Below are 72,089 nucleotides of genomic sequence, written 5' to 3' on the forward strand. Positions count from 1 at the left end.
CATCTTGTCCTTCCCGATGCAGGGCTTATCGCCAGGGTCAGGCAGGGATTAGGTATCGTGCTCGACGATCAGTGTTGAACCTAGATAGGGACAGACAGGATGAAGTTAGATCTGTCTAGGGTTCTCTACGCCCCCCTTCCCTAGTGTTTGGCTCCCTTTCCCTTATATCTTTGTGTTGCACTTAGCCTTTCCTACACGTTGTGTGACGCCAGGATAACTCAGTGGTCACATCTGGTTCTCCATAATAAATTATTGCCATGGAAAAATCCCAGTGGAAAGCCATTTGTCATCCTCTTGCTGGAGTTAAATCCCATTAATGAAAGAAGCAAATGTGGAAACACGAAGGTCAGTGGGTGCTTTCGTCCACTGGCCTGGCTGTCTTTATAAAGACCTCATGGGCCAGGGATCATCCCACTGAATACCTGTACTCCTTCCCTGTGGCCAGAACCCTACTAAGACAGCACAGGGTGAGGGTATTACAGTGTGGCAATGATTTATTGAATCAACAATAGACAATAACATATAGTACAGTCCCAGCAGGTACAAAAGATGGTGCGAATGACAGAGACCCACCCTCCCGCTGGCTCACTGGGAATTAGAACATCTGTGACTTCAGGATTTCTTGTGCCAACTACTCCAACTAGTGGCACCATGCTTTTAGTGGGTACCCACGGAGAGGAGGTAGCAGCAAGCTTAGAAACCTGACGGTCCATTGAGTTATATGGCCAGGTGACCTGATTGTCCCAACCTGGATTCTCTAAATGTCTGTGAGGGTCAATGATGATCAAAGGAGCAGATCTAATTCCTCCAACTGGGGCAGTGGTAAATTAGGCTGACACCCTCTATAGTATTTAATCTGTATTCCTCTGGTTGGAGACATGGTGCTGTGTATACTGTCATGTAGAGTTCTAGAAAACAGAGGCAGATCCTCCTTTTATACTTCATAGCTCTTATTCAAGCATTTTTGCACAGGATTGGGGAAAGGTGCAGGGAGATCATCACTTATTGTATAAGTGTTCAAATAATCTTTCAATATTTGCAGAACATCAAGCTACATGGAATGGTACAATGGGTAATCAACATATTAACCAACATTGATTGTTCAATTCTGCTGTGCTTTTGTTTCCCAAGTATAGTAGGACAATAATCTGGAAAGACTGATACAGAAGGTTAACAGCATCCATTCAACAATTCACAATCATTAATTCAATCTACAACAAGAGTCAACCTTCAGTCTCATATGAACAATAGCTCATTTGCCTGAGCCTATTAAATATACGTATTTAATTAAGATTAATTTAGAATAAATGCTGTGTCATCACAGGCTAAACTTCTACAGTTTGCTTTGTTGACTTTTGCATCTCCTGTAAGCCAGGCACCCCTTGGCACGCAAAGATGGAGCTGGCAAACCGTTGCCTCAATGGTGTTACCATGGCGTGTGTATGATGATACCAAGAACAGTGCTCCTGGTTGTCATCCTGCATAAGAAGGAGATACTACTTTGGTGCCTTGCATCTCACTTAAATGTAGTGATGCCACATTGCTGTACGTTACCCTCTGTATATAGGGCTGAGGTGTAGCCAAATAATTGTGAGGGTCCTCTAGTGAGTGATAGCACAATAAGTTCATTAGAGATAGAAAGAACAGCTGTAAAACTGAGTAGAGGTATTTTCCTAGTTAGTCACCAAGAAACACAGCATTGTGGTGGAGGAGAGGCAGAGAGGGTGACAGAGGTCAACAAAGTAACAGAGTCAATGCCGTGGACTATGGATTTAAACTGTTCTACTAGAAATCGTTTTCAAATTTATTATGCAAACATTGCTACCACGTAAAGAACAAACACACAGCCATGTGTGGTCAGGGTAATTCTGGAAAAGGAAGTAGTGATCCCTAGGTAACACTTTACAAAGAGTGAAGCAACTCCACAAAAATGCCTAGATGGGGACTGATGTGGTTCTGAAGAATCAGGCAAAAAATATCCACCATCTTGTGCATGAATAAGCCTTTGAAGGATTGGTGGTGTGGTGCAAAGTCCTACTCGACTTCCAGCCTTAAAGGGAACCTGTCACCCCGAAAATCCGGGGTGAGGTAATCCCACCGGCAACAGGGGCTTATCTACAGCATTCTGTAATGCTGTAGATAAGCCACAGATGTAACCTGAAAAGGGAGAAAAAGACGTTATATTATACTCACCCAGGGGCGGTCCCGCTGCTGGTCAGGTCGGATGGGCGTCTCCGGTCCGCTGCGGCGCCTCCTATCTTCTTTCCATGACGTCCTCTTCTGATCTTCAGCCACGGCTCCGGCGCAGGTGTACTTTGCTCTGCCCTGTTGAGGGCAGACAAAGTACTGCAGTGCGCAGGCGCCGGGCCTCTGACCTTTCCGGCGCCTACGCACTGCAGTACTATCCTCTGCCCTCAACAGGGCAGAGCAAAGTACGCCTGCGCCGGAGCCGTGGCTGAAGATCAGAAGAGGACGTCATGGAAAGAAGATAGGAGGCGCCGCAGCGGACCGGAGACGCCCATCCGACCTGACCAGCAGCGGGACCGCCCCTGGGTGAGTATAATATAACGTCTTTTTCTCCCTCTTCAGGTTACATCGGGGGCTTATCTACAGCATTACAGAATGCTGTAGATAAGCCCCTGATGCCGGTGGGATTACCTCACCCCGGATTTTCGGGGTGACAGGTTCCCTTTAACAAGAGACTGATTACACTGGTCTACAAAAAAACAAAAATTTTTCTGGCATGGACTTTAAGAACAGTTTTAGACTAATTTGAGGGTGCTGAATTCAAATCTGATCTTATAATTTGTCTATCATATCACGTTTTTGCGCTATAGGTATATAACCCATTTTCATGAATTCCATGATAAATATAAGTAGTGTATGAAAAGTGCCGGTTTATACGGTTCACTAAGGTAAATTTAGTTTTCATTTAGTCTCCCAATAAATGTGAGAATATCTTTGTTTTCTTTGAACATGCATAATTCCCATTTGTTATGATAACACCCTTGTTTTCTGTGCTACTGGGACAGTAGAGCTACAGCAGAGTTTTCGGTGAAAACTGAATGGCCTCAGCGACAGAGTTTGGCATCTGGTGATAAGAATGTCAGCCATGATCCTCTAGTGGATAGGAAGGACATTGCCATTCCTCCCTTACACATAAAACTTGGATTGATGAAGCAGTTTGTCAAAGCTCTCATTCACAGTGGAGAATGCTTTAACTATATATGTTCAACTTTTCCTGGTCTTAGTGAAGAGAAGACAAAGGCTGGAATATTTGATGGACCTCAAATAAGAACACTTATGAGAGACCCAAATTTTATCACATCAATGAATGAGACAGAAGAAAGAGCTTGGAATGCATTTTGTAATGTGGTGCAGAGTTTTCTAGGGAATAAGAAAACAGACAACTATGAAGAGATTGTGGAAGAGCTACTAATGAGTCTGCAAAATCTTGGATGTAGAACGAGTATCAAGATTCACTATTTATACAGCCATTTGGACTTTTTTCCAGAGAACCTTGGGGATGTGAGCGAGGAACAAGGGGAGCCTTTTTAACAGGAAAACAATGGAAGAACGGTATCAAGGCCGGTGGGACTCACATATGATGGCTGACTATTGCTGGAGCTTGAAGAGAGACAACCCAGAAGCTGTACATCACAGATCAGCCAAGAAAAGAAAGTTCAAATAACTGCCATTTGTCATATATCTGTGTGCCATATATACGTGTTTTTATATTTTGTAGTTTAATTCTGTAAGTATATTTGATTTGCTGTACATAGGCTTTGTAATCTTTGTTATTCCTTAATTAAAAATAGACAAAATGTAGTACCGAAAATCATGTGTTTTTATCATTAAACATTAGGAGTAATTTTCATCAAAAATTGAAAATATCTCAAAATCCTGATGTGATAGACAAAAATGGAGTTCATATTCGTAATCAGCAGCCAAAATTGACTTAAAATGTGTTTTAAAACCTTTTGCCAGAAAAATTGCGTTGACCAGTGTTATAATTCTGCATCTGTTCTACTGTTTAATGCTTAAAGAGTATTATACACCTAGGTGTAAGACAAACACTAAGCTTGTGTGCCACTTAATTAACAGTGAGTTGCAGGATAATCCGGTCACATGGGAGCGCACAGGACACAGATGAAAGGTGGTGGTGATACTGCCACCTGATGAAGACGGAGCTGTTCCGTCGAAACGCGTTGTGGATTTCAGTAAACAAAGAAACTTTTAATCCTTTCATCTGTGTCCTGTGCGCTCCCATACGACCGGAGTATCCAGCAACTCACTGTTTATTCCTTTCCTGAGGCACCGGGCAGGAGCTGCATCGAACCTTTCTCAATCAACATCTCCCCTGACCACCAGTTTGGCATTCCGTTAGCCTGTCTTCTCTGTATCTATCTGCACTTAATTAACAGTAGCTGTTCTGAATCTTGGAATAAAATCAATTATGGAATAAAATAAAGTGATCCTGCATTTAAGCAACATTTGTCTGCAATATTCGCAGGATATTCTTGTATTTGTGAGTAGTGTTGAGCCACCTCCCTAGTGTTCGGGTTTGGTTCAGTTTGACAAACAGTTACGTGTTCGACGAAATGTTCGTTGAACATTCGACGAACACCGTCGAACCCCATTGAAACCAACGGCAGGCAAACACAAACACATACAAACACAAGGAAAACACATAGAAAACACCTTAAAAGGTGTCCAAAAGCTGACAAACTGCTCAGAAGACACAACAAACACATGGAAAAGTCACAACTACTATAGTCATGCGAAAAGAAAAGAGGTGGAGGAGTAAAAAAGAGGAGACACAGATATAGGCATATCATGCCCTTCTAAAATCAAGAAAGGCTGGAGTAAAAATGTAAACTCACTCTACCAACACCCAGACGTCTTGACAAAAAAAAATCTTTAGGTAGAATGGCGGCGGGACCATTCAGAACACTTTCCTTAGAAGACGTAGTGGTACCCCCGTTGGGAGTTGTGCCAAAAAATGAACCGAATACATTCAGACTAATCCACCATTTGTCATATCCAAGGGGCAGGTCAGTAAACGACAACATCGACGCGGAACCAAGTACAGTACTATGTACTGTACCTCCTTTGACGAGGCAATCAGGCAGGTCAAGAAGTTGGTAAGGGGCACCCTAATGGCCAAAACAGACATTGAGGGGGCGTTCCGGTTACTACCTGTGCTTCCGAATAGTGTCCTCCCATTGGGCTGCTTCTGTGAAGGAGCATACTACACAGATCGCTGTTTGCCCATGGGGTGCTCCATATCCTGTTCACTATTTGAGGCATTTAGTTGCTTCCTCGAATGTGTTGTCATGGAAGCTTGTAAGGCGGCACATATTAGCCATTACCTCGACGACTTCTTATGCCTGGGCCCAAAAGATTCGCCACAGTGTGAAAACATGTGGTAGTCCACCTGTGAGAAGGAGAGAGCTGGAGGGAGAGTGGACACCCCAGAGCCGAGGGGTTAGATTGAGAAAGAAAGAAGGCGGTGTTGCTTGCTTCATAGGTGGGGTACTCTGCTGAGTAGCATAAATTGCTACTAGGCCCAAAAGGATTTCCTGGGCCAGATGCCGTTAAAAAATAGTACTTAGGTAAACAGGCGGTGTAGCTTGCTTCATGGGTGGGGTACGCTGCTGAGTATCACTAAATTCTACTAGGCCCAAAGGGATTTCCTGGGCTAGATGCCGTTACAAAATAGTAGTTAGGTAAACAGGCGGTGTAGCTTGCTTCATGGGTGAAGAACGCTGCTGAGTAGCACCAAATTCTACTAGGCCCAAAAGGATTTCCTGGGCCAGATGCTATTAAAAATAGTACTTAGGTAAACAGGCGGTGGGTGGCTGGGCTACTCTGCTGACTAGCAGACACTGAAGCTTTAGAGCAGACCTCTGAATCCCAGGCCATAGTATGAGGAAACAGCTCTGCAGATGACCCCACCCACCTGGAATTGACGATGGCAACGTCATGTAAAACTCAGCAAGGGGACTAAATAAAAGTCTCCATTTTTTCCAAAAATTCGGCCACAGACACCACTTAAGTGGCATCAATTTCGCCAGAGTCTTTTCAAACGGTTGGTGAGGTGATTTTCAAAAATCATCAAGCTTTTAGTTTCCCCAAGATGACACAGGGGTAGAAAAGTTCTTGCGGATCCAGGATTTGTTCATCTTGATGAACGTTAGTCTGTCTACATTGTCACTGGACAGCCACGTGTGCTTATCTATCAGCACACCACAAGCAGCGCTGAACACGCGTTCAGAGAGAACTCTGGCTGCGGGGCACGACAAGATCTCCAAGGCGTGAGTGGCAAGCTCAGGCCATTTTTCAAGATTGGAAGCCCAAAATGAGCAAGGGTCCAGTTCCACAGTCATGGCATCGATGTTAACTTAGAGATACTCTTGTACCATCCTCTCTAGGCGTTGGCTGTGCGTCAGACTTCTTGTCTCCTGTGGCCTTGCAAAGGATGGTCTAAAAAAATCTGGAAACGATAGGAAAAAATTGCTGTTACCACAAGATACGGTGTTACTGTTATGGTTTGAGTGATGACTCGATAGTCCCATGGTTGGCAAGTTAGAACTCAGAGATTCACTACGTGCACCACTGGTGTTTTGTGGAAAAGCAGATGTTAGCTTCTGTAACAGTCTCTGCTGATACTCCTGCATGTGTGAATCCTTTTCTATGGCAGGAATTATTTCGCCAAATTTGCTTTTGTACCGGGGATCTAAGAGTGTGGCAACCCAGTAGTTGGCATTACTTCGGATTCTGACAATCCGAGGGTCATGTTGCAGGTAGTGCAGCAAGAAGGCACTCATGTGTCTTGCGCATCCAGGAGGACCAAGTCCTTGTTGTCTTGGTGGTGGCGAGGTGAAAATCCTGCTTCCTTCATCAGCCCTCTCCCCCAACCTCGCACAAGAGAAATTTGATCAAGGTCTCCCTCATCTGATGAGTCTTCCATGGAGAGTGCCAGTTCGTCCTCCACTTCTTCCTCGCCTCCTGCACCTTCCTCAACAGTTTGGCTGCTACCATGCGCCCTCGGTAATCCCTCTCCCCCAGCCTCCAATGCCAGCCGCCCTGGTGCTGCCAACCTTCTTGACCTTGGAGATATGATTCCTTCCGCATATGACTCCTCCTGTTCCTCCTCCTCCTCCTCCTCCTCTTGTTCCACCACTTGACTCCGAACACTATGTAAGGTGTGCTCCAGCATGTAAATCACCGGAATGGTCATGCTGATAATGGCATCGTCAGCACTAAACATCTTCAGCGCTATTTCAAAACTGTGCAGAAGGGTGCATAGGTCCCTGATCTGAGACCTCTCCTGCAGCGTGATTTGCCCCACTTCTTGATCTCGTTTTCCCAGGCTATACGTCATAAAGTATTGCACCAGGGCTCGTCGGTGCTGCCACAGTCGCTGCAACATGTGCAGAGTTGAATTCCACCGTGTGGGCACATCGCATTTCAGCCAGTGAACTGGCAGGCCCAACGACTTTTGTAGAGATGCAAGTCATCGAGCTGCGGGATGAGAACGGTGGAAGTGAGCACACAGCGACCGTGCCCTCTGCAGAAACCCATCTAGTCTGGGATAGTGGGATAAAAATTGCTGGACAACCAGGTTCAAAACGTGAGCCATACAAGGCACGTGTGTGACATTTCCCCAGTGAAGGGCCACACCCAGGTTTGCAGCATTGTCGCACACAGCCTTCCCTGGCTACAGGTTGAGTGGAGACAACCATTGATGGAACTCGGTCTCGAGAGCTGACCACAACTCCTCAGCTGTGTGACTCACATTTCCCAGACATTTCAATGTAAACACTGCCTGATGCCGTTGAGCCCTGGTGACAGCATAGTGAGGAGGTGTGCAGGATTCCTTCTGCGCAGTTACAACGCGGGTGGCATTACCAGACAGGCTTTGGGTGCAGGTGGAGGACCGAGAGGAGGTTGAGGAGGCAGAAGCAGTGGAGGAACTTCTAGATACAGAGGATCGACGAGCAACTCGTGGAGACGGCAAGACTTGGACAGCAGCCCCTTCTCCTGATGTCACCGTAGTTACCCAGTGCCCAGTCCCCGACATGTAACGCCCCTGTCCATGTCTACTCGTCCAAGTGTCTGTGGTGAAATGCACCCTGTCACACACAGAGTTTCTCAAGGAAGCAGTGATGTTGTGTGTGACATGCTGGTGTAGTGCAGGCACAGCTTTCTTTGAGAAGTAGTGGCGACTGGGCATCTGGTACTGGGGCACTGCGACAGACATAAGGTCTCGGAAATCCTCTGTGTTCACCAGGCAGAAAGGCAGCATTTCTGTAGCCAACAGCTTGCAGATGGAGAAATTCAACCTCTTAGCTTTGTCATTGCTAGGAGGAAATGGTCTTTTACTTGTCCACATCTGAGGGACTGAGGGCTGGCTGCCGTGCTTAGACAGAGTTGAGTAGGGTGTCCCCGGAAAACTGCTGGTCTGTGAGGAAGGTGCAGGCGGCGATGTTATGTTGCCTTGATCAAAATGTGGTGTCGATGTCAGCAGGCGTTTGCACTTGCAAATGTCCTGACGACCTGCCAATCACACTGACTGTTGCGGGTAAAGAGGTGGAAGGTCTGCATCCAAAACCATGTGCGACTGCTGTCCCCACAGTCACAGAGGATGGAGAGGATGCGGATGCACTTGTTGGTGCAGATGGTGGTTGACCCGTCCCACTAGGCCGCATTGTAGCACAGTGAGCTTCCCACTGCAACTTATGCCTCATATCCATGTGATGGTTCATGCATGAAGTGCTCAAGCTAGTGATTTTTTGGCCTCTACTAAGATTTTGTTGACAAATCTTACAGACAACATGATTTGGGTCATACTTTGCGATGTCAAAAAATGCCCAGGCTATGCAAGGCTTAGAGCCCGTTTGACCTGAAGAGCCACCATTACTTCTGGTCTGAGGCACAGTTGGGGTTGAGGATGCAGTTGTTGACGTGCTTCCAGTACTCCATCTCTGTCCAGGAAGGCGCACCGTTACCTCGTCATCAGCATCCTCCTCCACCTCCTCTGCTGACCTCATGGACTAGCGGACTGGGGGTTGACAGTAAGTGGGGTCTACAACCTCGTCATCATCATCCTGTGTGTTCTCACACCCGTCGTCCTCAGAGCCAATCTCTTCCTGCCCCGACCGAAAAGTCAAGTTTTCGTTCCAATCAGGTATCTCAGTCTCATCATCATCTTCCTCATTGTCTCCACCAACAGGAGTTACAGTTTGGGAACGAGGGTCTACATTATGCTCAGAACCTTCTTCATCTGGGCCTGGATCTGACTCACAAAGATTCTGGGCATCAGTGCAGATCATTTCCTTGTCTGGATTCACAGAAGCTCTGGAGCAGACCTCTGATTCCCAGGCTATAGTATGCGTAAACAGCTCTACAGACTCAACCATGTGTGTTACCCCATGCTCAGATGGGCAGCTGGAGACTTGGGAGCTGTGCGGAAGCAAGTGCGATTGGGGTGACAACTCTAAGGACTGCAGTAGTTGTGATGTTGAAGTTGACATGGAGGAGAGCCCACTTGAACGAGCACTTGATATCCGTTCAAGCACCTGCTGTTTTTGTGCCTCATCTGGAATTTTTGGCAATGCTTGTAGCGATGGTCGTAAGAAAGGGATCATATCAGATTGTCCACAGAAAGAAGTAGACATCTTACTTTGGCTGGAAGATGGTCTTTCTTCTGCAGATGTTACTGTTGCTTTACCACCTACCCCACGGACACAACCTTTTTTTCCCTTTCCAACACACCTATTCCCCTTTCTACCAGCAGCAGGCCTTTTGCCACTCATTTTAGTGCTTAACTAATTGGCAACTCTGTATCTGTAGTTGTTGGCACAACAACCGATGGATGAAAACCAAGCAGAACTGAGTGACCAAACTGTAGTACTAGGCCCATAACTAATAACTGGATTAGATACAGTGAAAATTGAGATACACAGGCGGTATAGTTTGTTTCACAGGCGGGCTACTCTGCTGACGTGCAGACACTGCTCCTAGGCCCTAAACTATTAACTGGATTAGATACAGTGAAAATAGAGATACACAGGTGATGTAGTTAGTTTCACAGGCGGGCTACTCTGCTGACGTGCAGACACTGCACCTAGGCCCAAAACTAATAACTGGATTAGATGCAGTGGAAATTGAGATACACAGGTGGTGTAGTTAGTTTCACTGGCGGGGTACTCTGCTGACATGCAGACACTGCTCCTAGGCCCAAAACTAATAACTGGATTAGATGCAGTGAAAATTGAGATACACAGGCGGTGTAGTTAGTTTCACAGGCGGGCTACTCTGCTGATGTGCAGACACTGCTCCTAGGCCCTAAACTACTAACTGGATTAGATGCAGTGAAAATAGAGATACACAGGCTGTGTAGTTAGTTTCACAGGCGGGCTACTCTGCTGGCGTGCAGATGTAAGAGGGTGGTGCTGTTATGGACAATAAGAAACATGCTGTCACTTTAACAGGCTGCATCCCCTTGTCTGGTGTGATGGTATGTTTTGCTTTTCTCCCCTGCTCTTATGTTTGTTATGAACTGGTTGGTGCTGTGTGGAGGGGTGGAGCTGAAGCAGCGTGTGGAGGGAAAGTTTCAGAGAGAACTGAGAGAACTTTGTGCTGTTCTGGCTGCAAGGAAGATTACACAGCTTGAGACGAACTGCATTTGTTAAATAGACTTTCCCGGTACAGCAAAGGGTGGCTGTTCTGTGCTAGTTTGTGAAGCCATGAAGATACTGAGAAGGGGACTTACTGTTTCCAGGAGCACCCCTAGGATCCAGAAGCAAGGAGAAGACCACACTTTGCAGAACTGACAGGAATCCGTGCGCACCACCGTTTTGGACTTCGGGGGCCCCCTGGGACTGGACCTGTGTCCCCAACATCACCGTGAGTTTGTTCCTGTTTGGTGCACCTGTTAGGGCCTAGTGCAGGCTTCAGTAGTTAGAGCACGGTAGCCGTTTGGCCTGCGTAGTAAAGGCCAGGGAGGTTATATGCAGTGTAGCATCGATATATGTTTTATTGTGTAAAGTTGCTTGTGAGACAAATTCCGAGTTTGTAATTGTTGAAGCACTGTGCTATTTTACAGACAAGATAACTCATGTGCATTATCGTTTGCTATTGTAAACCCCTGTTTGCACCTTCCTTGTCCCTTCCATTCCCTGTCTCCCAATAAATCTATCCTTTGTTGTTTGCACCTCATCTTGTGTACAGTAGTCTTCCTGTACCGTGGTGGTCCCCCGGCCATCGCTTCAAGTGGCGCTGCGAGCAGGGTACTGTCACCAAGATGGAGGCAGCAGACAGCAATGGCGGGAATGCTAACATTAATGGGGATGCTGTGGGCATTGGTGGAACCCCTGCAAGGACACTCCCTATGGGCACCATATTTAGTGTGCTCCCAAAGTTTGACGGCAAGAATATACCACTGTCTGACTGGGTGTCCCGGCTGCAATGCACCCTGAAGATTTATAACATCAGCCCAGACCTTGAAGCGGACATTGCTTTAACTGCCCTAGAGGGGGAAGTTCGCAGAAATGTCTGCCTACAACCAGAACTCACCCGCAGTACCCTGAAGGAGCTAGTGAAGTTCCTGGAAGAGATCTACGGCGAGACTGCTAGTGCGGGACATCTTCGCGCCAAATTTTTCTCTAGGCTGCAGCGGGAAAAAGAAGGAATTTCTCAGTATGCAACAGCACTGCAAGAAGTGTTCGAAGAGGTGCAGAGAAAGGAGGCAGATGGATTTGGCGGCATGGGCTCTAAAGACTGGATACTCCGGGAGCAATTCATTCTGGGACTACACAGCACATCCTTGAGGCGAGCACTGTGAGAACGGGTCCGGGCAGATCCAGCCCTTAGGTTTCGTCAAGTTCTGGCGGAAACAGTGGCCCGAAGTAAAGAAGAAAGCTATGCTTCTGGAGTGATGCGTGTCCAGGGCGCCAATTCCAGAGGGGACCCAAACCATCAAGAGGTGCTGGTCCAGGTAGTGCAAGACTTGCAGCGGTCCCTTGTTAACGTGCAAGAGAAACTGACCCAGATGGAGCAAAGAGTGGGGGAACTACAAGAGACTGACCCACCATACTCATGCAACCATTCTTCAGCCCGATCGACAAGGGATCAGTGGGAACAAGCCCCCTCCCGTCAGGCATTGGTGGCACGAGGACAGACTCGAAGTACCCCTCAGCGAGGAGGAGGCATTCAATGCTGGGAATGTGGATGACGGGGGCACCTTGCCAGAGACTGTCGGAACTATACTCAAGGCCAGTGGAAGCCGCCGTTAAACTACCAACCCCCGCAGTAGTGCGGCACTCTGCGGGGGAGGCAAGAAGAGAGGCCACTCCATATCATAACGAACACTTGATCGCTGGGAGCCGCATCCTACGTGCTGAATTTGAAGGAGTTCTGGTGGATTGCCTGGTAGATACCGGGTCACAAGTGACAACGATGCCAGAAGCGTACTTCAAGCAGCATTTCCAGAACCTGGCCAAGCCAGAAAAAGAGGCATTGATTCGCTTGTTTGCTGCCAACCAACAACCGATTCCAGTCACAGGGGTCGTGTGGATGAATATTCGAATCTGTGGGCAAGAAGTTGGAAGAAAAGGGATCCTGCTAATCCCTGAACCTGTCAAGGAAGATGTGCCTGTAGTACTGGGAATGAATATCCTACGTGAACTCGATCAGATTATGTTTACCAAATGGGGACCTGGATATTGGAAGAAGGCTACTCCACATAAGCCTACTCAAGAAGCCCTTCAACGACTGATCCGCGTCTGTGGGACGCAGAAGAGTATGCCATCTTATCAGACGGTAGGTTCATCCGGGCTCCTGGTAAAGAACCTGTAATCCTACCTCCCGAGCGAGAAACTATAGTATACCTTCCAGTGGGGACTCACCGCAACCTTGATGGGTTGGAAGTGGTTGTTCAGCCTGTGGTAGGCGGAGGAGTGGATCAAGAAGTCATGATAGCTCGTACGATAGCTGTGGTCCAGCGAGGACATGTCCCCATAAGAGCTTTGAATGTGAGCCCCAGGGAGGTCACCTTGCCACGAGGGACAGATCTGGCCCTGGTGTACCTACATAAGGGTGAAGTGGTGAGTCAGAAGGAGATGTCTTTATCACCGAAAGAAGGCGTGGGGTGGACCCTAGCAGTTGCTGCGGGAGACAAAGAGACACCATCCCCGGAGTGGAGTGGACGGGTCATCCTTGAGCAAATGGAAGTGGATGTGAAGGCTATGGCCCCTGAGCGTGTGCAAGCAATAGAAACTATGCTGTGGGAAAATCAGGCCGCATTCGCCCGTCACGCCGACGATTTCGGCTGTACTGAAGCCATCACGCATGAGATCCTGACTGGGGAAGCTTGTCCAATTCGAGAACAATACTGGCAGATCCCGCCCAAGATGTACCAAGAGGTGAAAACATTTCTGAGGCAGATGCTGGATTCAGGAGTGGTGCAGAGTAGTCAGAGCCCTTGGGCAGCCCCGGTGGTGCTCGTCAAGAAAAAGGATGGAACCATCCGGTTCTGTGTAGATTACAGGAAACTCAATGCCTGCACTGTTCGAAACTCGTATCCATTGCCCCGCATCGAGGAATCCTTGACAGCGTTGGGGAAAGCCAAGTACTTCTCCACCCTGGACTTAGCAAGCGGATACTGGCAAGTAGCCGTGGCAGAGAAAGACAGAGAGAAAACCGCCTTCATCCTCCCTATGGGACTGTTCGAGTTTAACTGGATGCCCTTCGGGCTCTCCAATGCTCCAGGCACCTTTCAACGGCTGATGCAAAAGTGTTTGGGAGATTTAAATTTCGAGGCTACCCTGATCTATCTGGATGACATCATTGTGTTTTCATCCTCATTCGAAGACCACCTTGCCCGGCTTGGACAGGTACTCGGAAGACTGCGGGCGCATAACCTGAAGTTGAAGCAAAAAAAATGCCACCTCTTCAAGAGGGAGATTGAGTACCTAGGCCACATAGTGTCACAAGATGGAGTTCTACCCTCGCCAGAAAAAGTGGCTGCTATCCAGAAGTGGCCAGTCCCTCAAACAGTGCGAGAACTCCAGGCCTTCCTGGGACTCGCGGGGTACTACCGCCGATTTGTTAAAGACTTCGCGAAGGTGACAGGTCCTCTCAATGAGTTGCTGAGGGGGACCACTGGAGTGCCGAAGACCCAGCGCATCCCCTGGTCACAGGGACAACACGAGGCCTTCCAGGCTATAAAGAATGCCCTTACTTCGGCCCCAATTTTGGCCTACGCAGACTTCGATCAACCGTTCCTGTTGTACACCGATGGTAGCCTTCATGGACTCAGTGCAGTACTTTCTCAGATACAGGATGGACATGAGAGAGTTATCGGGTATGCTAGCAGGTCCCTGCGAGACAGCGAAAGAAACCCTCACAATTACAGCTCCTTCCGGTTAGAGCTCCTAGCCTTGGTGTGGGCCATGACAGAAAAGTTTGCAGGCTTCCTGACAGGAACCAAAATTCAAATTTGAACAGACAATAATCCCCTGGCCCACCTTGAGAATGCTAAACTGGGGGCCTTAGAACAACGGTGGATGGCTCGCCTGGCCAAGTTCGACTTTACCATCCGTTAACGCTCTGCTACCGAAAATGCAAATGCTGATGGGCTGTCAAGAGTGCCTGTGGAGACTCCAGTGGGGGATCTTGATGATCAACTCGAAGAGGAGGAAACCCCAGACTTCAATAAGTTCAAGCCCCCAATGGTTGTGGCCCTGTCAAGAAGGGAGGCCTGCGCATTACCCCGGTGCCTGGGGAGAACCAATGAGGAATGGGGACACGTTCAGGATGAAGACGAAGGGCTGAGACAGATGAAATGGTGGGTAACGCAAAAGCGGAAGCCTGGCAAACAAGAGAGAGATAATCTGGACTCTGAAATGAGGAGTGTGTTGCACCAGTGGGATAGACTGGAAGTGCAAGAGTCAGTACTATATCGTAAGAGGCAACAGCCAAAAGATATGGAAGTAAGGTGGCAAGTGGTCATCCCAGGAAGAATGGCTCAAGAAATAGCTAAAGAAGCCCACGAATTCGGAGCGTACTTCGGCCCCACAAAGACCTACCAATGGTTGCAGCGGTATGTGTATTGCCCCCGGTTGGAGCTTGTGGTGGAAGAGGTTTGCCGGCAGTGTCGAGTATGTGACCTCATTAAGAGTACTGAACAGAGGGCACCCATCCAGACCATACAAACTAAGGAACCGTTGGAAGTCTTGATGATCAACTATCTCCTCGTGGGACACTCGGCCCGGGGGCTGCAATACTGTTTGGTGATGACCGATCATTTCTCTAAGTTCGCAGTAGTCACTCCGACTAGGCGCGAGCCATCTGTCAAGACTTCATCCGGGTGTATGGGTGCCCAAAGCGCATCCACTCCGACCAAGGCGCATGTTTCCAAGGCAAGGTGATGGAAGAATTGTATCGCATGTATGGCATCGAGCGGTCCCGGACAACCCCTTACCATCCTCAAGGTAATGGAGCTTGCAAGCGCTTCAACAGAACCTTGCTTCAGATGCTGAGAACATTGGAGGAGGATAAGAAGGTGTGTTGGCCAGACTATCTGCCAGAATTGGTCTGGACCTACAACAATCGGGTCCACCCCACCACGGGTCATACCCCCTATCTACTGTTGTTTGGAAGAGCTGGACGAGAGATCATTGAGCTGAATTTGGAACAGCCAGAGGAGCTGATGGAGCGAACTGTCACCTCATGGGTGAAAGAGCATCGGCAACGTTTGCAAATGATACGGCGGTTGGCGGGTCAGCAACTGCAAGAAAAAGAACATACGGCCCGCAAACCGACTCAAGAGTTACCACTCCAACCTGGAGACCGGGTATTGGTCAGAGAGAAACGCCCTAAGGGAAAACTAAGTGAGAGATGGGAAGTACAGCTGTACAAGGTTATCGAGCGAGTGTATGCTAACGGCCCTGTCTACAAGGTACAGATTAAAGATGGGGCATCCGCCCCTAGAGTACTTCACAGAAATATGCTGCTGCCTTGCCGGTCTGAGGTCTGTTCTATGCCATTGTCACCTGAAGGCGCCACTCCACTTCCTGAATCTGTCATGCCTGATGACCAAATTGATGATGAGTGGTGGACAGTCCCTGACACAGTAGGGGGTCCTCAGACACCCAGAGACGGTAATCCCATGGATGTACCAGTACCGCCATGCGAGGATGAGACCAGACAAGAGCGCACAATGTCCCCTGCAACAAGTGTTTCTCTGGAAGGTAGTCAAGCCTTGCCCGACAGCCAAGAGCTTCAGAGATCCCAGAGGTCTAATGCAGGGGTTCCACCAGTCCGATATGTAGAACAGTGTACTCTGTCTGTTTTTACACCTTTGTTGCCTCCTCCATTACACTTTTACCCTGATGCTGTGATGGCCGAGGACGACCATCATTAAGAAGGGAGGCATGTAAGAGGGTGGTGCTGTTATGGACAATAAGAAACATGCTGTCACTTTAAGAGGCTGCATCCCCTTGTCTGGTGTGATGGTATGTTCTGCTTTTCTCCCCTGCTCTTATGTTTGTTATGAACTGGTTGGTGCTGTGTGAAAGGGTGGAGCTGAAGCAGCGTGTGGAGGGAAAGTTTCAGAGAGAACTGAGAGAACTTTGTGCTGTTCTGGCTGCAAGGAAGATTACACAGCTTGAGACGAACTGCGTTTGTTAAATAGACTTTCCCGGTACAGCAAAGGGTGACTGTGACTTACAGTTTCCAGGAGCACCCCTAGGATCCAGAAGCAAGGAGAAGACCACGCTTTGCAGAGCTGACAGGAATCCGTGCGCACCACCGTTTTGGACTTCGGGGGCCCCCTGGGACTGGACCTGTGTCCCCAACATCACCGTGAGTTTGTTCCTGTTTGGTGCACCTGTTAGGGCCTAGTGCAGGCTTCAGTAGTTAGAGCACGGTAGCCGTTTGGCCTGCGTGGTAAAGGCCAGGGAGGTTATATGCAGAGTAGCATCGATATATGTTTTATTGTGTAAAGTTGCTTGTGAGACAGATTCCAAGTTTGTAATTGTTGAAGCACTGTGCTATTTTACAGACAAGATAACTCATGTGCATTATCGTGTGCTATTGTAAACCCCTGTTTGTACCTTCCTTGTCCCTTCCATTCCCTGTCTCCCAATAAATCTATCCTTTGTTGTTTGCACCTCATCTTGTGTACAGTAGTCTTCCTGCACCATGGTGGTCCCCCGGCCATCGCTTCACAGACACTGCTCCTAGGCCCTAAACTATTAACTGGATTAGATGCAGTGAAAATAGAGATACACAGGCGGTGTAGTTAGTTTCACAGGCGGGCTACTCTGCTGACGTACAGACACTGCTCCTAGGCCCTAAAATATTAACTGGATAAGATGCAGTGAAAATAGAGATACACAGGCGTTGTAGTTAGTTTCACAGGCGGGCTACTCTGCTGACGTGCAGACACTGCTCCTAGGCCCTAAACTATTAACTGGGTTAGATGCAGTAAAAATTGAGATACACAGGTGGTGTAGCTAGCTTCACAGGCGGGCTACTCAGATGACTATCAGACAATGCTACCAGCTGAGCTAGATTACACCAAATGCTGGGACAAACACTTGCACAGCACTTGCATGGACCTTCCTGGCAAACAGTGCTATGAACTGCTGTAACCCACCCTGAAAAGCGCTGATATTACAACTAGTCCCGAATCCTCCCGACTCCCTAAACCTATCTCTCTGACAATTCGCTCCAAAAAAAACACTCTTAATCTGTATAGCACCGACAGCAGCAGCGGTGCCGTCTAACACTAAGCTGAAGCAGTGAGGAAATGGTGGTGACAGGGCAAATGGCTGGTTCTTATAGGGCAAGGAGGACATGTGACATAGATAGCCAATGACACATGCCCTTGCTTGTGTGCATCACATGCACATTGCTGTGTATGTGCACACTGCTGCTAGGCTGAGAGACTGCACCGCCCCACTGTAAATGCGGGAAGGAAAAAAAATGGAGATCGGCGTTATTTCAGCACAGATCTATCCCCCGCTCCCCTCCCCCCGCCCACTATACACTGAGCTATACACTGAAACAGTCTATTAACAATGATAAACAGTTTTAATGTGCAAATCAAGCTAGGCATTTGGTGAACGAGCAGTTATCGAACAGAACCTCGAACAGCCGAATTTTAAGCAAATTGTTCGGGTTCGTCGAACGACTCGAACACCGCCCAAAACAGCTCGAATTTGAAATTGGCGAACAGTTCGACTCGAACACCGCTCATCTCTATTTGTGAGTTAAAATGATATATTACAAGAAGTGATGGCACATTCCTAAAATATGCTATCCGTGATTAATTTCTTTACCCCCGAAGGTGGTTTGCACGTTAATGACCAGGCCACTTTTTACAATTCTGACCACTGTGACTTTATGCGGGAATAACTCTGGAACTCTTCAATGGATCCCACTAATTTTGAGAAAATTTATGTGGCATGACTTGCGTTTATTTGTAAAAAAAATCTCAGAAATTTGCCGAAAATTTAGAAAATTTAGCAATTTTCCACATTTACATTTTCATGCCCTTAAATCACAGAAATATGTCACACAAAATAGTTAATAAGCAACATTTCCCACATGTCTCATTTACATCAGCACAATTTTGGAACCAAAATGTTTTTTGTTAGGAAGTCATAAGGGTTAAAAGTTGACCAGTAAGAGATGAGTGACTTTTACTTTTTTCGGATCGAGTCGGGTTTTGCGAAACCCGACTTTGTCAAAAGTCGGGTCGGGGGAAATCGGCCGATTATTTTGAAAAGTCGGTGGCCGACCGAAAGACAATGCTACCAGCTGAGCTAGATTACACCAAATGCTGGGACAAACACTTGCACAGCACTTGCATGGACCTTCCTGGCAAACAGTGCTATGAACTGCTGTAACCCACCCTGAAAAGCGCTGATATTACAACTAGTCCCGAATCCTCCCGACTCCCTAAACCTATCTCTCTGACAATTCGCTCCAAAAAAAACACTCTTAATCTGTATAGCACCGACAGCAGCAGCGGTGCCGTCTAACACTAAGCTGAAGCAGTGAGGAAATGGTGGTGACAGGGCAAATGGCTGGTTCTTATAGGGCAAGGAGGACATGTGACATAGATAGCCAATGACACATGCCCTTGCTTGTGTGCATCACATGCACATTGCTGTGTATGTGCACACTGCTGCTAGGCTGAGAGACTGCACCGCCCCACTGTAAATGCGGGAAGGAAAAAAAATGGAGATCGGCGTTATTTCAGCACAGATCTATCCCCCGCTCCCCTCCCCCCGCCCACTATACACTGAGCTATACACTGAAACAGTCTATTAACAATGATAAACAGTTTTAATGTGCAAATCAAGCTAGGCATTTGGTGAACGAACAGTTATCGAACAGAACCTCGAACAGCCGAATTTTAAGCAAATTGTTCGGGTTCGTCGAACGACTCGAACACCGCCCAAAACAGCTCGAATTTGAAATTGGCGAACAGTTCGACTCGAACACCGCTCATCTCTATTTGTGAGTTAAAATGATATATTACAAGAAGTGATGGCACATTCCTAAAATATGCTATCCGTGATTAATTTCTTTACCCCCGAAGGTGGTTTGCACGTTAATGACCAGGCCACTTTTTACAATTCTGACCACTGTGACTTTATGCGGGAATAACTCTGGAACTCTTCAATGGATCCCACTAATTTTGAGAAAATTTATGTGGCATGACTTGCGTTTATTTGTAAAAAAAATCTCAGAAATTTGCCGAAAATTTAGAAAATTTAGCAATTTTCCAAATTTACATTTTCATGCCCTTAAATCACAGAAGTATGTCACACAAAATAGTTAATAAGCAACATTTCCCACATGTCTCATTTACATCAGCACAATTTTGGAACCAAAATGTTTTTTGTTAGGAAGTCATAAGGGTTAAAAGTTGACCAGTAGAGATGAGTGACTTTTACTTTTTTCGGATCGAGTCGGGTTTTGCGAAACCCGACTTTGTCAAAAGTCGGGTCGGGGGAAATCGGCCGATTATTTTGAAAAGTCGGTGGCCGACCGAAACACGAGATTCAATGCAAGTCAATGGGGAATCAAAGTCGGCAGTGAGTGGAGGACAGGAAAACACCTACAGTGCCCATTTTAATGCCAAAAACATCAATTCTTATTTCTTAAGCTTGTCAATCTTAATTTACTTTATAATAATAGTTAGTCATTGAAAACAGGGGGTCATTTGGCTAAAGTTGTGGAGGGGTAGGGCTAGCTCAAGATTTTCATGGGCCCAGGAAACGCGGAATATGTCACGGCGGTGGAGCAGGGAGAGGTAAGTATTTCAACTTTGCAAGTGCTGTGATCCTGAGCAAGCAGGGGGGCCCACTAGTTGGCACTGGCACAGTGCCCCTCATAGTACGGTGGTGTGTTTGACGGCGGGTGGCGCCTCCCACTGCCAGAGACACTTTTGCTTACTATGAGGGGCCCTGTGCCAGTGCCAACAAGTATGCCCCCCCCCACCTGATGAAGGAACCTGCACTTTCATCTGTACTTTCCTCTTTGTCCCCGTGTAAGGTGGTATAGTATGCGGGAAGGGGAACCTGACTTTCAGCAGGGTCAGATTCTGGCTGTGAAGAGTGCAAGGAGAATGTAGTGGTTTGTGTCACTGTACCAGCAGACTCATCTAGCAGTGGCTGGGAAATGGGCAGGATGAGGAGGAAACACAGATATAGGCCTAAAATAAAAAAGTAGGCTAAAAGCAGTTCAAAATTGGTAACAGGACTAAACATGCGGCATTGCTTTGTTCAGTGGAGGACAATTGTAATGAGTGGTGCAGACAGAATTAGTAGGCCCAAAATAAAAAAAGTAGGCTAAATGCAGTTTGTGATAGAAATATTTATATCATGTAGATCTCACTTGCATGTATACTCCTCTATAATCATATATACTCTTATAAACGCAAATATATCTATATACACTATAATCAATTGCTTAAAATGGCTGACATAAACTGATATAATGTAGAACAAGATTTCCCTAATGTATGTAGGGAAATAAAGGTATAAACACTAGAGCTAAAAATTGAAAAAACTTTATTAAATACCACATAACAATAAAATGCCATGAAACAATAAACAAATAGGGAACAAAATAATAAAAACAAATCAAGCACAGGAGTAGCACGATAAGCACCTCACAATACCAGACATGAATATAAATTGGCATGCGTGAATAGCATATAACTGTAGTCTAGACACCGAAGGTGTAGCTATATATTCTAATGTATTGGACAAAAGGCTCCATAACTCGAAGTATATGGCTACCCTATACTGCAACTAAGTATATGGGCAAAACAATCCACATTAGTCATTTGGGTTTCAAAAGCGGCATACAGCTACCACTATATACTCATATGAGTCGTAATCAGCTGGAAAATTAGTGCTGCTTAAGCCATGCCTATATCAAACAACAAAATTGCATAGAATGAACTCAATGTGCATTGCCTATCACTACAATAGCTGCCCTCAGTCACCATTCCATTGGTATGTTAAAAGTAATGGACCATATCTGTACTTCCATACAACAAAGCATTGGTGGTGAACTTACAAGGAAATTTGCAGGAGGTGTCGTGCGTCTGTGCTGAGACCCCGACAGCGCCGTTTCGCCACTTCAGGCTTCTTCCTAATGGGGGCGAGTATAAAGTTTTTTCAATTTTTAGCTCTAGTGTTTATACCTTTATTTCCCTACATACATTAGGGAAATCTTGTTCTACATAATGTTGTTAAGGTATTTAATAATTTTGGGATCTTTGTTATTCATAAACTGATATAAGCCAGACAGACTGTTCGGTGATTTTCACCCAAAAAAGCGGAAGAACTCCAGATGTCTTAAGTGCTGATGAGATGTCTCAACTTTGTCCTAGATGCAGAGATACATTTTAGTTGCTTAATCAGCAATCATATGTGCATTAATCACAATATTCCATATATATTCAGATAACCAGTAACAGAGGAGCTAGACAATATGGTAATTAACTAACCACCCCTAACCACTCCTATCTATATGCAATTATAAATCTATGTATCAGGAAATAAAGGGTCAGTATTAATGGAATGCTTTCCTGTCACAATCGTGTACAGACTCATTCTTGAGCGCTCAAAATACTCAGTCTTATTGGGAACGGCCACAGCACATACGGGATAGATTTATCCAACCCAAATTTCCATATCAAATGGCCCCCAACTGTGAGGCGTGGACGAAACACACGGGACCCTGCTGACCGGAGAGATGGAGGTGTTGGCCATGGCCTTGGTTCACGGGACGGAGACTGCGCAGCTCCATAAGTAAGGTAAGAAAATGTTATCATCTTACCTGAAAGTCCCCTGTGCCCACCACCGCATTCCCAGGTAGTGTAAAAAGTCCGAGCCTGAACCTAAACCCTGGGATATAAGTCAAGGTGTCTGCTGTGTGCCGTGTATGTGTTCTGTGTTTGTGTAAGATCCGGGAGAGGCAAGGAACAGTGACTGCTTGTGGTTGCTGGGTAACAGACCGCAGGAGGTCAAATCGCTCGATAAGTTATTGCAGGATTCCCGTGCATAGGAGGAACAGCTCAGTTCCGGGGCAGGTGGCTCCATATGCAGGCATGGGTAGTGATAACTTAGACGGCTACTGCAGATTCCCGTAGTGCCGGTTATCCAGTTAGGTAGACCGGACCGGGGTGGTAGATTTCCCGCTTGCTGTGTTTCTCACTCAGGCGGCCCGGGCACAGGTGTGCCCAGTGCGATTGGCAGTAGTCTGTTCCCAGCACAACCTGCACGTGTCACAGAATAAAAAGGGGCATCTCCCGGACGTCTATCTGTTTGGTTCGATTCATGTATCGCTGCTTTAAGAGCATACAGTTGTAAAAGAGAGGTTTTTTTTTTTTTCTCTTCTGAACTTCCCCTTTTCCACGCCGCAATCAGAGATATATGCATTGTAAATCACACTATCAAATCTGTTTTTTTAAGTTTCCTGTTTCTGCAGTGCTGGCTATGGTGTAGCCATTTTTTGTGAAGAAGTGAAACAAATTGTATCTATCATTTTTGATGCGACATACGTGTTTTCAGATACGTGATTTTAGTGACATTGGATACAATAGCATAAGAAAAGGGGAAGTGTGTCTCTGACTGCATTTGAGCGCAGAGTTGAGGAAGAAAAAAGGAGAAGAGAAGTCGTTTTAATCTTTTTTTTAATTATTACTTTTTTAAGGGTTTTTTTCCTTCTGTCCTTCTGTCTTTGTTGCATTTTGAAGTTTTTAGACTTTTTTTAAGTTTTTCAAAGTTTCTTTTCTTTTCTGCCTCTTCACTTTTTTGTTTAAAAGGGTTTTTTTTTCCTTTTCTGTAAAGATCCTGAGTTTTGGATCGTGTACCGAGTTTTTGATGGTTTTTTTATGTTTTGATTTCAACACCTTGCACCAATTTTTGGAAGTGTTCCTTTCTTTTTTTTATTTTATTATTTTTTGTGTTTTTATATACCCATTTGTTTGAAGTTTTTTGTTGTGTTTTTTTTGTTTTTGTTTTTGCAATGGGAAATAAGGTGGCCAAGCAACAGGAGGGTCTTTTACTTCCTGATGAGAAAACGGCCCCCCAGATAGTGGCAGAATATGAAGGTGTTAAGTACGTGAAGAATTTTAGAAGGTATAAAGTATGTGAAATTCATCAGAACGGCAGAATTCAAGCTGCAGAATGGCATGATGTAGAAAGGAAATAAGGGAAGTTAGCTGATGCTATATTGCTGAATGCTGATACATGGTATACAGTAGCAGCAGAGCTTACATAGTTTAGGTGGTACAGAGAGATATGTGAGCAAACCAGGAAGTGATTTTTGTGCATATAAGATGGGAGATATTGGATCTGCGCAGTCTGCTCTCAGCAGAATCCATGGTATGGGGAGTTTTTTTGCACAGTATGTGGTGCGCCCCGCCCGACCTTTGTACATGGAGATGGAGCTGTTGCTCTGACCATGCAGTCTCAGGCTGCATCTGCCATCAAAGAAGAAGGAATTTTATTTTTGTCGTCTCCTCCATCTTTCTCCTCTCTATCCTCCTTTTTCTCTGTCACTCTCTCCTCCTCCTCTCTCACTCTCTTTTCCTCTCCCTCTCTCCCTCTCTATCTCCTCTACACATCTACTCCTCCTTCTCCTTCTCCACACCTCTTTCCTTCTTCACTCTCCCACCACACCTATCTCCTCCTCCTCCTCTCTCTCCTCCACACCTCCCATCTTCTCCTCCCTCTGTTCTCCTCCCTCCTTCTACATCACACTCCAAACCTCCTCCTTCTCTTTCACCACACCTTTTGCCTCTCTCTCTCTCCTCCCTCTGTTCTCCTCCCTCCTTCTACATCACACTCCACACCTCCTTCTCTTTCACCACACCCTTTGCCTCCCTCTCTCTCTCCCCCTTCTCTCGTATAAGAGAGATGCTGTAAAGTGGCTACGAGGTACACATAAAATTGGCCATTTTTATGCGCTAAAAGCTCTCATTTTTCATATTTCTAGTGCAGTAATGCAGTTCAAATTTCGTGTTTTCAAGTTTGCATGTTTTGGCGCTGCAGTGTGCTGCCCTATTTACTTAACTAAATAGCAGTGGACTGACCCAGCAAAGCGAGTTATGTGCGCCTGGGAGACTGTTTATTGCCAATTGTCGCCAAAACTGCTGCTATTATAGCGCCACAAAGCGCGCAAAGAAAAAAACGGGTGCCGTGCTGCTGAGAACGCCGGAAGGGGAGCCAGAAGTGAAGACGTTGCAAAGTGTCAAGCGACACACCGGAAGAACCACTGCAGACTCCGGAGAGGAGACACCGACCTCAATAAGGTTAGAAAAGGGGAGAAGCTATATCAAAGCAGGGGGAAGAAGTGACGGCAGATGCAGCCGCAGCCCCTGTAATGCCCCAAGACCTTGGGTTGGATGCAGCCGCCGGTCTCATGGCACCCCTGGGCCTCGCCACGGACGCACCTGCAGGCCCCATCTTACCACCGCAGCTTCAATCAGCAGGCCGGACCCCGCTGCCGCTACAGTGTCCATCATGCCGTTGTCCACAGTAGCCAAAGGGATTGAGTCCCAACCAGGAGTGCAGAAGACAGCCCCTCTCATGGTGACCACTGACCTAGAAGCGCAACCACCCTACAAAGAAGTGTCAAGTGTTACATCTATGGCAAGTTTGGCCATTTCTGGAACCAGTGCAGAGCACCCATGCAACCCAAGAGTTGGTCCAGATAAACAGGTCAAGGAGGAAGTGCAGAAGGCAGTGAAGTACCCCATCCATGGGACAAGGATAAGCAAGCCAGGTCTGCAAGACACTACGCTCCTGACATGTAAAACCCCGTCTGCAGGACCAATACCTCAAATTGCCCTGAAAGTGGATGGCATTGTCAGATCTTTTTTTCTGCACACCGGTGCAGCCAGAAGTGTTATGAGACCTGTGGAACTCTCCGATCCCATTTGCCTATCAGAATCCTCTGTGTCTCGCATGGGCATTGATGGTCAAGTCAGACATTCTCAGCTTACAAAGCCTCTGAGCGTGTGCACTCAGCCAGGACACTCTATCCTGTCCCAGTTTGTGGTGTCAAGAACTTGCCACTCAACCTGCTGGGAGCGGACCTACTGCAGAAGCTGAAGGCAATCACAGTGTTCCAGGAAGATGGGACCGTGACACTTTCTTCATCCCTGACCCAAGAAGAATCATGCTGGCGGCCCTACAAGAACCTCAAACAACTGATGAGGCCTACCCTAGGAGGTACTGGACGTAGTACCAGAGAGTCTATGGTCTAAGGAACCCCAGGACATGGGAAAACCTCAAGTTGCCCCAGTACGGGTATCACTCAAGCCAGGTACCCCGTACCCTCATAAGGCCCAGGCCAGGCCTAGAGTCAAGCTGCCTCTGACCAACTGAAGGTCTACCTGGAAATAGGAATCATTGTTCCTTGCACATCGCCTTGCAATACCCCACTTTTCCTGGTCAAGAAAAAAGGACTGTAAAAGGAGAGCCAGCCAAGTTCAGAATGATACCTGACCTGAGAGCTGTGAATGACGCCACGGTGTTTGAAATTCCAATTGTGCCGAATCCGCACACTCTGCTCTCAAATGTGCCTGCCACAGCAAGTGTTCACAGTGACCGACCTGGCTAATGCTTTCTCCAGTGTTCACTTCATCCAGAAGACCAGTACCTGTTTGCCTTAACGCACCAGGGGGGACAGCATACATGGACAGTTATGCCACAGCGGGCCCAGAACAGCCCTTCACAGTTCAGCAAAGCAATGTCCACAGTCCTCACCAACTGGGTCACATAACATGCAGAAGTAACCCTGCTACAATACGTGGACAATCTACTCCTTTGTGCACGTGTAAAGCCCATTCCTTGTTTCTCCTACTCTACCTGGCGGAGCAGCACTGCAAGATCTCAAAGAACCAAGTCCAGTGGTGTCTGAAGCGAGTTACGTTCCAGAGACACTGTATAGCTCACCAGACGAAACATCTGACAGATAACCGGAAGACCACAGTAGAGAAGACGGTTCCTCCAACAACTCCAAGGGCGCTACAGGCCTTCCTTGGTCTAGTTTTGTATTGCAGAGCCTGGATCCCTGATGCCTCAGTCCTAATGCAGCCTCTGTGTGATTACGTCAGTGTACCCCGTTTCTCCTGACAGATGCAGCCTTCAGCTTGTTCAAGAAGTTAAAAGGCTCTGTAGTCTCAGCGCCAGCACTAGGCCTACCTGACTACGAGAAGCCATTCTGTCTCTGCCTGATGGAAAAAGAAGGCCTTGCTACTGGATTCCTGACGCAGCTTCAGGGGGGAAAGCAGAGACCTTTGGACTACTTTTCAGCTTGCTTGGATCCAGTTGCAAGGGAAGCCCCTCCTGCATGAGAGCAGCATTTGCAGCATACGCCCTCCTGGACAGGACTGCTGTCATCATTCTTGGGTATCCATTGGAAATCCTGGCTCCGCATGACATCTCAGCAATCCTCAACCAAACCCGGCAAAACATCTCTCCACCGCCAGGCATCTTCGCTTCCAGTGCTCTCTACTCCTGCCCGACAATGTCACCATCTCCAGATGCACAGTCCTCCACCCGTCCACTCTACTCCCACTCCCAAGGGGGGATACAGATATGGACCCTCAGATCAAAATTCTGATCAAAATCTGCATGATACCTTCCGCAGGGATATGGATTTGCTCCGGACAGATGACCATGATTGCTTCAGCATCATGCAACAGGAATCAGCAGGACTACCTAAGGTGGCAGAAGAGCCACTGACCAAACCAGAGCTGATCCTCTATGTGGATTGCTCCAGATTTGCAGATGATGAAGGAAGATTCCACACGGGATGTGCAGTGACCAGCAATCAAGAGATCCTGTGGTCCAGAAGTCTGCCGCCTAGTCTGTCAGCTCAGGAAGCAGAACTGATAGCGCTGATGAAGGCCTGCCAGATTGCAAAAGGCAAAACTGCGAACATATACACCGATTCAAGGTACTCACATGGCATAGCACATGACTCTGGACCCATCTGGACTGCAAGAGATTTCATCACAGCAAGCAGAACAGCCGTGAAGCATCATCGAGCCATCAAGGACCTGCTGGATGCACTCCAACTTCCAAAAAAAGGTGGCAGTACTAAAAGTCAAAGCACATGGAATATTGAACACAGTAGAGGCAGGGGGTAACAACATGACGGATATAGCAGCCAAAGAAGCAGCCAAAGGAAGGCAAAATGGAGAAGTGGGAGAGGTCGTAGAGCCGGACGGCTACTACATGACGACTGAAGACAAGAAACCTGACCAGAAGAACAAGAGGAATGCTGGATGCGGAAGGGAGCAACACATGAAGAAGGAAGGGTATACGCAATGGACAACGAACCCTGTTTATCCCGAAGCATGTATCCTATGGTGGTCCAGTGGGCACATGGGCCCACACACAGATCAAAGACACAGATGAATGATCTGATTGGTGCTTACTGGTTCGCTCCAGGGATCTCCACCCTAACAGCCAAGTTCACTAGCAGCTGTCTGACCTGCGGCAAATGCAACCCTGGAAGAATGAAGAAAGTTCCCACACATCATCTTGCCAGCCTGCTGTACCCCTTCCAGAGGATCCAGATAGACCACATCCAGATGCCGTCAAGTGGAGGTTTTGAATATGCCCTTGTGGTCGTGGAAGTGTTCTCAGGATGGCCAGAAGTTTTCCCAGTGAGGAACCAGTCAGCAAAGACTACTGCAAAGAGACTACCCTCAGAGATGAGATACGCAGATATGGGGTCCCAGAAGTGATAGGCAGTGACCAGGGACCCGCATTCACAGCAAATCTCACATGAGAGATCTGGTCAGCAGTAGGGTCAGACTTAGGCCTACGCACTCCCTACAATCCCCAGAGTAGCGAGAAAATGGATAGACTGAATGGGACACTTAAGAACAGGATGTTGAAAGTTGCCCAAAAGACACGCAAACCATGCCATGAGACACTCCCAATCACACTACTCAGTGTTAAGCACACTTCCAGAGGCCCAGAAAAGCTGTCACCATATGAAATTTTGTTTGGGTCTAGTCCCAGGTTAGGGGTATTCTTTCCCTCAGCAGCTGACTATGTAATATGATACTTTCTCTGCTTATGTAATTGAACTCACCAAGAAACTTGCTAACATCCATTCTCGAGTTTTTTCTCGAGAATTCCAACATAAATGGCCTTACCATTCATGTCTTTACCATTCATGTCATCCACGGCCTTTTGTGCATCCTCGTGTCTCTCAAAGCTGACAAACCCGAATCCCTTAGACTTCCCGCTTTCATCAGTCATGACTTTAACACTGAGAGCTAGACCATATTTTCCAAACATTTCTTTGAGCCGCTCATCATCCATATCTTCGCCAAAATTCTTCATGTAAACATTAGTGAACTCTTTCGCTCTTGCTCCAAGTTCTGCTTCTCTTTCTTTACGGGACTTGAAACGTCCAATAAATACTTTGCGGTCATTTAAAAGCATGCCCTTCATCTTGTCAATAGCCCTTTCTGCAGCTTCTTGGGTCTTGAAATGTACAAATCCATATCCCTTAGATCCATTTTCATCACAAACGACCTCGCATGACAAGATGTTACCAAAGGCAGAAAAAGTATCGTACAGGGCTTTGTTTTTGATGAAGATGTTGCCTACACCGCTCTTGTGCAGAGATGGGTCGCGCTGAGACCACATAATGCGAACAGGCTTGCCCTTAATGACATCAAAGTTCATGGTATCCAGAGCTCGTTCAGCATCGGCCGGCTGCTGGAAGTTGACGTAAGCGTAACCTAGAGACAGGGGTGGATTAAGGGTAGCCAGGGCCCCGGGCTGTTCAGACACTGTGGGCCCCCCGGGTCATGTGACAGGGGTCATGTGACGGGGGTCATGTGACGGGGGTCATGTGACATACCCGAGCCAGATTATTCCAGAAAAATGGCCGGGCCCTACTCTACTGTAACCTATTAAATATTTGTTAAAATCTGCAATACAATTTAGGTATATTTTGACCAATAATATCACATACAAGGAACCAATACCACCGCACCATGACCAGACCACAAATTACAACCCCAGTGATCGAATAATATCACATACAAGGAACAAATAGCACCGCACCATGACCAGACACCATATTACAACCCCAGTGATCGAATAATATCACATACAAGGAACAAATAGCACCGCACCATGACCAGACCACAAATTACAACCCCAGTGATCGAATAATATCACATATAAGGAACAAATAGCACCGCACCATGACCAGACACCATATTACAACCACAGTGATCAAATTATATCACACACAAGGAACAAATGCCAGACCACATATTACCACCAGTGACCGAATAATATCACATACAAGGAACAAATACCGCTACACCATGTCAAGAGCACATATTACCACCACTTGGTGACCAAATAGCACACACAAGGGACAAATACCACAACACCATTTCCAGACCACATATTACCACCACATAGTGACTGAATACTACAATCCTGACAGTAATAAATAAATAAAAAAACAAAATACTGTCACCATAACTGCCAGTATTCACAGGAGATCTGTAATTGGTATGCAGTGTCTGTGTAGAGGTAATACAGCGATCACTGGCGACATTATACACAGGAGCTCTGTATATGGTTTACAGCAGGGGTGTCAAACTGCATTCCTCGAGGGCCGCAAACAGGTCATGTTTTCAGGATTTCCTTGTATTGCACAGGTGATAATTTAATCACCTGCACAGAATGATCCCAGCGCCTTGTGTAACGCAAAGGAAATCTTGAAAACACGCACGGTCTGAGCTGAGGCCCTCGACGAATGCAGTTTGACACCCCTGGTTTACAGTGTATAGTGTCAGTGTATAGATAACACTGACTCACCAGTGACGTCTCTAGCGGTGAAGTCCTTCATCTGTCATGAAGCACAGACCGCCATCATTTATTCCAGCCAGGGCTTGTTTGTTGTTTCTGCAGGAAATAACACAGTTATCTCGAGCTCCGCTTGCAGAACATTACTTAAATTTTCACAATTTCAACATTACACCACATGAAGAAAAAAAGGCAATATAGTGTCACTCTGCACAGTAACAGGACCGCCCCCCCATTTAAAAAAAGTATACGCAAAAAATAAAATAAATACATCACTGCAGTAATAATATCCCTTAATTAGCCCCTACGGAAATAATAGTCCCCACCCTGGCCCCGTTTATCTCATTCCTGGCTCCTGCAATATGTTCTCGCATCCTGCACTCATGAGTATCCATCCTGCCCCATATGATTTACCCATCCTGCCCCATCTGTCTCCATCCTGTCCCATGACAGTATGTTCAACAATCTGCCCCAGTGTGGCCAGCATATTACCCCCAGTGTGTCCAGCATATTACCTCCACACAGTGTATCCAGCAATCTGCCCCAGTATGTCCAGCATTGCCCCCAGTGTGTCCTGTCCAGCAATATGCCCCAGTATGTCCAGCAATCATCTGCCCCAGCCAGACTGTGTCCTCAGGCTCCAGCATTGCCCCAGTCAGTGTCTCCAGCAATCATCTGCCCCAGACTGTGTCCTCCTCCAGCATTGCCCCAGTATGTCCAGCAATCATCTGCCCAGCCAGTCCCCAGACTGTGTCCTCCAGCATTTCCCCCCCAGTGTCTCCTGCATTGCCCCCCCCAGTGTGTCCAGCAATAGCAATGCAATCATTAGAGGCCCCAGTCCCGACTGTGTCCTCCTCCTCCAGCATCATTGCACCGTGACCAGTATGTCCAGCAATCATCTGCCCACAGCCCAGCCAGTCCCCAGACTGTGTCCTCCAGCATTCCCCCCCAGTGTCTCCTGCATTGCCCCCCACCAGGCCCCAGTGTCCAGAAATAGCAATCATTTGAGGCCCCCCAAGTCCCGACTGTGTCCCCTCCTCCTCCAGCATCATTGCCCCCCCAGACCCAGTGTGTCCAGATATCAGACTGCCCCAGTCCCAGACTGTGTCCTCCTGCTCCCAGGTCCCAGCATTCTGCACCTGCCACCCCCCCCCCAATCACACACCCCCATCACCCCCACTCCCGACTTCTCCACCGTTATATTTATTATATCTCCACTCAGATTATTAAAAAAAAAAAAAATTCTCCAGTCCTCACCTTACCAACGATCCAGGCGGTGAGCTCCCTCCCCTCCAGTAGCGCGCACTCGCCAGCGACTGACAATGACGTCAGACGCCGGCGACGTGTGCGCTGCGCCTGCGGCCGACGTTAACTATTGCCGTGCGGGCGCGCCCGCACGGCAATAGGAAACTAACCGACGCAGGCAGCGCCGCTAGGGGCCCGGTGAGCAGATGAGACGGGGCCCGATGCGGGCCCCCTCTCTCTGCCCACCGGGTCCGGGGGGGCTCCCGGCACGGCATGGGCAGTGTCCTCAGTGATCGAGAGTGACGGCACGGCGGCCGGCCGCACGGGCCCGGCACTCGCGCCGGCGGCGGCAACACATACAAACAAACCAGTCTTCTGACAGGGGCAGCAGGCGGGCGGCTGGGTGGGTGGGTCACGGCCGGGGGTGCCACTGCACTGTGTCAGTGAGACAGTGACTCACTGTGTGCACTGTGCTGAGTCACTGTCATATGATGATGAGACTTGCTGCGAGTGCCCTGATGATGGCAACGGCCAGCGGGCAATCTGTGTGCGGTAGCCCAGGGCCCCCCCACACCACTGGGCCCTGGGCTACCGCCCAGATTGACCCTCTTATAATCTGCCCCTGCCTAGAGATCGACGGGTGATCATGTCTCTGCACACTCTGATTGATAAAATTGGACCCGCAGGGCTGAACTTTTCATACAACATAGCCTCTGTGACATCAGGGTGGAGGTTCCCAACATACAGGGAGGCCATAGGGTAGCTGGGAGCACTTGGATTCATGTTTTCTGGTGTTTAAGGTTTAACGGTATCGCAGGGTCCTCTCCGCGGTCGGGCAGCAGCAGCTTTTCTCTTCATTTCACGTTACTTATTCCGTTTTTTTTTTCTTTTGCAATTTTTTTTCCTCTAGCGTTAAAATCCTTGAGAGCTGGCGCGGCGGGAATGTCTTCTCGTTAAAATCAACAGAAAATTAAATGTGAGGGGAGAAGAGGAGCTCGGGGGGATTTTTCTGGGTTTTTTGAAGGGATTTTGTGCTTTTTTTTAAAAAATTTATATCTTTTTTATAATAAGAAATGTGTGCCGAGGCCAGGCTCCGGAGCACACACTCACACACAGCACTAACAGCCGGGGTAGAGGGGAAAAAAAAATGCAAATCTCACACGAGAGATCTGGTCAGCGGTAGGATCAGACTTAGGCCTACGCACTCCCTACAATCCCCAGAGTAGGGAGAAAGTGGATAGACTGAATGGGACACTTAAGAACAGGATGCTGAAAGTTGCCCAAGAGACACGCAAACCATGGCATGAGACACTCCCAATCACACTACTCAGTGTTAGGCACACTTCCAGAGGCCCAGAAAAGCTGTCACCATATGAAATTTTGTTTGGGTCTAGTCCTAGTATAGGGGTATTATTTCCCTCAGCAGCTGACTATGTAATATGATACTTTGTCTGCTTATGTAATTGAACTCACCAAGAAACTTGCTAACATCTATTCTCGAGTTTTTTCTTCATTGCCAGATCCAGATTCAGTGTCCGGTACGCACTCCTTGAAGCCAGGAGACTGGGTGTTGGTGAAAAAAGTTTGTAAGAAGAACACCACTCGATCCCAGATCTGATGGTCCTGTCCAAGTGCCGCTGATCACACCAACCTCTGTGAAGCTGGAGGGAAGACCCACTTGGCTCCACGCATCGCATTGCAAGAACGCTCCCCTACCAGAAGTTGACACCCAAGCCAGAACGATGTTGTGGATGCCCTGCCTGACCAAATAGATGACCTACCTGATAAAGAATACACTACACATGCTATTGACTAAGAGACTGATTTGCAACGAACCCCCATTAGGGACAGATCTCCTGACCGCCCAGTTGCGAAAAGTCTGTACGGTGTAGGGCGTAGGCGCTAGGCTTGCGTCAGTTCGCTGGCAGCACAAAAGAGTTGCAGCGCTTTGGGACAGGAGGCTAGGATTAGGGCAAGTGATATCTAAGGGGGGCTTGTGATAGAAATATTTATATCATGTAGATCTCACTTGCATGTATACTCCTCTATAATCATATATACTCTTATAAACGCAAATATATATATATATATACACTATAATCAATTGCTTAAAATGGCTGACATAAACTGATATAAGCCAGACAGACTGTTCGGTGATTTCCACCCAAAAAAGCGGAAGAACTCCAGATGTCTTAAGTGCTGATGAGATGTCTCAACTTTGTCCTAGATGCAGAGATACATTTTAGTTGCTTAATCAGCAATCATATGTGCATTAATCACAATATTCCATATATATTCAGATAACCAATAACAGAGGAGCTAGACAATATGGTAATTAACTAACCACCCCTAACCACTCCTATCTATATGCAATTATAAATCTATGTATCAGGAAATAAAGGGTCAGTATTAATGGAATGCTTTCCTGTCACAATCGTGTACAGACTCATTCTTGAGCGCTCAAAATACTCAGTCTTATTGGGAACGGCCACAGCACATACGGGATAGATTTATCCAACCCAAATTTCCATATCAAATGGCCCCCAACTGTGAGGCGTGGACGAAACACACGGGACCCTGCTGACCGGAGAGATGGAGGTGTTGGCCATGGCCTTGGTTCACGGGACGGAGACTGCGCAGCTCCATAAGTAAGGTAAGAAAATGTTATCATCTTACCTGAAAGTCCCCTGTGCCCACCACCGCATTCCCAGGTAGTGTAAAAAGTCCGAGCCTGAACCTAAACCCTGGGATATAAGTCAAGGTGTCTGCTGTGTGCCGTGTATGTGTTCTGTGTTTGTGTAAGATCCGGGAGAGGCAAGGAACAGTGACTGCTTGTGGTTGCTGGGTAACAGACCGCAGGAGGTCAAATCGCTCGATAAGTTATTGCAGGATTCCCGTGCATAGGAGGAACAGCTCAGTTCCGGGGCAGGTGGCTCCATATGCAGGCATGGGTAGTGATAACTTAGACGGCTACTGCAGATTCCCGTAGTGCCGGTTATCCAGTTAGGTAGACCGGACCGGGGTGGTAGATTTCCCGCTTGCTGTGTTTCTCACTCAGGCGGCCCGGGCACAGGTGTGCCCAGTGCGATTGGCAGTAGTCTGTTCCCAGCACAACCTGCACGTGTCACAGAATAAAAAGGGGCATCTCCCGGACGTCTATCTGTTTGGTTCGATTCATGTATCGCTGCTTTAAGAGCATACAGTTGTAAAAGAGAGGTTTTTTTTTTTTTCTCTTCTGAACTTCCCCTTTTCCACGCCGCAATCAGAGATATATGCATTGTAAATCACACTATCAAATCTGTTTTTTTAAGTTTCCTGTTTCTGCAGTGCTGGCTATGGTGTAGCCATTTTTTGTGAAGAAGTGAAACAAATTGTATCTATCATTTTTGATGCGACATACGTGTTTTCAGATACGTGATTTTAGTGACATTGGATACAATAGCATAAGAAAAGGGGAAGTGTGTCTCTGACTGCATTTGAGCGCAGAGTTGAGGAAGAAAAAAGGAGAAGAGAAGTCGTTTTAATCTTTTTTTTAATTATTACTTTTTTAAGGGTTTTTTTCCTTCTGTCCTTCTGTCTTTGTTGCATTTTGAAGTTTTTAGACTTTTTTTAAGTTTTTCAAAGTTTCTTTTCTTTTCTGCCTCTTCACTTTTTTGTTTAAAAGGGTTTTTTTTTCCTTTTCTGTAAAGATCCTGAGTTTTGGATCGTGTACCGAGTTTTTGATGGTTTTTTTATGTTTTGATTTCAACACCTTGCACCAATTTTTGGAAGTGTTCCTTTCTTTTTTTTATTTTATTATTTTTTGTGTTTTTATATACCCATTTGTTTGAAGTTTTTTGTTGTGTTTTTTTTTGTTTTTGTTTTTGCAATGGGAAATAAGGTGGCCAAGCAACAGGAGGGTCTTTTACTTCCTGATGAGAAAACGGCCCCCCAGATAGTGGCAGAATATGAAGGTGTTAAGTACGTGAAGAATTTTAGAAGGTATAAAGTATGTGAAATTCATCAGAACGGCAGAATTCAAGCTGCAGAATGGCATGATGTAGAAAGGAAATAAGGGAAGTTAGCTGATGCTATATTGCTGAATGCTGATACATGGTATACAGTAGCAGCAGAGCTTACATAGTTTAGGTGGTACAGAGAGATATGTGAGCAAACCAGGAAGTGATTTTTGTGCATATAAGATGGGAGATATTGGATCTGCGCAGTCTGCTCTCAGCAGAATCCATGGTATGGGGAGTTTTTTTGCACAGTGTGTGGTGCGCCCCGCCCGACCTTTGTACATGGAGATGGAGCTGTTGCTCTGACCATGCAGTCTCAGGCTGCATCTGCCATCAAAGAAGAAGGAATTTTATTTTTGTCGTCTCCTCCATCTTTCTCCTCTCTATCCTCCTTTTTCTCTGTCACTCTCTCCTCCTCCTCTCTCACTCTCTTTTCCTCTCCCTCTCTCCCTCTCTATCTCCTCTACACATCTACTCCTCCTTCTCCTTCTCCACACCTCTTTCCTTCTTCACTCTCCCACCACACCTATCTCCTCCTCCTCCTCTCTCTCCTCCACACCTCCCATCTTCTCCTCCCTCTGTTCTCCTCCCTCCTTCTACATCACACTCCAAACCTCCTCCTTCTCTTTCACCACACCTTTTGCCTCTCTCTCTCTCCTCCCTCTGTTCTCCTCCCTCCTTCTACATCACACTCCACACCTCCTTCTCTTTCACCACACCCTTTGCCTCCCTCTCTCTCTCCCCCTTCTCTCGTATAAGAGAGATGCTGTAAAGTGGCTACGAGGTACACATAAAATTGGCCATTTTTATGCGCTAAAAGCTCTCATTTTTCATATTTCTAGTGCAGTAATGCAGTTCAAATTTCGTGTTTTCAAGTTTGCATGTTTTGGCGCTGCAGTGTGCTGCCCTATTTACTTAACTAAATAGCAGTGGACTGACCCAGCAAAGCGAGTTATGTGCGCCTGGGAGACTGTTTATTGCCAATTGTCGCCAAAACTGCTGCTATTATAGCGCCACAAAGCGCGCAAAGAAAAAAACGGGTGCCGTGCTGCTGAGAACGCCGGAAGGGGAGCCAGAAGTGAAGACGCTGCAAAGTGTCAAGCGACACACCGGAAGAACCACTGCAGACTCCGGAGAGGAGACACCGACCTCAATAAGGTTAGAAAAGGGGAGAAGCTATATCAAAGCAGGGGGAAGAAGTGACGGCAGATGCAGCCGCAGCCCCTGTAATGCCCCAAGACCTTGGGTTGGATGCAGCCGCCGGTCTCATGGCACCCCTGGGCCTCGCCACGGACGCACCTGCAGGCCCCATCTTACCACCGCAGCTTCAATCAGCAGGCCGGACCCCGCTGCCGCTACAGTGTCCATCATGCCGTTGTCCACAGTAGCCAAAGGGATTGAGTCCCAACCAGGAGTGCAGAAGACAGCCCCTCTCATGGTGACCACTGACCTAGAAGCGCAACCACCCTACAAAGAAGTGTCAAGTGTTACATCTATGGCAAGTTTGGCCATTTCTGGAACCAGTGCAGAGCACCCATGCAACCCAAGAGTTGGTCCAGATAAACAGGTCAAGGAGGAAGTGCAGAAGGCAGTGAAGTACCCCATCCATGGGACAAGGATAAGCAAGCCAGGTCTGCAAGACACTACGCTCCTGACATGTAAAACCCCGTCTGCAGGACCAATACCTCAAATTGCCCTGAAAGTGGATGGCATTGTCAGATCTTTTTTTCTGCACACCGGTGCAGCCAGAAGTGTTATGAGACCTGTGGAACTCCCCGATCCCATTTGCCTATCAGAATCCTCTGTGTCTCGCATGGGCATTGATGGTCAAGTCAGACATTCTCAGCTTACAAAGCCTCTGAGCGTGTGCACTCAGCCAGGACACTCTATCCTGTCCCAGTTTGTGGTGTCAAGAACTTGCCACTCAACCTGCTGGGAGCGGACCTACTGCAGAAGCTGAAGGCAATCACAGTGTTCCAGGAAGATGGGACCGTGACACTTTCTTCATCCCTGACCCAAGAAGAATCATGCTGGCGGCCCTACAAGAACCTCAAACAACTGATGAGGCCTACCCTAGGAGGTACTGGACGTAGTACCAGAGAGTCTATGGTCTAAGGAACCCCAGGACATGGGAAAACCTCAAGTTGCCCCAGTACGGGTGTCACTCAAGCCAGGTACCCCGTACCCTCATAAGGCCCAGGCCAGGCCTAGAGTCAAGCTGCCTCTGACCAACTGAAGGTCTACCTGGAAATAGGAATCATTGTTCCTTGCACATCGCCTTGCAATACCCCACTTTTCCTGGTCAAGAAAAAAGGACTGTAAAAGGAGAGCCAGCCAAGTTCAGAATGATACCTGACCTGAGAGCTGTGAATGACGCCACGGTGTTTGAAATTCCAATTGTGCCGAATCCGCACACTCTGCTCTCAAATGTGCCTGCCACAGCAAGTGTTCACAGTGACCGACCTGGCTAATGCTTTCTCCAGTGTTCACTTCATCCAGAAGACCAGTACCTGTTTGCCTTAACGCACCAGGGGGGACAGCATACATGGACAGTTATGCCACAGCGGGCCCAGAACAGCCCTTCACAGTTCAGCAAAGCAATGTCCACAGTCCTCACCAACTGGGTCACATAACATGCAGAAGTAACCCTGCTACAATACGTGGACAATCTACTCCTTTGTGCACGTGTAAAGCCCATTCCTTGTTTCTCCTACTCTACCTGGCGGAGCAGCACTGCAAGATCTCAAAGAACCAAGTCCAGTGGTGTCTGAAGCGAGTTACGTTCCAGAGACACTGTATAGCTCACCAGACGAAACATCTGACAGATAACCGGAAGACCACAGTAGAGAAGACGGTTCCTCCAACAACTCCAAGGGCGCTACAGGCCTTCCTTGGTCTAGTTTTGTATTGCAGAGCCTGGATCCCTGATGCCTCAGTCCTAATGCAGCCTCTGTGTGATTACGTCAGTGTACCCCGTTTCTCCTGACAGATGCAGCCTTCAGCTTGTTCAAGAAGTTAAAAGGCTCTGTAGTCTCAGCGCCAGCACTAGGCCTACCTGACTACGAGAAGCCATTCTGTCTCTGCCTGATGGAAAAAGAAGGCCTTGCTACTGGATTCCTGACGCAGCTTCAGGGGGGAAAGCAGAGACCTTTGGACTACTTTTCAGCTTGCTTGGATCCAGTTGCAAGGGAAGCCCCTCCTGCATGAGAGCAGCATTTGCAGCATACGCCCTCCTGGACAGGACTGCTGTCATCATTCTTGGGTATCCATTGGAAATCCTGGCTCCGCATGACATCTCAGCAATCCTCAACCAAACCCGGCAAAACATCTCTCCACCGCCAGGCATCTTCGCTTCCAGTGCTCTCTACTCCTGCCCGACAATGTCACCATCTCCAGATGCACAGTCCTCCACCCGTCCACTCTACTCCCACTCCCAAGGGGGGATACAGATATGGACCCTCAGATCAAAATTCTGATCAAAATCTGCATGATACCTTCCGCAGGGATCTGGATTTGCTCCGGACAGATGACCATGATTGCTTCAGCATCATGCAACAGGAAACAGCAGGACTACCTAAGGTGGCAGAAGAGCCACTGACCAAACCAGAGCTGATCCTCTATGTGGATTGCTCCAGATTTGCAGATGATGAAGGAAGATTCCACACGGGATGTGCAGTGACCAGCAATCAAGAGATCCTGTGGTCCAGAAGTCTGCCGCCTAGTCTGTCAGCTCAGGAAGCAGAACTGATAGCGCTGATGAAGGCCTGCCAGATTGCAGAAGGCAAAACTGCGAACATATACACCGATTCAAGGTACTCACATGGCATAGCACATGACTCTGGACCCATCTGGACTGCAAGAGATTTCATCACAGCAAGCAGAACAGCCGTGAAGCATCATCGAGCCATCAAGGACCTGCTGGATGCACTCCAACTTCCAAAAAAAGGTGGCAGTACTAAAAGTCAAAGCACATGGAAAATTGAACACAGTAGAGGCAGGGGGTAACAACATGACGGATATAGCAGCCAAAGAAGCAGCCAAAGGAAGGCAAAATGGAGAAGTGGGAGAGGTCGTAGAGCCGGACGGCTACTACATGACGACTGAAGACAAGAAACCTGACCAGAAGAACAAGAGGAATGCTGGATGCGGAAGGGAGCAACACATGAAGAAGGAAGGGTATACGCAATGGACAACGAACCCTGTTTATCCCGAAGCATGTATCCTATGGTGGTCCAGTGGGCACATGGGCCCACACACAGATCAAAGACACAGATGAATGATCTGATTGGTGCTTACTGGTTCGCTCCAGGGATCTCCACCCTAACAGCCAAGTTCACTAGCAGCTGTCTGACCTGCGGCAAATGCAACCCTGGAAGAATGAAGAAAGTTCCCACACATCATCTTGCCAGCCTGCTGTACCCCTTCCAGAGGATCCAGATAGACCACATCCAGATGCCGTCAAGTGGAGGTTTTGAATATGCCCTTGTGGTCGTGGAAGTGTTCTCAGGATGGCCAGAAGTTTTCCCAGTGAGGAACCAGTCAGCAAAGACTACTGCAAAGAGACTACCCTCAGAGATGAGATACGCAGATATGGGGTCCCAGAAGTGATAGGCAGTGACCAGGGACCCGCATTCACAGCAAATCTCACACGAGAGATCTGGTCAGCAGTAGGGTCAGACTTAGGCCTACGCACTCCCTACAATCCCCAGAGTAGCGAGAAAATGGATAGACTGAATGGGACACTTAAGAACAGGATGTTGAAAGTTGCCCAAAAGACACGCAAACCATGCCATGAGACACTCCCAATCACACTACTCAGTGTTAAGCACACTTCCAGAGGCCCAGAAAAGCTGTCACCATATGAAATTTTGTTTGGGTCTAGTCCCAGGTTAGGGGTATTCTTTCCCTCAGCAGCTGACTATGTAATATGATACTTTCTCTGCTTATGTAATTGAACTCACCAAGAAACTTGCTAACATCCATTCTCGAGTTTTTTCTCGAGAATTCCAACATAAATGGCCTTACCATTCATGTCTTTACCATTCATGTCATCCACGGCCTTTTGTGCATCCTCGTGTCTCTCAAAGCTGACAAACCCGAATCCCTTAGACTTCCCGCTTTCATCAGTCATGACTTTAACACTGAGAGCTAGACCATATTTTCCAAACATTTCTTTGAGCCGCTCATCATCCATATCTTCGCCAAAATTCTTCATGTAAACATTAGTGAACTCTTTCGCTCTTGCTCCAAGTTCTGCTTCTCTTTCTTTACGGGACTTGAAACGTCCAATAAATACTTTGCGGTCATTTAAAAGCATGCCCTTCATCTTGTCAATAGCCCTTTCTGCAGCTTCTTGGGTCTTGAAATGTACAAATCCATATCCCTTAGATCCATTTTCATCACAAACGACCTCGCATGACAAGATGTTACCAAAGGCAGAAAAAGTATCGTACAGGGCTTTGTTTTTGATGAAGATGTTGCCTACACCGCTCTTGTGCAGAGATGGGTCGCGCTGAGACCACATAATGCGAACAGGCTTGCCCTTAATGACATCAAAGTTCATGGTATCCAGAGCTCGTTCAGCATCGGCCGGCTGCTGGAAGTTGACGTAAGCGTAACCTAGAGATCGACGGGTGATCATGTCTCTGCACACTCTGATTGATAAAATTGGACCCGCAGGGCTGAACTTTTCATACAACATAGCCTCTGTGACATCAGGGTGGAGGTTCCCAACATACAGGGAGGCCATAGGGTAGCTGGGAGCACTTGGATTCATGTTTTCTGGTGTTTAAGGTTTAACGGTATCGCAGGGTCCTCTCCGCGGTCGGGCAGCAGCAGCTTTTCTCTTCATTTCACGTTACTTATTCCGTTTTTTTTTTCTTTTGCAATTTTTTTTCCTCTAGCGTTAAAATCCTTGAGAGCTGGCGCGGCGGGAATGTCTTCTCGTTAAAATCAACAGAAAATTAAATGTGAGGGGAGAAGAGGAGCTCGGGGGGATTTTTCTGGGTTTTTTGAAGGGATTTTGTGCTTTTTTTAAAAAATTTTATATCTTTTTTATAATAAGAAATGTGTGCCGAGGCCAGGCTCCGGAGCACACACTCACACACAGCACTAACAGCCGGGGTAGAGGGGAAAAAAAAATGCAAATCTCACACGAGAGATCTGGTCAGCGGTAGGATCAGACTTAGGCCTACGCACTCCCTACAATCCCCAGAGTAGGGAGAAAGTGGATAGACTGAATGGGACACTTAAGAACAGGATGCTGAAAGTTGCCCAAGAGACACGCAAACCATGGCATGAGACACTCCCAATCACACTACTCAGTGTTAGGCACACTTCCAGAGGCCCAGAAAAGCTGTCACCATATGAAATTTTGTTTGGGTCTAGTCCTAGGTTAGGGGTATTATTTCCCTCAGCAGCTGACTATGTAATATGATACTTTGTCTGCTTATGTAATTGAACTCACCAAGAAACTTGCTAACATCTATTCTTGAGTTTTTTCTTCATTGCCAGATCCAGATTCAGTGTCCGGTACGCACTCCTTGAAGCCAGGAGACTGGGTGTTGGTGAAAAAAGTTTGTAAGAAGAACACCACTCGATCCCAGATCTGATGGTCCTGTCCAAGTGCCGCTGATCACACCAACCTCTGTGAAGCTGGAGGGAAGACCCACTTGGCTCCACGCATCGCATTGCAAGAACGCTCCCCTACCAGAAGTTGACACCCAAGCCAGAACGATGATGTGGATGCCCTGCCTGACCGAATAGATGACCTACCTGATAAAGAATACACTACACATGCTATTGACTAAGAGACTGATTTGCAACGAACCCCCATTAGGGACAGATCTCCTGACCGCCCAGTTGCGAAAAGTCTGTACGGTGTAGGGCGTAGGCGCTAGGCTTGCGTCAGTTCGCTGGCAGCACAAAAGAGTTGCAGCGCTTTGGGACAGGAGGCTAGGATTAGGGCAAGTGATATCTAAGGGGGGCTTGTGATAGAAATATTTATATCATGTAGATCTCACTTGCATGTATACTCCTCTATAATCATATATACTCTTATAAACGCAAATATATATATATACACTATAATCAATTGCTTAAAATGGCTGACATAAACTGATATAAGCCAGACAGACTGTTCGGTGATTTCCACCCAAAAAAGCGGAAGAACTCCAGATGTCTTAAGTGCTGATGAGATGTCTCAACTTTGTCCTAGATGCAGAGATACATTTTAGTTGCTTAATCAGCAATCATATGTGCATTAATCACAATATTCCATATATATTCAGATAACCAATAACAGAGGAGCTAGACAATATGTTAATTAACTAACCACACCTAACCACTCCTTTCTATATGCAATTATAAAACTATGTATCAGGAAATAAAGGGTCAATATTGATGGAATGCTTTCCTGTCACAATCGTGTACAGACTCATTCTTGAGTGCTCAAAATACTCAGTCTTATTGGGAACGGTCACAGCACACACGGGATAGATTTATCCAACCCAAATTTCCATATCAGTTCAAAATTGGTAACAGGACTAAACAGGCGGCATAGCTTTGTTAAGTGGAGGACAATTGTAATGAGTGGCAAAGACACAGGTAGTAGGCCCAAAATACAAAAGTAGGCTAAAAGCAGTTCAAAATTGGTAACAGGACTAAACAGGCAGCATAGCTAGGTACTTGGGTGGGCTCCTCTGCTGAGTAGCAGACAGTGGTAGTAGGCGCAAAGTATTAACTGGTCTAAATGGAGGCCAGGGCCCCTGTATATTTTAACAATCATCTATCATTTCAACAAATTTGTATTGTCAGTGCCATCGAAGGATTTAACAGCACAGACTACACAGTGGTGGAGCAGGGAGAGGTAAGTATTGCAAGTGGTAGAGCACTGTTCGAGCTGGGGGGAACACTCTCTTGTGGGCGGTGGTACTGGCACAGGGCCCCTCATATTACGACGGTGTGTCTGACGTTGGTTGTGCACCACCACCGTCACAGACACTTCATTGTACTATGAGGGACCCTGTGCCAGTGCCGTCGCCCAAGAGTGGGCGCACCCACCTGTCCAGGCAAATGGCACTCGCACGGGTGCTTGCGCCAGGTGGTGACCACGGCCCTGTGGGGGGAGTCAGCCCATTTGGGGATGTATAAAAATGGCCTAGGGTGGACATTCAGCAGCTGCAAATGAAGGAATTGGAGAAGTCAGTAAGAGGAGGCCAAAAGCAAGACATTTTTCAGGCAAGCTACGTGTCAGCAGGAGAAGGTGGGGCAAAATAATTTGAAATCCATGATTGGTTCATTTTAATGAAGGTTAGATAATCAACATTCTGGGTAGCCAGACGTGTCCTTTTTTCGGTCAGTATTGAACCAGCAGCACTGAAGACTCTTTGTGATAGCACACTAGAAGCAGGGCAAGCGAGTTCCTGTAATGCATATTCTGCCAATTCAGGCCAGGTGTCTATTTTAGATGCCCAGTAATCAAAGGGGAATGACCTGTGAGGGAGAACATCGATAAGGGAGGAAAAGTAGTTTGTAACCATACTGGGCAAATGCTGTCTCCTGTCACTTTGAACCGATGCAGCACTACCTGTCGTGTCAACGGTCATTGCGAAATCACTCCACAACCTGGTCATAAAACCCCTCTGTCCAACGCCACTTCGGATTTGTGCACCTCTAACACCTATGCCATGTTGCCCCCTACAGCTCGTGTGAGAACCATCACCGCCGCTGTGTGCTGGGAATGCCTGAACCAAACGGTCTACAAGAGTTGCTTGTTTGGTAGCCAATATTTGTTCAAGGTTCTCATGTGGCATATTTTGTAATTTTCCTTTATATCGTGGATCCAGGAGGCAGGCCAACCAGTAATCGTCATCGGTCATCATTTTGATAATGTGGGGGTCCCTTTTTAGGATACGCAAGGCATACTCAGCCATGTGGGCCAATGTTTTAGGTGTAAATTCACTGCTTGTGCTGGGTTAAGGAGCACTTTCTTGCAAATCAACATCACTTGTGTCCCTCAAAAACCCTGTACCTGACCTTGCAACGCCACCAGTTTCTATTGCCTCCTGAGAGGCATCCTCCCATAAATATTCATCCCCATCATCCTCCTCCTCCTTCTCCTCTTTGTCCGCCACCTCATCCAGGAGAGTTCCCTGACCAGACAGTGGCTGACTGTCATCAAGGCTTCCCTCCTCCTCGGCTGCAGACGCCAGCTCCTTAATGTGCTTCAAACTTTCCATCAGCAGACGCATTAGTGGGATGCTGATGCTTATGATGGCGTCGTCTGCACTTACCTGCCATGTGCATTCCTCAAAACACTGAAGGACTTGACAGAGGTCTTGTAGCTTCGACAGCTGCACACCAGACAACTCCATGTCTGCCATCCAATTGCCTGCCCGTGTAGGTGTATCCTCCCACAAATTAATCACAGCACGCCTCTGTTCACACAGCCTCTGAACCATGTGCAGTGTGGAGTTCCACCTTGTTGCAACGTCGATTATTAGGCGGTGCTGGGGAAGATTCAGTGATTGCTCATGGTTCAGCATACGGCTGGAGGGTATGGGCGACCGTCGGATGTGCGAGCAAAGACTTCGCACCTTCAGGAGCAGGGCTGGTAATTCCGGATAATATTTGAGGAAGCACTGCACCACCAGGTTCAAGGTGTGAGTCAGGCAAGGTATGTGTTTAAGTTTTGAAAGGGCTATGGCAGCCATAAAATTCCTTCCGTTATCACTGACTACCTTGCCTGCCTCAAGATGTACACTGCCCAGCCATGACTGAGTTTGTTGCTGCAAGTACTCGGCCAGTACTTCCGTGGTGTGTCTGTTGTCGCCCAAACACTTCATTTCTCACACAGCCTGCTGACGCTTACCACTAGCTGTTTGATAATGGGACACCTCGTGTGCAACACTGGCAGCTGCGGATGGAGTGGTCATGTGACTGCGCTCTGTGGACGAGCTTTCGCTTCTGGAGGAGGAGGAGGAGGGGTTGCGAACACCTACAGCCAACTGTTTCTTAGACCATGGGCTAGGCAGAACTGTCCCACTATGGCTGTCCCCTGTGGACCCTGCATCCACCACATTAACCCAGTGTGCCGTGATGGACACGTAATGTCCCTGGCCATGCCTACTAATCCATGCATCTGTTGTGAGGTGCACCTTCCTACTGACTGATTGCTTCAGTGCATGGACAATGAGGTCTTTTCCATGCTGATGGAGGGCTGGGATGGCTTTTCTCGCAAAGAAGTGTCGACTGGGTAGGTCATAGCGTGGTACTGCGTAGGCCATCAGGGCTTTGAAAGCTTCACTTTCAACCAACCGGTAGGGCATCATCTCTAGCGAGATTAGTCTAGCAATGTGGGCATTCAAACCCTGTGTACGCGGATGAGAGGATGAGTACTTTCTTTTCCTAGCGAAAGTCTCTTATAGGATGAGCTGGACTGGAGAGGTGCATATGGTGGAACTAGCGGTGGTGGTGGACATGGCGGATTGAGAGAGGCTTGCTGATGGTATTCTCGATGTTGGCCTACATACAGTGTTTCCTACGTGTGATTCCCTGACTGCTTTGGCCTTGCGACGATACCTCCACATTTTCTGCTGGTGGTGTCCTAACCGGTGGGCTTACAGTGAATGAAGCAATGTAGCGTTGCTGACTACCTTCATTCTGAGCAGGTGCACCAACGGTACGGGACGTTTGGTAGTTAGTCCAGGCTTGCAAGTGCATGCTGGTTAAATGTCTAAGCATGCACGTTGTATTTAAATTTTGAAGATTCTTCCCTCTGCTAAAGGTCTTTGAGCATTTCTTACAGATAACTTTTGACTGATCATTCGGATCTTGGTTAAAAAATTGCCACACTGCACTCTTCCTACTGTGGAACACCTTTTCAGGCATTGCACGCTGTGCTCCTTTCACCAGATGGCCACACTGTCCTAAAACTGTTTTTGTTTTTGACAAACGTTTTTGGCCTTATACGGGCCTGCCAGATGACAGCTGTTGCGATGTAGATGGCTGCTGCGGATCATCCTCCTCCGCTTCAGAGCTACTGGCAGTGGCACCCTCTTCCCCCAATGGCTGCCAATCTGGGTCAACAACTGGGTCATCTATCACCCCCTCTTCAATGTCATGTGCACCTTCCTCTGTGTCACCGTGTAAGGTGCTATAGCGTTCGGGACGGGGCACCATAGTCTCATCAGGGTCAGATTCTGGCTCAGTACACTGCGAGGGCAATGTAGTGATCTGACTCAATGGAACAGCATTATAATCTAGCTGTGGCTGTGCATCAGTGCACTCCATGTCCGATTCATCTTGTAATGGGCAGTTAACAATTTCCCATTATAACCCAGGCATGGTGTGTGTAAAAAGCTCCATGGAGTAACCTGTAGTGTCGCCTGACGCATCCTTCACTTTTGGTTTGGGTGAAGGACACAAGGAAACGTCTTGTTCCTGACCATGAGCATCCACTGACGACTCGCTGCTTTTAAATTTGGAACTTTCTGAAGAGGGGGCGAAAGAGCTAGAGGCTGAGTCAGCAATGAATGCCAAAACTTTTTCCTGCTGCTTCGGCTTTAAAAGCCGTTTTCCTACTCCCAGAAAAGGGAGCCTTCGAGGCCTTGTTTAGCCAGACGATGACGCTGTCTAAAGATCTCCAGCCTTAGGTGCTATTGTGCTTTTGCCACTACCACCAGATGCACCACCACCACCACCATCAGTACCAGCTGGCAACCACCGCCCACGGCCTCTTCCACAAGATTTCCTCATTTTTTGGAAAATCTAACCAAAATAACAACCATTATATGGTACTGTAAAACAAGGTAGAAGGTGTATATAAACTTGTTGAGAATTTGAATCTCCCTTTTTTTGGGGGAGACAGACCCAAAACTCAGGCCCAGTGTATAAAACAATGCAATGTAAGTGCCAGAAAGTGGCTGGCTGACATACTCCAAACTAACAGGACTGCAGTAGATCCACTTTGTGAGAATTTGAAACTCCCTTTTTTGGGGGGAGACTGACCCAAAACTCAGGCCCTGTGCATAATACAATGCAATCTAAGAGGCAGAAAGTGGCTGGAAGATATATGAAAAAATACAAGGACTGTAGTACAATTTCAATCTCCCTATAATGATCTCAGGAAAAGTATGGCAGCAATAAAAAGGACTGCTGCACACAAAAGTGTGGACAAATAAACAAGATAACTTTGCAGAAAGGAGAAACAGGATTTTTGCTTTTAAAAAAGCAGTTGGTTTGCACAGCAGCGTGCAATCAGCAATGCAGCTATCAGGGAGCCTTATAAGGCAGCCTAATAAGCTACAGAGCTGATGCACAAAAATATAGCCTCCAATGTCCCTGCAAACAAATGGTGGTGTTGGACAGTGGAAATCGCTACAGCACAAGCGGTTTCGGGGCTTAATCTTCCCTCCCTAACTATATCCCTTCTTCTGATGAAGCTGCGGCAACCTCTCCCTATGCTACGATCGGCAGAAGTAAGATGGCGGTCGGCGTGCACGCCCCTTTATAGCCCCTGTGACACCGCAGAAAGCAAGCCAATCACTGTCATGCCCTTCTCTAAGATGGTGGGGACCGAGACCTATGTCATAACGCTGCCCACACTCTGTGTCCTCCTTCATTGGCTGAAAAATGGCGCTGAAAGCGTCATACGAAACACGACTTTGGCGTGAAGATCGCCAACCTCATGGCCGACCCCACACTAAGATCGGGTCGGGTTTCATGAAACCCGACTTTGCCGAAAGTCGGCGATTTTTTAATTTGTCCGATCCGTTTCGCTCAACCCTATTGACCAGTGATTTTTCTAACAAAATTTACAAAACCCATTTATAAAAACTGCACCTTCAGGGTATGTGCACACGTCAGGTTTTTTTCCTGACAAAATCCTGAGAATTCTGCCAGAAATTCGCGTTTTTTTCCGCGCGGATTTCTCGCGGAATTTGCGCATTTTTTGCGCGGTTTTTGCGCGGATTTTTTGCAGATTTTTTGCGTTTTTTTTTTTTTCCTGAAGGTCAGTTTTGCTATTAAATCCGCAAAAAATCCGCAAAAAGAATGAGCATGTCCATTCTTTTTGCGGATTGCGTTTTTTTTGCAGAAAAAAAACGCATGCATCTGCACAAAAAATGCGGAATGCATTCTAAATGATAGGATGCATAATTTTAGCGTTTTTTATGCGGATTTATAGCGTTTTTATAGCGAAAATCCGCAAAAAAAACGCAAAAAATCCAGACGTGTGCACATACCCTCAAGGTGCTCAAAACCACTTACAAAAAGTTAATTAACCCTTCAATTGCTTCACAGTAATTTTTGGAATGTGGAAAAAAATAAGCATTTAACTTTTTTCACAAAAAAATTACTTCAGATCCATTTTTTTATTTTGACAAGGGTAAGAAGAAAAAATGGACCTCAAAATTTGCTGTATAATTTCTCCTGAGCATGTCGATACCCCATATGAGGAAGAAAACCACTGTTTGGGAGCACGACAGAGCTCAGAAGGGAAGGAGCACCATTTGACTTTTTCAATGTAAAATTTGCTGGAACAATTGGTGGACGCCATGTAGTGTTTTTGAGAACCTCTGATGTGCCTCAACAACGAAAATCCCCCACAAGTGACACCATTTCGGAAACTATACCCCTCAGGGAACTGATCTAGATGTGTGGCAAGCACACTGAACCCTCAGGTGCTTCACAGAAGTTTATAACATTGAGCCAAATTTAGCATTTTCATAAAGGTTACAGTAGAAATTGTATCATACTGTTTGTAGTGCAATTTCTCATGAGTACGCTGATACACCATATGAGTCAGAAAACTACTGTTTGGGTGCACGGCAGGGCTCGGAAGGAAGGAGCATCATTTGACTTTTTGAATGTAAAATTTCCTGGAATTATTAGCCGACGTCATGTACCATTTGGAGAGCCCCTGATGTGCCTAAACAGTGGAAACCCCCCACAATTGACCCCATTTTAAAAACTAGACCCCTCAGGAAATGTATTTAGATGTGTGGTGAGCACCTTGAACCTCCAGGTGCTTCACAGAAGTTTATAATGTTGAGCCGTGAAAATAAAACAAAATTACATTTTCCATCACAAAAGTTATTATAGCCCCAAATTTTGCATTTTCATAAGGGTAACAGGATAAATTGCACAATAGAATTTATTGTGCAATTACTCCTGAGTACGCCGATACCCTGTATGTGGGGGATTACTACTTTTGAGGCACAGTGCAAAGCTCAGAAGGGAAGAGGTGCCATATTGGAGTTCAGATTTTGCTGTAATGGTTTGAGGTTGCCATGTCACATTAGCAGAGCCCCTGAGGTGCCAGAAATACCCTATATCTGAACTCCCCAATGAATTCATCTAGGGGTGCAGCGATCATATTGACACCACATGTGCCTCACATAATTTTATACCATTGCGCGGGGAAGAAAGAATAAATTACATTTTTACTGCTAAAATATTGTTTTAGCCCCAAGTTTTAATTTTTCTAAGGGCTAAAGGAGATTTTTTTTATAACAAACTGAGGTCCATTTTTCCTGAGTGCGCCAATAACCTACATGTAATCAGGAAATATTTTTCAGGCACAGTGCAAAGCTCAGAAGGCAAGGAGCAACAAATTTTACTGTTATGGTTTGCAGGTGCTATGACTTATTGGGAGCGCCCATGAGGTGCCAACACAGCAGAACCCCCATAAGTGACCCCATTTTGCAAACTACACCTCTAAATTAATTCATCTAGGGATGCAGTGATCATATCGACTCCACGGGTGTGACACAGAATTTTATACCATTGGGCAGTGAAGAAAAAATAACTACATTTTTACCACCAAAATCTAGTTTTAGCCTCAGATTTTACATTTTCACACAAGAAGTGGGTAAAAATGGCACCAAAATTTGTCCCACAATTTCTACTGAACATGGCAATACCCCATATGTGGCTGTACAGTACTACTTAGCCATGCGGAAAGACTCATCAGGAATGGAGAGCTATTTGCTTCCTGGAGCGCAGATGTTCCTAGAGCAGTTTGCAGACTCCTTATACAGAGCCCCTAATTGCTAGATGAACAAAATCCCCCCTCAAGTGACCCTATTTTGGAAATTATACCCCTTTGGGAATTTATCTACAGGTGGAGTGACTATTTTGACTCCATGGGTATTTTTCAGAAACAAGCTGCAATGATTGTTGCCAAGCCAAAATGGCAAACTGCCATTGTAGTGACCAGTACATTGCAGTCACCAGTATGCTGTAGTAACCAGTACAATATGCCCAGCTCCTACTTTTGGAGGCGTACACCCGTAAGTTAGGTGGGCTCTCTTCACTTCAGAAATACCAAACGTGGAGGCTATATGTGGTTTAGGTACACTGTAGGGCTCTGAAGGGAGGGGGCATTTGGATTTGGGAGCGGGGAATTTTCTGAATTTCTTTTGGCAGGCGACGAGCCATTTTGCTTTTCCAGAGCCTTTGTTCTACCAGTAACATGGAAGACCCCTATTTTTCGGTTAACAGATAACAGACCGGAGTGAGGGGTTGCTTTTTTCGTGGATTAAGTTGAAGATTTTATTGGGAACATTTTACATAATGTTTGGGATCATATTTATCCAGCTCTCTGCACTGAGCACTTTGGGGTTTCCATTTAAATCTCCAAGTGACGTGATTCAGATGAAACCCTGAGGGTTCCATTTACTATAATGAGGAAGCAGAGTTACTCTGGATTCCGACTAGCCTCTGTTCAGCGGTGTCCTTCTTTTCAGCGCACAAAACTGTGGCCAACAGCAGTTTTATGCAATCCTAAAAAGATGGACACCACAGGATCACAGGTCAAACGGCGACCACGGTGCCTCCATGTGCCTCATTATAGGGCGTCTTCCTCCAGGGGTTCCATCTGAATCACGTATTTCAGAGATTTACATGGGAACCCCGGTAAAAGTGCTCAGTGCAGAGTGTAGGATAAATGTGCGACAAGTTTTACTACAATCTTTGGGAGGCAGAATGAAAAAATCAACAGCAGATAAAGAATTGATTTTATTTATTTTTAACGCCGTTCCTCGTAATAAGTGACTAGGCGACTTTATTCTTAATGTCAGTGCAATTACAGCAATGGCAGATTTATATCGGGTATTTATGTTTGGCAGCTGTCACACACTAAAAGCTGTTTTTTTGTTGCAAAAAATAGCTTTTGCATCACTATATTTTGATAGCTATAATTTTCCCATATTTTGGCCCACAGAGTCATGTGAGGGATTTTTTTTTTGTAGGACGAGTTGACATTTTTGCTGGTGCCAATTTCGGGCACATGATATTTTTTGATCGCTTTCTATTTCGATTTTTGTGGGCAAAATGAACAAAAATCAGCAATTCAGATTTTTTTTATTTTTTTGGGGGGTGGGTTTATGCCGTTCCATGTGTGGTAACATTGATAAGGTAGTTTTATTCTTCGGGTTAGTACGGTTACAGCGATACCACATTTATGTGTTTTTTTTTATATTTTGGCGCTTTTACATGATAAAAACTATTTTATACAAAAAACAAGTATTTGATGCTCTGCTATGAATGAGAAGAATGAATATTGCTGATTAAAGGGAATCTGTCATTAGATGTTTGGTATCCCATCTGAGAGCAGCATGACGTATGTGCGGCGCCCCAGGGTCCTGGTCATCGCAGTGGTATTGCTTTCCTCTGTTACCTGTCCGCCCCACACCCAGGAGGCACGGTGGCAACCTTTGGAGGCTAGGGCGTGCTAGAGTCCCTATAAACAGCCTCAAGCCACCAGTCATACGGGTTTTTCCTATCCTATATGGGGGACAGAGAGAGACATTACATCTGTGAGGACCTTATGTGAAGCCTTAGGCAGTAAGGAACTACAACACTGCAGCGCAAGGGAAGGCTACTGATTTCCACCTGGACAAGGGGACTCTGGACTTGCCTCCAAATCGGCCAGACTCTGCCTGCCCTGTGATCTGGTGCTCAGGACTGTGGATGCTGAAGTCTTCAGGGAAGGTAAAGAGACTGCAACCTTGTGTCCTCATTCTTCTCTGCGCCTCTCACCATACCACCATCTACACACCGGGAAGCCCTGGGGACATACTTCACCTGTGGGAAGGTATACCATCTAGCTGCCATAACATCACCCCAGTGGACCCCTTAAAGCAGCGTCGGTCACCCTGACTGAATACCACAGGTGGCATCACGAATACAAACTTTATCCCTTTAAAGACCTTTCCCTTTTACATGGATGTCCCAGGGCCACGGGCCGGGTCAGCCACCGTGACATCCCCCTGTGAACCGAAGGACTCGGTCCCGAGTACCTTTGGCGTCATGAACAGGATCTACCAAAACCTGAAAAATCGGGTCATGTGCGCCTAGAGACTGTGCCAGAATTGTGCCTAACCGTGATTTGTGCTAAAAGACTGTGTGACTAATGGCCAAAAATTCCCGCCAAAGCCGCTGCCATTACAGCGCCACGAGGAGCGCCGGAGAAGAAGAAAGGCGTGCCATCGTGGGCGTGAACTAACTGAGAAGCGTGAAAAATAATGGCCGCCCAGTCCAAATACCTCTGTACCTTGAGGACGTGTCCGTCAGCAGCCGAGATCTGCGTCCTGATCCTAAATGGCGGGAGGAGACAAAGAAAAAGGAACCGCCCCCGGAGAAGAGAGCGGGAAAGAGACTAGGACGTAGCAAGCAACGTGGAGACACCATGGCCAGCCGCCGGGAATCAGAGCGTGGGGTGGAAGCGGAGGACTCCCCCACCCACCTGGAAAGACACAGCGGCCACGAACACAAACTTTATCCCTTTAAAGACCTTTCCCTTTTACACGGACGTCCCAGGGCCACGGCCCGGGTCAGCCACCATGACATCCCCCTGTGAACCGAAGGACCCGGTACCGAGTCCCCCACAGCCCCATGGGGGCTCTCCATATGATCAGAGACTCTGATTCCAATGATGTATCCTTTACTCTAATGGTTGCTGCAGTTTTGATAAAATCAGTTTTATCTGATGAAGATCTAGCAGTTCTTTGAATGTTGAGCTCTGTACAAACCTTCCCAAACCACTGATTGGCAGCATTCTGCCAAAGTACAGAGTACACAGAAAACTGCCAATCAGTGTTGGGGGCAGTGGTTATACACAGAACTACATGGAAGAAGGTTTACTAGTCTTTTAGTGATAGTATCCTGTTGATAAAACAATATTTTTTGACCAAACTACACTAAGCAGCCAAGTAAGTGATACATTACTGAAATCAGTGTCTCTGTCTCTACATTATTTTGTTCTCAGATTATGTGGCAAAGAGGTGCTGACAGATTACCTTTAAAGGAAGAAAGTAGTTACTGGGAGGGAGGTAGATAGACACCATAAGATTTTCTTGAGGTATATAGGAGGAAGGAGAATATATATGAGCTATATTTGAGCTGAATGAATGGATGGCTGTCCAGGCCAATATTTACCGTCGATGACTAACATCCTCAGTTGTGAGGATTAGGGACTTCAAAGGCAATATAGCATTTACATTAGTTTGCCATCTGCAATTTGTTGATTAGCTAATCAAATTAAATAGAGATGGCAAAAGGAGTGTATTGCCAAGGAGGTCATTCAATCATAAGATCCCGTGTTTTTTTTCCCACTTAATTGCATCTTCTGTAATACAGGAAAAGAAAGGAGCATATAGGCTAAAAAAGTATAGATAGATGCTAGAGTTAGTGTATATGTCTAGGGAGAATTGTCTCTGCCATACTGTCTGCCATTTAATTTGTATCCCCAAGACCTGTTCCGATTTCTGTGAATGTTGGAAGGCCTCCAGTGAATCGGCGTCTGAATGTAGTGAATATGAGTACATCAGAAATTAGAGGAAGCCTCCATGTGCAGAAGCCATAAGTAGGGTTGAGCGACTTTTACTTTTATAGGATCGGGTCGGGTTTCACGAAACCCGACTTTTTCAAAAGTCGGGTCGAGTGAAATCGGCCGATCCTATAAAAAAGTTGGGGTCGGGGTCGGCCGAAACACGAAACCCAATGTAGTGCATTGGGTTTCCAATGGTTCCCAGGGTCTGAAGGAGAGGAAACTCTGCTTCAGGCCCTGTGATCCATATTTAAGTGTAAAATAAAGAATTAAAATAAAAAATATCGCTATACTCACCCTCTGACGCGCCCTGGTACTAACCGGGAACCTTCCTTCCTTCGAATCAGCGCTTGCAGGACCTTGCGGTGACGTCGCGGTGACGTCGCGGCTTGTGATTGGTCGCGCGGCCGCCCATGTGACCGCTCGCGCGACCAATCACAAGCCGCGACGTCACCGCGACGTCACGCAAGGTCCTGCAAGCGCTGATTCTTAGGATGGAAGGCTGCCGGAAAGAAGCAGGGCGCATCCGAGGGTGAGTATATTCCTATTAGGTATATACTCACCCTCGGACGCGCCCTGCTTCTTTCCGGCAGCCTTCCTTCCTAAGAATCAGCGCTTGCAGGACCTTGCGTGATGTCGCGGTGACGTCGCGGCTTGTGATTGGTCGCGCGAGCGGTCACATGGGCGGCCGCGCGACCAATCACAAGCCGCGACGTCACCGCGACGTCACCGCAAGGTCCTGCAAGCGCTGATTCGAAGGAAGGAAGGTTCCCGGTTAGTACCAGGGCGCGTCAGAGGGTGAGTATAGCGATATTTTTTATTTTAATTCTTTATTTTACACTTAAATATGGATTCCGATACCCATTTCCGATATTGCAAACATATCAGAACTCGGGATCGGAATTCTGATACCAGATTCAGAAGATCGCCGACTTCATGGCCGACCCCACACAGGGGTCGGGTCGGGTTTCATGAAACCCGACTTTGCCAAAAGTCGGCGACTTCTGAAAGTGGCCGACCCGTTTCGCTCAACACTAGCCATAAGTAATGAAATATCATGCAGTAACTTTAGTGAAAAAATAAAATGTTGATCCTTTATTGACCCATGATACGCTACATTCCAGCTCAGTTCTATGCAGCCTGTCTCATGCTGTTTGACAGCGGCTTATATAATGTACGTATATGTGATTAATAATATGCTTTACACATTATTACATTATACTGTGAATATAATTAAAAGATCTGTCGGATTAGTCGCACATGATTGTCTAGCCACAGATCTTTTACAGTCCTAGGTGTATTGTCCAGGCAGATCTATTGCTCTTCTATTCTGTTTTTCTCCACTGGTTGCAGTGTATAAATCAATATCATACAATATTTTGTGTTGTTTGGCCTATGGATTGCTGCAACGATCCCTATCATGATACAAACATGTATGCATATAAATAAGACCCAGGAATAATAATACTGTAAGTGAATATTGCAGATCGTGTTTTACACAAAATGTGAAAACTCCACTTTTCGATATATATACTGTATATAATATATATATATATATATATATATGCTGCTTAGCAAAATGTGCATCTCCATGGTTACATTTTTACAATATTTTTATGTCGAGATGTCTGTGAACTAAAGTACAGAAACAGATTCGTAGCTAAACAGTGGAGGTTAAAAATGTCCTAATTCAGTTAACCCAGATACATAAATCAAATTCTGGTTACAAAAATTACAGTAGTCATGAAATGCTGTTTATACATTTTTCTCACTATGTTTTGCCAAAAGAATCACCAAGTAATTTGTAGATACGAGGAAACGGTCAACACAAAAAAATCATCAGCAAAGGTAATATGTCTGTTTTATGGAGTTGGATGTGCTGATTCCAAAAGTATGCTTAGTTTTGCGTTATCACATAACGTTTCTGAGATAGACGTATTTTTGTTATTACGTTATTTCTGCATTTTCAATGTATGTGGTTTTTCCTATGTTATTCCCATTTCTTTGCTTGTCTTACCATATTTTTCACTTTATAAGACACACCTGAGATGCACCCCGAAATTTGGTGAAGAAAAATAGAAAAACATATTTTTTTTTATGTTAGATGACGGCCTGTTTTATAATGCCAGTGTCCGTCTTACAAATCATATATATGTCCCTCATCCTGGTATCTATATAACCCCCATCCTGGCACATTGCCCCCTGTGCTGCTGGCACACCACCACCCACTGTGCTGCTGTCACAACACTGCCCCCGCTGTGCTGCTGGCACACCACTGCCCCCCTGTGCTGCTGGCACACCACTGCCCCCCTGTGCTGCTGGCACACCACTGCCCCCTGTGCTGCTGGCACACCACTGCCCCCCTGTGCTGCTGGAACACCACTGCCCCTTATGCTGCTGGCACACCACTGCCCCCCTGTGCTGCTGGCACAGCACTGCCCCCATCCCATCCTGGATATGACCCCCCCCCCGGTCACTATATGAACCCCTGCTGGCATGCACATGATAAAATAACAAACATTTAACTCACCTTCCAATGATGGCTCTGTACTCCCAGCTCCTCGGATGTGCTTCCTGTTTCCTGGGCATCCAATCATGTGACCTGGGCACACAGTGATGACATCACTGTGCTGTGCCAATCACATGATTGGATGTCGGCACAAACACAGGAAGAGCCACAGGGGAGCTGGGAACACGGAACCATCAGCGGAAGGTGAGTTAAGTGTTTGTTATTTTATCGTGTGCATGCCAGCAGGGGGGCATATAGACTGACCAGGGGGGCCATGTGTGTGCCAGTAGGGGGCATATAGACTGGCCGGGGGGGCATATAGAGAGACCGGGAGGAACATATACATGATGGGAGGGGGGGAGTACAGACACACATAATATGCTCTGCTCTGTCAACCAACTCTGAGCAGCTTCAGCACCGAGGTGATGGACAGCAGGTGCAGTGAATATTACATGAGGCTAATGAGCGGGAGCATGTGACCTCCCACTGTCTCTGCAGCCCACAGCAAGCCCACTTCTAGATTGTGAGCCCCATCGGGGTCAGTGATGATAATGTGTGCAAACTGTAAAGCGCTGCGGAATATGTTAGAGCTATATAAAAATGAAGATTATTATTATTATTATATTGTTCAAATGGTTTTCGTGACTGGTTGAATATCAGGAAAGTGGCTATGCCATTTACTGTTCCCATGATTTGGAAAGAACCCAAAAATCATAGTGATGACTGCTACTTTTGTAAAGCTGAAGGGCTTTTCTGCAAAGAACATAAGAAACATAAGATTACCGTATATACTCGAGTATAAGCCGAGATTTTCAGCCCAAATTTTTGGGCTGAAAGTGCCCCTCTCGGCTTATACTCGAGTCATGGTGGGTGGCTGGGTCGGCGGGTGAGGGGGTGAGGGCGCTGAGGCATACTTACCTGCTTCCAGCGATCCTGGCGCTCCCCGCCTGTCCCACGGTCTTCGGTGCTGCAGTTCTTCCCTTCTTCAGCGGTCACGTGGGACCGATCATTAGAGAAATGAATATGCGGCTCCACCTCCCATAGTTACATAGTTACATAGTTATTAAGGTTGAAGGAAGACTATATGTCCATCTAGTTCAACCCATAGCCTAACCTAACATGCCCTAACATGTTGATCCAGAGGAAGGCAAAAAAACCCCATGTGGCAAAGAGTAAGCTCCACATTGGGGAAAAAAATTCCTTCCCGACTCCACATACGGCAATCAGACTAGTTCCCTGGATCAACACCCTATCAAGGAATCTAGTGTATATACCCTGTAACATTATACTTTTCCAGAAAGGTATCCAGTCCCCTCTTAAATTTAAGTAATGAATCACTCATTACAACATCATACGGCAGAGAGTTCCATAGTCTCACTGCTCTTACAGTAAAGAATCCGCGTCTGTTATTATGCTTAAACCTTTTTTCCTCCAACCGCAGAGGATGCCCCCTTGTCCCTGTTTCAGGTCTATGATTAAAAAGATCATAGGGGTGGAGCCGCGTATTCATTTCTCTAATCAGCGGTGCCGGTGCCGGTGACCGCTGATAGAGGAAGAAGCTGCGGCACCGAAGACAGCTGTCCGGGAGAAGGAGCCGGACGCCGGGACCAGGTAAGTATAGCATATTTACCTGTCCACGTTCCAGCCGCCGGGCGCCGCTCCATCTTCCCGGCGTCTCTGCACTGACTGTTCAGGTCAGAGGGCACGATGACGCATATAGTGTGCGCGGCGTCTCTCTGCACTGTGCGGCGCCCTCTGCCTGATCGGTCAGTGCAGAGAGACGCCGGGACCGGACGCTGGGAGCTGCGGCAGCGAGAGGTGAGTATGTGTTTTTTTTTTATTGCAGCAGCAGCAGCAATGGCACAGATTTATGTGGAGCATCTATGGGGAAATATGAACGCTGCAGAGCACTATATGGGGCACAGCTATGGGGAAATATGAACGCTGCAGAGCACTATATGGGGCACAGCTATGGGGAAATATGAACGCTGCAGAGCACTATATGGGGCACAGCTGTGGGGAAATATGAACGGTGCAGAGCACTATATGGCACAGCTATGGGGAAATATGAACGCTGCAGAGCACTATATGGGGCACAGCTGTGGGGAAATATGAACGGTGCAGAGCACTATATGGCACAGCTATGGGGAAATATGAACAGTGCAGAGCACTATATGGCACAGCTATGGGGAAATATGAACGCTGCAGAGCACTATATGGGGCTCAGCTATGGGGAAATATGAAAATATGAACAATGCAGAGCACTATATGGCACAGCTATGGGGAAATATGAACGGTGCAGAGCACTATATGGCACAGCTATGGGGAAATATGAACGGTGCAGAGCACTATATGGCACAGCTATGGGGAAATATGAACGGTGCAGAGCACTATATGGCACAGCTATGGTGAAATATGAACGGTGCATAGCACTATATGGCACAGCTATGGGGAAATATGAACGGTGCAGAGCACTATATGGCACAGCTATGGGGAAATATGAACGGTGCAGAGCACTATATGGCACAGTTATGGGGAAATATGAACAATGCAGAGCACTATATGGCACATCTATGGGGAAATATGAACGGTGCAGAGCACTATATGGCACATTTATGGGGAAATATGAACAATGCAGAGCACTATATGGCACAGCTATGGGGAAATAATGAACGGTGCAGAGCACTATGTGGCACAGCTATGGGGAAATATGAACGGTGCAGAGCACTATATGGCACAGCTATGGGGAAATATGAACGGTGCAAAGCACTATATGGCACAGCTATGGGGAAATATGAACGGTGCAGAGCACTATATGGCAGAGCTATGGGGCAATAATGAACGGTGCAGAGCACTATATGGCACAGTTATGGGGAAATATGAACAATGCAGAGCACTATATGGCACAGCTATGGGGAAATATGAACGGTGCAGAGCACTATATGGCACAGTTATGGGGAAATATGAACAATGCAGAGCACTATATGGCACAGCTATGGGGAAATATGAACGGTGCAGAGCACTATATGGCACAGTTATGGGGAAATATGAACAATGCAGAGCACTATATGGCACAGCTATGGGGAAATAATGAACGGTGCAGAGCACTATATGGCACAGCTATGGGGCAATAGTGAACTGTATGGGGCATTATATGTGGCACATTTTTATATAGAGCATCTTATGGGCCCATTATGAACTTTATGGAGCATTACGTGGTCTGTGGTCTTGGATATACAGTATTTTGAGAATTTAATCGCTATAGTATGGGGTTTTTTTTAACGTTTTTTTTATCCCGTTAGAAATGGATCCCAATACTTCTGATCCTGGACCAAAACAAAAACGCAGGTCATACGAAGCTGGTTTCAAACTTAAGGTTCTATCAAGAGCAGAAGAAAGCAATAACAGTATAGCAAGTAGGGAATTTTGTGTTAACGAAAAACAAGTGAGAGAGTGGCGGAAAATGAAAGCTGACTTAGTAAAGATTCCAAAGGCAAAAAAAGCTCGACGTGGTTTGAAGACGTCATATGAGGCTCTAGAGACTGAGTTGCATAAATGGGTTATGGAGTGTCGTCAAAGTGGTTACTGCGTAACACGCATGGGAATTCGCTTACGTGCTCTTCAAATGGCTAAAGAAGACAAATTGAAAGCACCAGGCATTGAAAATTTTGTTGCATCAGCAGGATGGTGTACCCGCTTCATGAGTAGATTTGGCCTATGTTTGCGGCAAAGAACAAAGATTTCACAGAAGTTGCCAAAAGACCTTGATGAAAAAGTGATGTCATTCCATTCATTCATCATAAAACAAAGAAGGATCCATAACTATGACCTGGGAGATATTGGAAATATGGATGAAACACCTATGACTTTTGATCTTCCAAGCAACAGAACTGTGGCAAATATGGGAGACAAAACTATTTTACTCAGAACCACAGGAAATGAAAAAAAAACACTTCACAGTCGTTCTTTCATGTTTGGCTAATGGAACTAAGCTGCGGCCTGTCATTATTTTTAAAAGAAAGACCTTGCCTAAAAAGGTCAAATTTCCACCACGAATTACAGTGCGCGCGCATGTTAAAGGCTGGATGGATGAAGATGGAACAAAAAAATGGCTGGAAGAAATTTGGAATGGACGACCAGGAGCAACCTTAAAGAGAAAACCATCATTACTAGTCTGGGATATGTTCAGAGCACACACATCTGATGACATAAAAAAACTGGCAAAGTCTTCTCAAGTTACTCTGGCAGTTATTCCAGGTGGACTTACATCTGTATTGCAGCTCCTAGATGTGTGTTTAAATAAACCTTTCAAAGACCATGTGCGAAGGATGTGGCATGAAAGGATGTCATCTGGTCAAGCCCGACTGACAAAACTTGGAAATCTGATGAAGCCGGACATAGAATTAATAGCAAAGTGGGTTCGTGATGCATGGGAAGAGATTCCAGAGGACATGGTGCAACGGGCCTTCAAGAAGTGTGGCATTAGTAACTGTTCTGCCCATTCTAGCGAAGGTCAGGGCTTCGTATCTAGCTTTAAAAAGGTTTAATACCATAGTTTGGTATTGCTGTGTTATAGCACCACCCAGTGGTGGTTAAATTTATTACCTGTGTTTTTCAGTAATTATTAGAGTGTTGCATTCTGGGATTCACCAAGGTATCATGGGAAAGGGAAACTCCATTTTCTCTCTGTGTATTTCCCTGGACACATGTGTTAATCTGCAGTGTTGAACTACCTCACTTACTTGCCATTCCGGTTAAGATTATCCGGTAAGATCATTATCCCTGTTCTTGCTATGTAATGTTGTACAGAGTGTGATAGTGTGATTAACTGTATAGCATCCAGTAGACAGTAAATGTGATTATCAGTTACCTGCTGTATGTAGTTATTATAGAAGTTGCATCATCCTGTATGCTTTCCCTGTTAGTTGCAGTCATGTTATTATTTGCCCAATACTTACTCAAATCATTTGTATTCTTATAGTTTTACTGCGCTCATGTTTACCAATAAACAAGTTAGACTACAGAGAAAAGTCTGCTTATTTGGGAGACAGAAGTGGTTTATGCCGTATGTCGGATCACACACCGTATCAACGTGTATGAAGACAGAACAGTAACGCTATGGATGACAGTGAAGACAACGCTTTGTATGAGAATGACAGCAGTGACGGTGATGACAAACTCAGTGATGATGACAACGTCTATGCTGATAACCTCTTACCAGCTGAATTTGAGGCTCTGTTTGGAGATACAGATGATGAATCCAGTGAATTTGAAGGATTTTAACTTGTGTTTAGCTTGGTTGCTGATTGATCTATGGTTTTTGTACTTTTAAAGTTATTGTTGTTACCGTATTGTTTTTGTTGACCCTTTTTTCCACTTACAGTGCTAATTTAATGTTTTCTTTTAAATAAATATTCAAAAAAACACTTAACCTACTGATGTCTCAATTAATTTTACTTTTATTGGTATCTATTTTTATTTTTGAAATTCACCGGTAGCTGCTGCATTTCCACCCTAGGCTTATACTCGAGTCAATAAGTTTTCCTAGTTTTTTGTGGCAAAATTAGGGGGGTCGGCTTATACTCGGGTCGGCTTATACTCGAGTATATACGGTAATTGCCCTGAACTTGAATCTGCGGTTAGGCCAGTTCCACATGATGGTACCTTGACAGCTCCAGTACCACCGTTGTCTGGATTGGATGAAAATGAAGTAGAATATGAAGACTATGGAGCTGAAGCTACTGGCGAACACATGGAGACCTCAAGTCAAGATGAGTATGTACTGTACTTGATGAAGCAGCCGAGCAGCCAAAACGCTTTACTCAACATGAATTAAATGATCTCATCAGAGACCTTTCATTGTCAAAAGATAAAGCTGAATTCTTTCATCTAGGTTGAAACAGAAGAATCTTCTTCATGATGATGTCAAAGTGTGTTATTACCAAAACAGATTTAACACGATTTTTCACAGTTGATGGACCAATGTTATACTGTAACAATGCAAATGGCATCTTTGAAGAACTGAATAGAGTATTTTGTTGCAGATTGGAGATTGTTTATTGACTCATCCCAGAGAAGTTTGAAAGCAGTGTTGCTTCACAATGGAAATATGAAACCATCAATCCCTATTGCTCACTCATGTCATCTATAGGAAAGTTATGAAAATCTGTCAGCTGTTTTGGATGCTATACAATATAAGCATCATCAATGGAATATCTGTGGAGATTTTAAAGGGATTGGTCTGCTAATGGGAATGCAAGGAGGTTTCACAAAATATTGTTGCTTCTTGTGTTTATGGGACAGTAGAAATACAGTACAGCATTATGTTCGTCGTGATTTTAGATTGTGAGCCATAATCGTGTGCACTGATTATCATGTCTGTAATGCTCTGCGGAATATGATGGTGCTATGAAGGTAAGCATAATAAAAAAATAAATATGTCCATCGGTCTATGTTAGGCACAGCCCCTCCACCCTCACCAATAAACCCCACAAACCTCTCCTGCTATGGTGGAAAAACATAAAAGCATAAAAAGTCATAATATTTTGAACAAATGTATCCTACAACAAAAGATACACTGTATAAACTCATATGCGTCTGGCAACCTCATACGCATCAGGCAGAGTGATAAGTGGAAAACCGCCTTCAATATCCAGAAGGTCACTTTGAGAATTTGATGATGCTGTTTGAGTAGATGAATCTTATCTTTTAAAAATAAAAAAAAGAAGATTATGAATGCCTCGGTGTTTTTTCAGCATTTCATAAATTACATTTATTTGCCCTCTAAGTGGGTAGATTTGTAGTTATTTACATGGAAGACATATTACTCGAGTTCTCGTGACTCGTGAGGAGCATCGGGACATGTTCGTCTGGTTCTGCAAATTCTTTGTGACAATCATTTATTTTCCACACTGGAGAAATATCAGTTTGAGGTGCAACACATTCATTTTTGGGTCATTTGGTTTCAGCATCAAGATTTCAGATGGACCCTGTTAAGATACAGGCTGTCCTGGATTGGGTGCAACCCATCAACCTTAAAGCGTTGGAGAGGTTTTTAGGCTTTGCTAACTATTACCGAAAATTCATTAAGAATTTCTTAAAACAAGAAAAAGAAGCGCACATAGAGTAATACCTTCAGGTGTCGCAATCACGTGGACCCCCACAAAACAGACTCACCTGGTCTGGTTGTGACAGGTCACAACTCCCTTGGATCAGCACGTATGGTCGCAGCAAGCTCCCGGCAAGCAGAACAAATCCACATGGAGAGAAGTAGAACCGGAGAATAGAAGCCGCGCAGACCACAATAAAGGTATCAGAGTTACACACACTCTGTTTATTAGCCTACGCGTGGGGAGAGACTATGGACCTCAGTGCTCCCCATTTTTCATGAACTCCGGTGGTTAACTGGTTTGAGGTGCTGCTTATTCCTTTGTAGTGTTTGTAGACCTCTAGATCATATGGGTTCATATCCGAAAAGAGTTGTGGAAATTGAGCATATGGGAACCCATTCTTTCCCTTACTTTTTTACTTTTTTACTTCATATTATGTGATGTTGTTACCTTATATGAGCCCTTTGTTTGTTTTTCCTTTATTATGGGTCAACATATGATAGCGTCTTGAATGGGTTTAACTGGTGGATCCAGGATAAATAGTTGCCCTCACCTAAGACCACCAGGTGGTGTAGTGGTATAAGACGGAGGTTTATTCTCTGGAGGATAGTTTTTAGGTTTCTTCATATGTGAGTTCTGATCCTGGTTGATCTAGATACCAGAAATGTTTATATATATTTGTTTTCATTATTTATTGATTAATATTTGTAGTTCTAAAGATTGATTATTGTGTTTTATGTATTTTAATGTTTTGTAATTAATGTTATGGGTGTATTTATAAATTTTTGATTTAAAGTGGGCGTTCTCACCAGAAGTGATGTCGTAAGAAGGTGGGGTTTATACATGTTTGTATATATTTTTTTGATTGTATTTGTAGGTATATATACCTGTTTTTACTGATGAATCTTGATGCCCTGATGAAGTGGCTTGTTGGCCACGAAACGCGTAGGCTAATAAACAGAGTGTGTGTAACTCTGATACCTTTATTGTGGTCTGCGCGGCTTCTATTCTCCGGTTCTACTTCTCTCCATGTGGATTAAGAATTTCTTAGACATAGTTAAACCCCTTACCGATTTGACCAAAAAGGGTACCAATTTCTCCTGCTGGTCTAATCAGTGAATGCTTTTGCTACTCTGAAGACAGCCTTCTCGAAGGCCCCTGTCCTCAGTTAACTTGAGGTTGACTTGCCTTTTATGGTGGAGGTAGACACCTGTTCTATGGGAATGGGTGCCATTCTATCACAAAAGAAAGATGGTTACCTTCATCCTCATGCTTTTTTCTTCTCAGAAATTTTCACGGGTCGAGTCTAACTATGATATTGGGTACCGAAAACTCTTGGCGGTTAAGAGAGCATTGAGGAATGGAGACTTTTGCTTGAGGGAGCTAGACAAAGAATGTCAAAGCTGATACTTTGTCATCTAGTTTTGTTTTGAAGTTGAGGGACGAGAATCCTGTCAAAATTCTTAGTGAAGGGGTGGCATTTGGTTCTTTGGGGATCGATATCAGACAATGCATTCAAGATGCTTAGGATAATGAACTGGAGGGCTTAACCTTGAACAAGCTTTTTGTACCATCCTCATTACGCACAGATCTTCTTAACAAAGTACATGATTCTGTGTGGGTTGGGGACCCAGGTTGTTTGGAGAGCTGTAGCTAGGTCCTTTTGGTGGCAAAACGCTCATAAAGACATTGATGACTACAGTGGGGAAAAAAGTATTTAGTCAGCCACTTAAAAAGATGAGAGAGGCCTGTAATTGACATCATAGGTAGACCACAACCATGAGAGCCAAAATGAGAAAACAAATCCAAAAAATCACCTTGTCTCACTTCGCAAGATTTATTTTGCAAATTATTGTGGAAAATAAGTATTTGGTCATTAACAAAAGTTCATCTCAATATTTTGTTATATATCCTTTGTTGGCAATGACAGAGGTCAAACTTTTTTTGTAAGTCTTCACAAGGTTGGCACACACTGTTGGTGGTATGTTGCCCCATTCCTCCATGCAGATCTCCTCTAGAGCAGTGATATTTTGGGCCTGTCGCTGGGCAACATGGACTTTCAACTCCCTCCAAAGGTTTTCTATGGGGTTGAGATCTGGAGATTGGTTAGGACACTCCAGGACCTTTATATGCTTCTTATGAAGCCACGCCTTCATTGCCCTGGCGGTGTGCTTGGGATCATTATCATGCTGAAAGACCCATCCACATTTCATCTTCAATGTCCTTGCTGATGGAAGGAGGTTTGCACTCAAAATCTCACGATACATGGCCCCATTCATTCATTCATTCATTCATTCATGTACTTGGATCAGTCGTCTTGGTCACTTTGCAGAGAAACAGCCCCAAAGCATGAGGTTGCCACCCCCATGCTTCACAGTAGGTATGGTGTTCTTTGGATGCAAGTCAGCATTTTGTCTCCTCCAAACACAATGTGTTTTGTTTCTACCAAACAATTCTACTTTGGTTTAATCAGACCATATGACATTCTCCCAATACTTTTCTGGATAATCCAAATGCTCTCTAGCAAACTTCCAACTGACCTGGACATGTACTGGCTTAAGCAGGGGGACACGTCTGGCACTGCAGGATCTGAGTTCCTGGCAGAGTAGTGTGTTACTGATGGTAGCCTTTGTTATGGTGGTCCCAGCTCTATGCAAGTCACTCCCTAGTTCCCCCTGTGGGGTTCTGGGATTTTTGCTCACCGTCCTTGTGATCATTTTGACCCCACGGGGTGAGATCTTGCGTGGAGGCCCAGATCAAGGGAGATTATCAGTGGTCTTGTATGTCTTCCATTTTATAATTATTGCTCCAAAAGTTGATTTCAACACAGAAAGAATGATGTACATGACCCTTGCTGTGTGTGCTGGGTCATGCACGCCGTTCTTTCTGCTTTCATTTTGATTGATTTAGACTGCTGTACACACATACAGCAGCCCTGCCCTGCCCCAGGCTCTGTTTGATATGTGCACCTGTGCCTGGGCTTGTCTCACTCTTTATCTGTGATGCTTGTCAGGCAGCGTGGAGGTCAGATCTGAAATGTCTATGTTTGGACCTGGTCGACCTTTATCTGTACGTACCCTTTCTGGCACCATGGGAGTGATTCTGAAATGCTACAGGTACCGTTTGCATTCAATATAGTCCCACTTTTAATACATTTAGGAGGCCGTAATGGCACAGCGAATAAAAAACGTAAAGTGGGATTAATGTGGTCTTGCTTTCAACATATTTAGGAGGCTATAATGGCACAGCGAATATAAAAATTGGAGAGTAGGACTGCCCCATTATGAGAATGCCTTGGCGTGGTAGGGTAGCTCAAAGAATTAATCAATTGTTTGCTAAATGTCTCATTTTGATATACAGTTAGAAATTAATATGTGCATGTGCACTTTTTGCATTGCGATCTGACTATAAACAGCGATGGCTTCTCCCCTTTTATTTTGATCTAAAAATAACTCTTTGACCAGGAAATACTTACCTGGTAGGACCATAGCACCCTCAAAATATATGTGGAAAAATAAATTATTCCCAGGAAATTGTGTGTGAAACAATCTCTGACATATATTTTCTGTAATTTTTTTGTCTGAATAGAATACAATTTTCACAACATTCACTCAAACTTATCGGTCTGATCATTTCCAATGAAGAAACAAGGCTTAACCAATTGAAGGTTGACATTTAAAAAAAAAAAAAAAAAGTGACTGACAATTAAAATGCAATGGAAGAAATTATCATGAAAATGTAAAAATTTTAATTTAATATAGAGTCCCTTAACTATAAGAATGACAAGGTATACACGTGGAGCAATTAACGTATGGGTGAGCCTTCCAAACAAATTGGCACCAGTATGACAACAGACTGAGCAAATCTGTCACGAGTGTGTCTGTTGAGAATAATTACCTTTCTATGCTGGTCAGAAACTTGTAGCTTCTTTTTCAGCTGCTTCTGATCAGGTCATAGTTTGGCGCCCCAGGTTCCTGGTCGTCACAGTGGTATTGCTTTCCTCTCGGGGAGAGTGATGCTACGATTGGAGGCAAGAAAGGATAACTGCATCCAGGTATCACAAACATGCAACACATTCGCACTCCAGGCCACCAAGGGGAGCTTCTGCTCCTATTTATTAGGTGACTCCATATATATATATATATATATATATATATATATATATATATATATATATATATATATAATTAGTAGTCTGTAGGGAGAGTTAGTCAGTTCCAGACAGGAGTCAGTTCCTCACAGAGCTCCAGTCAGGAGTTCTGTTAGGAGTTCCAGACAGTAGTCTGAGAAGGACAGAAGGTTAAAGAAGCTGAGCATGCCCTCAGAGCTGCAGCTCCCAGAAAGAGACATTGAAAGGCAGAATTTTATTGCAGCAAGCATGAAGGAAGTCGAAGCAAAGTAGAGGATTCCAGAAGGGGACCAGCCCCGCACAGGCTGCCTCCTTCTGAGGCGCAAAATCCCGGTAGCTGGAACACCGTGGGAGTAAGGACCTCTACGACTTATTTCAGAGACCGGCAGGACAGCTAATTGCAGGTTACCCATCCACACCTACACCCAGGAGGCACGGTGACACCCACAGAGCTGGGCTATCTAAGAGACCCTATAAACAGGCTCAAGTCACCAGTCATACGGGTTTTGTCCTATCCTATACGGGGGACAGAGAGAGCAAAACATCGCATCTGTGAGACCCTTATGTGAAGCCATAGGCAGTAAAAGACTACACAACTGCAGCGCAAGGGAAGGCTACTGATTTCCACCAGGAGAAGGGAACGCTGGACTTGCCTCCAAACCGGCCGGACTCTGCCTGCCCTGTGATCTGGTGCTCTGGGCTGTGGATGCTGAAGTCTTCAGTAAAGGTAAAGAGACTGCAACCTTGTGTCCTCGTTCTTCTCTGCGCCTCTCACCATACCACCATCTACACACCGGGAAACCCTGGGGGCATACTTCACCTGTGGGAAGGTATATCATCTAGCTACCATAACATCACCCCAGCGTACCCCTTAACCCCTTTCTGACATCAGACGTACTATCCTGTCCAGGTGGGGTGGGCCCCCATGACCAGGGACGGGATAGTACGTCATGCCCTTTAATGCGACACTGCGACTTAAGTCGCGGTGAACACATTAAAATTCCGACGCCATCTTACCTCAGGGAAGATGGCCTCGGCATCCTGGGGTATGGCGTCCCCTCCCCCGCCTCCCGATCGCTGTGATTGGCTGTTCAATTCTGAACAGCCAATCACAGCCTTTCTCATTGTTTCAGCCAATCAGCTTGGCTGAAACAGTGAGGTTCCAGGCTAGGATCGAGTACCGATGTACTCGATCCTGGGGCCGGTGCCTGGCAACCCAGGCACCGGCCAAAACCCCCGGATTGGCGCGATCGACGATCACATCGATCGCGCCAATCGCAGGGCATAGCGGTGGTGTTACCGCGCTGTGCCCTGCCTGAAAGTGCCTCATCCGGAGCCGCAGGGCAGCTGAGGAAGGCTCCGGATCCTGCAGCTGTGATTGGCGCGATCGATGTGATCGTCGATCGCGCCAATCAGGAACAGTCCCGCCGGATCGGCGCGATCGACGATCACATCGATCGCCGTCGATCGCGCCGATCGCAGGGCACAGCGGCGGTGTTACCGCGCTGTGCCCTGCTTGGAAATCCAGCCTCATCTGCCTGCCACCTCCCCCACCACCTCCTGCAGCTCTGCCAATCAGGGCACAGCAGCGGTGTGCCCGCGCTGTGCCCTGATGGTGACCTGCCGGTGACCTGCCGGTCACCTGCCGGTCACTTGCTGGTGACCTGCCGGTGACCTGCCTATGATCGGAGCTGTGAGCTCCGATCATAGGCTGGTGCCTAGCGACACCGGCGTCACCAGGGCCACCTCTGATTGGTGGGATCGATGTGATCATTCGATCCCACCAATGACAGGTCACAGCAGCGGTGTGACCGCTCTGTGACCTGTCTCACCTGTCCCTGACCTGTCTGACTGCTCTTCAGGAATCCTCACACTTGGTGAGGATTCCTGAAGAGCGGTCACGCTGACAGATCCCCTCCTGTGCTGAGACTTGTGGTGCCACAGTAGCCTGTGACACCACAATTCTTGCTAAAGAAAGAAGACAGAAGAAAGAAGACAGAAGAAAGAAGAGAGACTACAACCGTAAGTGTTCATCCCCGATCCCGGCCCGATCTTACTTCACCCCCCCCTTACCCCTCCCCCCCTTCCCCTTCCCCCTCCACCCCCACTTTGCGCCGCGTCCGTCCGTGCCCAAATATAGCAGCCGCCGAGCGTTGATTGGTGACGCAGTTCACCGATCAACACTCGTGCTCGCTTTTCTTTCCCACATCCCCGTCCACGCACCCCGTCGCTGCGTCTGAACCCGTGCCTTTCATTTCTTTTTTTTTTTTCCCACATCCCCATCCACGCACCCCGCCGCTGCGTCTGAACCCGTGCCTTTCATTTCTTTTTTTTTTTTCCCACATCCCGTCCACGCACCCCGCCGCTGCGTCTGAACCCGTGCCTTTCATTTCTTTTTTTTTTTCCCACATCCCCGTCCACGCACTCCGCCGCTGCGTCTGAACCCGTGCCTTTCATTTCTTTTTTTTTTTTCCCACATCCCCGTCCACGCACCCCGCCGCTGCGTCTGAACCCGTGCCTTTCATTTCTTTTTTTTTTTCCCACATCCCCGTCCACGCACCCCGCCGCTGCGTCTGAACCCGTGCCTTTCATTTCTTTTTTCCCACATCCCCGTCCACGCACCCCGCCGCTGCGTCTGAACCCGTGCCTTTCATTTCTTTTTTTTTTCCCACATCCCCGTCCACGCACCCCGCCGCTGCGTCTGAACCCGTGCCTTTCATTTCTTTTTTTTTTTTCCCACATCCCCGTCCACGCACTCCGCCGCTGCGTCTGAACCCGTGCCTTTCATTTCTTTTTTTTTTTTCCCACATCCCTGTCCACGCACCCCGCCGCTGCGTCTGAACCCGTGCCTTTCATTTCTTTTTTTTTTTCCCACATCCCCATCCACGCACTCCGCCGCTGCGTCTGAACCCGTGCCTTTCATTTCTTTTTTTTTTTTCCCACATCCCCGTCCACGCACTCCGCCGCTGCGTCTGAACCCGTGCCTTTCATTTCTTTTTTTTTTTCCCCACATCCCCGTCCACGCACCCCGCCGCTGCGTCTGAACCCATGCCTTTCATTTCTTTTTTTTTTTTCCCACATCCCCATCCACGCACCCCGCCGCTGCATCTGAACCCGTGCCTTTCATTTCATTTTTTTTTTTTTACACATCCCCGTTCACACACCCAGCAGCCGCCGAACTTTGATAAGTGACGCAGTTCACTTATCCGAGCTAGGGCCTGCTGTTTTAGACTTTTCCTTTTACAGGTATTTTTTTTCCCTTTAGCTTTTTCCTTTCAGAATAGTTTGCACCAAACACTATCCCCCCCCCCCACACGTACACAGTTATCAATAAATATTACACCCAAGCACCATAATCACACAAAAAATGTCCCGTTCGTCCCAGCAGCGCTATTCATTGGAGGAGGCATATGCTTTCCTTGCCTCCGACACTGATAGCGAGGGAGAGGATCCCACATTCCTTTACTCTTCAGATTCTTCATCCTCTTCCTCCTCCTCATCTTCCTCCTTGGGTCCTGCGGAACCGCCACGCAGACGCCCCAGGAGAGAAGATCAGGCAGCGCCCACTCCTGAAAATGAACCAGCGCGAACCTCTTCGGACCCCATATGGACCTCGCCCCCCGAAAATTACGAGCCACTGATTCCTGATTTTGTGGCAGAATCAGGAGTCAAGTTTGACACCACCGGCCTCACAGAAATAGACTTTTTCAAAGTCTTTTTCTCTGAGGCTTTCGTTAACCTCATGGTGGAGCAAACTAATTTGTATGCTCGGCAATTTTTGGAGCAAAACCCCCGTTCATCATTTTCTAACTGGTCTCCTGTGGACGCAGTTGAAATGATGCAGTTTTGGGGCCTGGTCCTCC

General features: G+C 46.4%; 2 protein-coding genes across 2 annotated transcripts; both read right to left on the reverse strand.

Annotated features, from left to right (window-relative positions):
- Positions 1-28,670: 28,670 nt before the first annotated feature.
- LOC138643353 (polyadenylate-binding protein 1-B-like) lies at positions 28,671-32,595 on the reverse strand. The gene is made up of 2 exons (XM_069732275.1): positions 32,276-32,595; positions 28,671-29,317 (listed from the first exon to the last, which is right to left on the reverse strand). The coding sequence occupies exons 1-2, from the start codon at positions 32,430-32,432 to the stop codon at positions 28,671-28,673; spliced, it is 804 nt and encodes a 267-aa protein (XP_069588376.1). The 5' UTR covers positions 32,433-32,595.
- An 8,024-nt stretch (positions 32,596-40,619) lies between these two features.
- LOC138643354 (polyadenylate-binding protein 1-B-like) lies at positions 40,620-41,581 on the reverse strand. Its single transcript, XM_069732276.1, has one exon. The coding sequence runs from the start codon at positions 41,421-41,423 to the stop codon at positions 40,620-40,622; it is 804 nt and encodes a 267-aa protein (XP_069588377.1). The 5' UTR covers positions 41,424-41,581.
- Positions 41,582-72,089: the final 30,508 nt, after the last annotated feature.

The sequence above is a fragment of the Ranitomeya imitator genome, chromosome 6 (genome assembly GCF_032444005.1).
Source record: "Ranitomeya imitator isolate aRanImi1 chromosome 6, aRanImi1.pri, whole genome shotgun sequence".
Taxonomy (NCBI): domain Eukaryota; kingdom Metazoa; phylum Chordata; class Amphibia; order Anura; family Dendrobatidae; genus Ranitomeya; species Ranitomeya imitator.

Excerpts from the sequence above, each read along its gene's own strand:
- LOC138643353 (XM_069732275.1), bottom strand. The coding sequence starts at position 32,432 with ATGAATCCAAGTGCTCCCAGCTACCCTATGGCCTCCCTGTATGTTGGG. Across the intron at positions 29,318-32,275 it reads GATCACCCGTCGATCTCTAG|GTTACGCTTACGTCAACTTC; the intron begins GCAGGGGCAGAT and ends CCCTGTCTCTAG.
- LOC138643354 (XM_069732276.1), bottom strand. The coding sequence starts at position 41,423 with ATGAATCCAAGTGCTCCCAGCTACCCTATGGCCTCCCTGTATGTTGGG.